Source organism: Gracilinanus agilis, chromosome 1 (assembly GCF_016433145.1).
Source record: "Gracilinanus agilis isolate LMUSP501 chromosome 1, AgileGrace, whole genome shotgun sequence".
Lineage (NCBI taxonomy): Eukaryota > Metazoa > Chordata > Mammalia > Didelphimorphia > Didelphidae > Gracilinanus > Gracilinanus agilis.
The window spans coordinates 309,769,781-309,836,324 of NC_058130.1; the positions used below are offsets into that span (position 1 = coordinate 309,769,781).

Genomic DNA, 66,544 nt, shown 5'->3' on the forward strand with positions numbered 1-66,544 from the left:
TAAAAAAAAACAGAACTCAACAACTAAAAGAATTTAAAGTTACTTAATTTAGGCTTCTTTCTCATGTTAACACTTTGGTGTAATATGTAGAATTGTTATTGTTGTTCAGTCATATTCAGCAAAGATACTGGAATGGTTTGCAATTTCCTTCTCCAGCTCATTTTACAGATGAGGAAACAGAGGCAAACAGGGTATGGTAATTTGCCCAGTGTCATATAAGTAGAAAGTGTCAGAGGCCAGATTTGAGTTCAGGAAGATGAATCTTCCTTATTCCAGGCTTGATGCTCTAATCTAGAGATTCCCAAAGTGGGAACCACCATCCCCTGGTCGGTGCTTTAGCGATCTAGGGGTGGTGGTGATGGCTACAGGTGCATTTATCTTTCCTATTAATTGCTATTAAAAATTTTTTTAAAATTAATTTCCAGGGAGCTAAGTAATATTTTTTCTGGCAAGGGGGCAGTAGGTCAAAAAAGTTTGGGAACCACTGCTCTAACCACTGTGCCACCTAGTTGCCCAATAACTAGAGTTAAGATCTAGGAATTTCTGGCTTATAAGATACTGATTTAAAATGTAAAGCTTTAGATACAATTATTTAACCAATTTACAATACTATCTTTAAAAGTATTACATATAAATTCTTTTAAATTATTATATTTAATATATAAATTACATGTATTTCATTTTTAATTCATTATTCACTATAAACAATAAAACATATTGTGGTAATGCATTGTTAGGACTGGAAGAAGACTTCATAAAAGAATTTGATAAGTAAGTAATGCAAATTAATTTGTTGTTGTGTAGAAATTTTTTAGTCATGTCTTACTCTTTGTAACCCCATTTAGAATTTTCTTGGCAAAGATACTACGGTAGTTTGCCATTTCCACCTCTAACTCATTTGACAGATGAGGAAACTGAGGCAAACAAAGTTAAGTGATTTGCCTAGGGTCACAATACTTGTAAGGGCCTGAGGCCATATTTGAATTCAGATATTTCTAACTCCAGGACTGGGGCTTTCTCCTCAGTACCACCTAGCTGTCCATTCAAAATAATAGAGACACATTATTTGTCCCATTTAAAATCACAAAGGAAGACTGGTATGTCAATGTCCTGGAGACATCCACAGATATGAGGGAGGAAAAGAAAGGAGTAAAAGAGATCCATATGGAATCTGGAAAAGGCCAGATATAGACAGATTATCCAGACACAGTCATCTGTGGAAGAATATACCCAGAAAGAGGAAGACAGAGTACACAAGGGTTATGGGAATTTGCTCTCAGAAACAGCCACAATCATCTTAATGGTTTTGTCATCTCTGATGTCACAGGCAGAGAGGGACCAATTACCACAATATTACAGGATTTGATGACCAATAATAGTAACTTATTTACTTTGATGCCACCTTCTAATTGGTTTTCCATATGAATAAATATCACATCACTTTCTATATAATCATATAATCAATGCTGCTATACTAATAGATTTTTCTTTTTAATTTTGTTTTCATATTTATTTATATTTTTCACCTTGTTCATATATGTATACAAAAATAAAAAATGTTCCATTCCCTTATATACAATTTGTTTAAATGAACAACTACTTCCCCAATTAAATGAGAAAATATTCCATGATCCCGTATGATAGATCTACAATAAGTTTGTGGGGCAAATCAATATTAATGCAGTTATGGAAATAGTATGATTTGTTCAACTGTTCCCTAAAAATTGAATGGAAGCTATTTCTGGGTTTTAGGTATTAAAACCAAAGCATCTATGAATATTTTCGTACAAAGAGTACTTTCTTTTCTTTCTTTTAAATTACACAGGTTTATAAATGATATGAAATTGGCCAAAACGTATAATCCATCTCATAACTGTTATAGTTATACATTTATATCTATATTGATTCTATATAAAATATAGGCCAAACTCCATCAATTAGACAATAAAGTACCTGTTTTCCTAACTATTAATTTGGTCTCTTTAAAAAATAATTTATTTTTTTTCTCCATCACCTACACTTACTTTAATAATCTCAGCTTTAAAAGAGGAAGAAAAGGGGAAGGAAATAAGCATTTATACAGGCACTGTATGCCAGGAACTGTGCTAAGCCCTTTTTATTTAAAACCCTTACCTTCTGTTTTAGTATCAATATTAAGACAGAAGAGCAGCCAAGAGCTAGGCAATCAGGATTAAGCGATTTGCCCAGTATCACACAACTAAGAAATGTATGTAATATAAAAGAGGATAGGTGGAGAGGCATTAGTCAAAAGCAAAATAGACTCTTAAAGAGAGGACTGGTGGTAAAAGAGAAAAATAAGAAAAAAGGATGGGAGGAAATACATATTGAGCAATGATAATGTGAATATGAATGGATTGGAATTACCCATAAAATGAAAGTATAACATACTGGATTAGAAAACAGAATCCAATAATATGTTGTTTACAAGAAACTCATATGAAACAGAAAGATACACATAGAGTTCATATGAAGAGCTAGAACTGAATCTGTTATATTTCAGCTCAGGTAAAGCAAAACAAAAGACAAAGATAGGAATCATAGTCTCAGACAAAGCAAAAGCAAAAAATAATTAATTAAAAGATAATCTGAGAAATTACATTTTGCTAAAAGCTACCACAGTCAATGAATTAACATCAAAACTAAATATGCAACAGGAGGTCCTAGGTTCAAACCCAGCCTCAGCCACTTCCCAGCTGTGTGACCCTGGGCAAGTCGACCCCCATTGCCCACCCTTACCACTCTTCCACCTATGAGACAATATACCAAAGTACAAGGGTTTTAAAAAAAAAAAACAAACTAAATATGCATGTACCAAACAGCATCTAAATTCTTAAAGGAAAAATTAAATGAATCAAAAGAAGAAATAGATGGTAAAAAATTAATATTGGGAGGCTTTGATTTTCCCCTATAAAACTTGGCTAAATCAAACAAAAAAAATAATAAAAAATAAAGAAGTTAAGAATCTGAATAGAAATTAGATATTATAGACATCTGGAAAATAATTAATGGAAAGAGAAAAGAGTATATATACCTTTTTCCTCAGAAGTCTATGATCCATTCATAAAAACTGACCTTGTAGCAGTATAAAAAAAAAACCTCAAAGCAAATCCAGAACAGCAGAAATATTCAATGCATCATTTCCAACCATAATCCAATAAAATTTACATATATTTTTAAAAAGCTTTGAAGGCAATGATTAAAAATTAATCGGAAACTCTATAACCTTAAAGAATGGGTAGGTCAAAGAACAAGTTAAAGAAACAATTTCATTAACGATAATATCGATAATGAGATGACATACAAAAATTTGTGTGAATGCAGTAATTAAGAGAAAATTTATATCTCTAAATTCTTTCATCAACAAAAGAGAAAAATAAGCAAATCAATAAATAGGCATGCATAAAAAACCTAGAAACCCAACAAATAAAAAATTGCCAATTAAATAAAAGAGAGAGGTCCTGAAATCAAAGAAGAGATCATTAAAATTAAAAATTAAAAAAATAAAATTTTAAGTTATAAGCTGTTTTTAAAGATAAAAATAATAAATTAGATAAGTCATTACCTAATTTGATTTTTTAAATTACCATTATCAAAAATTTTAAAGGCAAATTCATAACCATTGAAGAGGAAATAAAAGCAATGATTAGGTAATAATTTATCCACTTATATGCCAATAAAATGTTTCAATCTAATTAAGTGAATGGCCACTTACAAACAATATAAATTGTCAAGATTAATGGAAAAAGAAATACTAGAATAACTCTATATTAGAAAAATAAATTGAACAAATAAAAAATGTTACTCCTAAGAAAAGATAGGTTGACAAGTAAATTCTATCAAATATTTAAAGAACAATTAATTCTAACACTACATAAACTGTTTGAAATATAAGTAAAGAAGGAATTCTACCAAATATTTATAATACAATTTGTCCCTGATACCTAAACCACAGAGAATCAAAACAGAGAAAGAAAACTATAGACTCATTTCCCTAATGAATATTGATGCAAAACTTTAAACAAAATATTAGCATGGAAACTACAACACATACACTATGACCAGGCTAGATTCATGCCAGGAATGTAAGGCTGGTTCAAAATAAGGAAAACTATAAAGATAATTGACTTTATTAATAACAAAATCAACCAAAATCACATGATTATTTTAATAAAGAAAAATGTTTACACAAAATGCAATATCTTTTTATATTAATAATACTGAAAATCATAGGAATAAATGAAGCTTTCTTTAAAATGATAAGTGTATATGTAAAACCATATATTCTAGAAATCTTTCTAGTAAGTTACAGGTAGAGCAAGAATGTCCATTATTACCATTGCTTTTCAATATTGTGCTAGAAATCCTAGATATAACAATAAGACTAGAAAAAGAAATTGAGGAAATAAGCATAGGCAATGAGGAATCACTTTTTGCTGATGATGTGATTTACTAACAGATAACTAATAGAGGCAGCCAATACACAACTCAAAACAATTAGCAACTTTAGCAAAATTGCTGTATATAAAAGAAACCTACAAAAATCATTAGCTTTTCCATATATATCAATAACAAGATCCAGCAGGAGGAGATGGTAACTATTTAAACACATTATCGACTGTTTCAAAATCAATCTGCAAAAGACACATTCAAAGGAAATATATGAACACAATTACACAACATTTTCTAAAAATAAAGATCTTACTAATTGGAGAAATAATATTAATTGCTTAAGAATAGATCAAGTCAATATAATAAAAGTGGCAATGTTATCTAAATTAACTTACTTATTCAGTGCCGCACCAATCAACCTAGCAAGGTATTATTTTACGGAGTTCAAAAAATAAAACAAAATTTGTCTGGAAAAAACAAAAAACAAAAGACAAAGAATTTCAAGGGAATCATTGATAAAAGATGAAAAGGAAGGGGGATAGTAGCTAATATCAAACTATACAACTAAACTGTAGTCATCAAAACAATTTGTTACTGGGTAAGAAATAGCTTAGTCAATGGAAAAGATTAAGCACACAATAAAAAAGAAGCAAATAAACACAATAACTTATTTGATAAAGCCCCACAAGTTAACTTATTATCATCCCCAAAATATGTTGTATCTCTTTGTATGTTTTTATGTAACATGGGGAATTTTTATCTCTTCCAAGGAATAGCAAATCTGGTAGTTCTGATCCCCTAGCAAATGGGTCCCATAAAACAATTAGCATTCCTTAATTGTTAGAAAGGGATGTGATTAGCTTCCCCTGAATGCCAGCCCACCTTTCTTAGTGTAATCAATCATAATGTTCCTGACAAAACCTCCATAATCTATATTACCTTTTCTCCGTATCCCTTTTTTCTCTTAAGGTTGCTGGCTTTGCTGAGATTACCAGTCTGACTTGCTTTTTAAGCAGGTATACTTGCCACTTGTTAATAAACTGATCTCGCTCAGAATTTTAATCTTTATTAAATATACTGGAGACATACACTTATACAAAGTTTACATGTTTGTAACATATGCATGTGAAGTTCATATGTGTGCACAGATACACGAATCAAAATATACATATAACACATTTGGGTAATTATACATAAGGAACTCAGAAGAACAGGAATAAAAAATGACACTGAGGAAATGTCTGGAAGGCTAGTCAGCAACTGGTACCCTCCAAGGTTGAGTAAAAAAAGGGAAGGCCTTAGAGATATTGGTATACTCTTGAATTGATTGTTCAAGAGAACAAAATAAGAGCCTCACAGGATTGTTTGTGATTGGCATTGTTGGAGGAAATTGGGGATATCACAGTTCCATTTGAATATATGAGTTCCTTTGATGAATAAAAATAAGGTTTTTATAACATTCCATGGGAAAAAGTATGGACATTTTAGTTAATTTCTTCAAATAATTCTAAATTTCTTTCCAAAATGATTAGGTCAATTTATAGCTTCACCAACAATGTATCACTGTGATCATACTTTCATAACTAATATCAATTCTCATCTTTTGCCACTAGACAAGAAAGAAGCAGAAATAATTCAATAACCCAAGTGTCCTATAAATTGCCAATATATAAATTACCTAGGGGGAAAAATCCCTATTGACAGGAACATATAAGAAAACTAAAGAGAAGTCTTGCAGAATTTAGGTAAGATCAACATCTTACATCTTGTACCTTCATATATTCAAAATGGATATACACCTGAATAATAAAGATTATATCATAAAAATTTTGTATTAGTTCAATGTCCCTACCCACAGGAGATGAAATTGCAAATAAATGAAGTAGCCAAAGTTAGGAAGCATGTGAGAAAGAGGAGACCAAAACAGGGTTCAAATAATGATAGCAATTACATAGCATTCTGATCTCTGCAAAGTGCTTCATACACATTATTTCATTTGGTCCTCATAATAACCCTAAGAGGAAGGTATTCAGAAAAAAAAAAGTGACTTGTTCATTGTCACACAGCTAATACTTGAAGCAGGATTTGAACTCATCTTCCTGACTCCAAATGCAGCACTCTTTAATACAGCTCCAATACCTCACTAAATAAGTAACTGACAAAATGCATAATCACCTCCTGGTTAACTAAGTTGTTGGTCTAAAATATATCATCCCTAAAACCAAAATCTGTCATGATTTCCAAAAATAGGCATCTGTTTTTTGTGCTGCAATTTTCAAGATGCCATTTTTAGCTAAGACTCAAAAATAAGGACTTTATTTCATATTGATAAATCTTTAATTTTTGGAAACAATGTCAATAACCAACCTCAAAGATTGTCAACTAATGCCAACAAGTAATTTTGTCCATAGATGTTTATCTAAATAAGTTCGTATTAACACTGCGTGCTTTTTACATGTGTAATTTTTTTACATGGTAATTGATTTTTAAAAGTGATTGTGAAATATATGCAGTGTTCACTGAATGTAAATAGCACTGAAGCAGTAACAAAATTCAATAACATAATCTAAAATCAGGGAGACCTATTACAGCTTTTCATTTGAAAAAGGACACCTGCAGCAATAATATAGTAACCATTTTCATGTATCTAGAGAACAGTGACTTTCAAATAGTAGAATTAAAGAGCCTTGTATATGTATTTTGTATAATTTGAAAGTCATACTTTCAACAAACATTTTTGAGTATTTATAAATCTACCTTCCAAAAGGAATGTGAAGTATTTTTAAGGCTGGCAAGATTACTGCCATTCATTAGGCTTTACTAGGACCATTTTCACTGTACTAATCATACTACACATACATTTTTAAGACTCACATTTCTTTATAAAATGCTAGCTATTACAGATTCTTCATTATCATAAGGCTTCAATTTATAGACTTCTTATCACAACTATACTTCAATTTTATTTTGTTATGTCAAGTGACATTTTTAAATTACTCTTTAGACAATTAAAGCCTAACACTTCTGAACATCTCATTTTTAATATTCTTTATTTATTCTGACCATTTCCCCCTTAAATGTTAACACTGGTTTTTATATGAAGTCCACTTTCATGAGGACTCTTTGTGAGCAAAAAAGTTTTCATATTAAAGAGTGTTATATTAAGCCAGGTGAAAAGAGGCATATTAAGAATGTTTATGCTAGAAAAGGTGTTATAAGAGAAGATCTGTTAAATGGCCTGGAGAATATTTTTTAAAATAACATTCCTAAGGGGTTAGATGGAACCAAGATGGCAAAGTAGAGCAAAGAAGCTCAAGGTCACCACAAGAATCCTCTCTAACCAATATTTTAAAAACTGCACAAAACAAATACAGTAGTGAAAGAACCAACAAGGAGACAGAGAAAAAACTTTCAAGAAGAGAAAGACTTAAAATGTAGGCAGAGAACATCTGGGGCACTGGGGTGAGAGAGGAGCACAGTCAGCAAGACTATATAGCAAGGAATGAAGAGCAAGCCATACACCTCCTCCCCACATCTGCTGTGCCAGGTTCTGAACCTGAGTCCAAGTCAACATTCAAATACTAAGACCAATAGAGGTCCAAGCCAACACACACTCCTTGAGGTTTCAAACCTGTAAGTCCAGAATCCCAGCCCAGGGCAGTGTGTGCTGAAGCAAGTTGATCTGTGTGGACCCAGAGCAAAGCCAAGAGCCCCATTCTAGGCATGTGGTGAGGACATAGATCCCAGTTTGGGGCAGCTGATTGACCCAAAAGGGGGGTCTGAATCTTTTTGCCAGGGGCTCAGGGCAGAGCTCCAGGACAGGGCAATCAACTGTGTGCTTAATTGGATCAAATACACAGTGAGACTAAAAACTCTGCCTAAGGCTAGGATTCAAATTTGAGCAGCCCCTGTCTTGATCAAGTTCAGGATGAGATCAAAAGTTTATGCTCAAGCCTGGGGCGAATCTTTAAGCTATCACCTTCTCAAGGATTAATTGAATTAGCAGTGAAAGGAGGCTCTCAGAGCTCACAGCCTTCAGGCCATAATACCATCTCCAAAGAACTAATACTGGCAGAAACTCAGAAAATAAGCATCAAGGAAAGACTGTAGTTTAAGAGGGTACACTAACCTCCCAGAAAACATAGCTACCTATAAAAAGGTAGGAAAAATGAACAATAAAAAAAACTCTGAAGAATTTTTATAGAGACAAAGAGCAAGGTATAGACACAGAAAGGGACAGTGAAGGAAAATTAAACATATTCAAAGACCAAAAGAAAAAAATATGGATTGGACACAGATTCTGGAAGAGCTCAAAAAAGACTTCAAAAAACAATTAAGAGAGGCAAAGGAAAAGTGGGGGGGAAGGGGGAATGGAAAAAAGAAAAAAGAGAACCAAAAGCTAAAGGAGGAAAATTGGGCCTTCTCAATTAAAACTGAGTAGTTAGAAGTGAATGATTTCATGAGAAATCAATAAAAAAAATCAGAAAACATGAAGTTGCTTATTGAAAAAACAATTGACTTGGAATAGATCCAAGAGAGACAATTTAAGAATTACAGGACCACCTAAAAACCATGATAAAAAAAAAAGTTGGACATCATAATACAAGAAATTATCAAAGAAAACTGCCCAGATATCTTTGATCAAGAAAATAAAATTGAAATTAAAAGAATTCACAGATCACCTCCAGAAAGATGCTCAAATGACAACTTCCAGAAATATAATAGCTAAGTTCAATAGCCCAAGCCAAGGAGAAAGTACTACGAGCAGCTAGAAAGAAATAATTCAAATACCATGGAGCTACAATCAGGATCACACAAGACCTAATGGCTTCTAAATTAAAGGACTGGAAGGCATGGAATATGATATTCAGAAAGGTAAAAGATCTAGACTTACAACCCAGAGTCCCCTATCCAGCAAACCTGAATATATTCTTTTAGGGGGAAAAAATGAACATTCAATAAAATGGAAGATTTTCAAGCATTCTTGAGGAATAAGCTAGATCTAAACAAACATTTGAAGTCCAAACATAAAGCCCAAGAGAAGCCTAAAGCAATAAATGAGAAAGAGAAAAGTTAAGAGCCTCATTATGGTTAAATTGCATGTATCTCTACATGGAAAGAGGATATCTGTAGTCCTCAAAAATTACTCTGAGTAGCAGAGCAGATAGAAAGAAAATACTTAGAAAGAGGGTGGGGAAATAAGCTGATTATGATGATAACTGTATAATGATATGACATGTATGTAAATGCAATGATATGAGATGATATATATGACATGATATGTATATGATCTGATATGTAAAAATATCAAGGGGTGAAAAAGAGGATTGCAATGAGAGAAAAGGGAAGGAAGAGACAGAATGGGGTAAATTATATAACATAAAGAGGCCTGAAAAACCATTATGGAGAGGGGAGGATAAGGGTGGTAATAGTTTAAATTTAGGAAAAATATACTCAGTGGGGTAATATAGAATTATTTCTTACCATACAGAATAGAAGAAGGGGAATAAGACAACAAAAAGGGGAAGTAATTGGAGAGAAGGCGAAGTGGTGGGGGGAGAGTGATAAAAAGTAAAACATTGGTGAGGAGGAGTGGAGTGAAAGGGAATAGAACAAGATCAAAAAGGGAAAATAAGACGGAGGGCAATAAACAGTAATCATAACTCTGAATGTGAATGGGATAAACTCATCCATAAAACAGAAGAGGTGAGTAGAGTGGATTAAAATATAGAATCCTACTATATGTAGTTTAAAAGAAACACATTTCTGGCAGGGTGACACACAGAGTAAAGGTAAAGGGCTAGAGAAAAATTTATTGTGCATCATCTAAAATAAAAAAAGCAGGAGTAGTAATCATTATCTCAGATAAAGCTAAAGTAAAAATTGATTGGATTAAAAGAGGAAATTAAAAGAAGGAAATTACATCTTCCTAAAAGGTACTACAAACAATGAAGTAATATCAATACTAAACATTTATGCACCAAATAGTATAACATCTAGATCTCTAAAGGAGCTTAAGGAGTAAATAGATAGTAAACACATACTAGTGGGGGACCTCAACCTTCCACTATCATAACTAGATAAATCAAACCAAAAAAATAAATAAGAAAGAAGCAAGGGAAGGACGTGAAATGTTAGAAAAATTAAGAGAATAGATATCTGGAGAAAACTGAACAGAAATAAAAAGGAATATACTTTCTTTTCAGCAGCACATAGTACATATACAAAGACTAATCATGTACTAGGGCATAAAAACATTGCAAAAAATGCAAAAAACCAGAAATAACAAATGCAACTTTTTCAGATCATAAGGTGATAAAAATTATAATTAGTAAGGGATTGTGGAGAGGCAAGTTTAAAATTAATTGGAAACTGAATAATCTAGTTCTTCAAAACTGGTGGGTCAAAAAACAAATCATAGAAATAATTACTTATTTCATTGAAGAGAATGACAATGAGGAGATAACATATCAAAATTTATGGGATACAGCTAAAACAGTACTCAGAGGAAAAATTATATCCCTCAATGTCTATATCAACAAAATAGAGAGGGAGGAGATCAATGAATTGGCTTGCAACTTAAAAAATTGGAAAAAGAACAAATTAAAAATTCACAGATAAAATCTAAATTGGAAAGCCTAAAAATTAAAAGGAGAAATTAATAAAATTGAAAGTAAAAGAACCATTGAACTAATAAATAAAACTACGAGCTGGTACTTTGGGAAAAAACAACAAATAAAATAAAGTACTGGTAAATATAATTGAAAAAAGAATCAAATTAACTGTATCAAAAATTAAAAGGGTGATCTCACCTCTAATGAGGAAGAAATTAAGACAATTATTAAAAACTACCTTGCCCAATTATATGGCAAAAAATATGACAATCTAGGTGATATGAGTGAATATTTGCAAAAGTATAAAATGTCTAGATTAACAGATAAGGAAATACAATACTTAAATAACTGCATCTCAGAAAAAGAAATTCAACAAATCATCAAGGAACTCCCTAAGAAAAAATCCCCAGGGTTAGATGGATTCATAAGTGAATTCTATCAAACATTTAAAGAACAACTAATCCCAATACTACAGAAACTATTTGACAAAGTAAGCAAAGAAGGAATTTTTGCAAATTCTTTTTATGATACAAATATAGTACTGATTTCCAAACCAGGAAGACCAAAACCAAAGAAAGAAAACAACAGACCAATCTCTTAATGAACATAGATGCAAAAATCTTAAATAAAATATTAGCAAAGAGACTACAGCAGGTAACCACAAGGATTATTCACCATGACTAGGTGGGATTTATACAATGAATGTGAGGATGGTTTAAGATTAGGGAAACCATCCTCAAAATTAACCATATCAATAACCAAACAACAGAAATCACATGATTATCTCAATAGATACAGAAAAAGCCTTTTACAAAATACAACACCCATTCCTATTAAAAACACTAGAAAGTGTAGGAATAGGAGGGCCTTTCTTCAAAATAATAAGCAATGTTTACTTAAAGCCATCAGCAAGACCAACTTCTGGGTTAAGATGGCGGCAGAGTAAAAGCAGCTACTTAACCTCTCCTAATACACATATATAGGACTCCTCAAGAGGACATAAAAACAAACCCAGAGGAACAAAAAGACCCCACAACAGGGAGTAGCATTGAAGCTACGGGGGGTTGGGGCATTTCCATGCTATGAGGGGGTAAAAATAGCTCTCATTAAAACTCAAGCTGAGCAAACCTTTTCCCACACACACCACCTACAGTGCCAAAGCCAGCACACAAGACATAGAGCAAGTTTGGGGCATTCATTAAGTTCTTGGCAGCTACCTGGGATCACCAGGGCCTGCTCCCGAGAGCAGCAAGACCTAAGGCCTCAAGAGGCTAAAGAACTGGACTTTAAACATAGACCTTGAGCGCAGGCATGGATGTTGAACACAAGCACAGACGCAGACCTTGAGCGCAGGCATGGACTTTGGGTGGGGATCCAGTACAGAGGGATGTATGACTGTGGAATCAGGTCCTTGACACTGTTAAAGGAGCTTTGGGCAGAGAAGCAAGCAAGGGGACTACCAGGTGGCTTGACCCTGAGAACAACTAGACTTGAGCCCTCAGGAGTCTAAAGAGTGCAGAGTGACCCTGGGCATGAGGATAAAGATGCCCCCAAATCAAAAGAATTGATAAGCAAATTAGAGACCAAAAACAAACAGCTGGAAAACAGGATAGACCAAATCGAAAAGGAAAATCAAAACATTATAGCAGAAAACCAGTCTCTAAAGACAAGAATTGGGCAAGTAGAAGCGAACAATCTCTCAAGACAGCAAGAACAAATAAAACAAAGTCAAAAGACTGATAAAATAGAAGGAAACATGAAATATCTCAATGAGAAATTGAAAGATCAAGAAAACAGGTCTAGAAGAGACAATTTGAGAATCACTGGTCTTCCTGAAAAAGCAGAAATTAATAGAAATTTGGACTCCATACTAAAAGAAATTATTCAGCAAAACTTCCCTGAAGTTCTACAACAAGAGGGCAATATAGACATTGAAAAGATCCATAGATCACCATCTACACTAGACCCTGTAAAGACAACCCCCAGGAATATAATAGCCAAATTCAAGAGCTTCCAAGTAAAAGAAAAAATCTTACAAGAAACCAGAAAGAGATAATTCAGATATCAAGGAGCTCCAATCAGGATCACACAGGATCTGGCAGCGTCCACACTAAAAGACCAAAAGGTTTGGAATATGATATTCAGAAAGGCAAGAGAACTGGGTCTACAACCAAGAATCACCTACCCATCAAAACTGACTATATACTTCCAGGGGAAAGTATGGGCATTCAACAAGATAGAAGATTTCCAAGTATTTGCACAGAAAAGACTAGGACTAAATGGAAAGTTCAATATTCAACCACAAAAACCAAGAGAAACATGAAAAGGTAAATAAGAAACAGAGAGAAAAGAAAGAAAACTCTTATTTTTAAATTTGCCTCTTTAAGGGCTTCAATAAGATCAAATTATTTGTATTCCTATATGGAGAAATGTTATTGGGGCAGCTGGGGAGCTCAGTGGATTGAGAGCCAGGCCTAGAGACGGGAGGTCCTAGGTTCAAATCCGGCCTCAGACACTTCCCAACTGTGTGACCCTGGACAAGTCACTTGACTCCCATTGCCTACCCTTAACACTCTTCCACCTATAAGTCAATACACAGAAGTTAAGGGTTTAAAAAAAAAAAGAAATGTTATGTGTAATTTTCAAAAACTGTATTCACTATTACAGTAATTAGAAGGATTTTTCATAGGGAGAGGTTGGAGCACTAAATGTTCTAAGATGATACGGGGGAGGAAGGGAGAAGAGGGGGTGAACAGTAGATGGCACCAAGAGAAACTTGAATATATAAGAAAAATACGATATTCTATACCAACAAAGACAGCATGGGAAGGGGACAGGATAAATACTATTATAAGAAGGAGAGGAAGAGAGCATTAAGAGGTAATATTTAAACCTTATTCTCAGCAGAATTAACCCTAAAAGGGAAGGGTAGCTATATCAGTGATTCCCAAAGTGGGCGCCATTGCCCCCTGGTGGGTGCTGCAGAGATCCAGGGAGGTGGTGATGGCCACAGGTGCATTTATCTTTCCTATAATTGCTATTATAATTTTTTTAAATGTCAGCAAATGCACAACTGATAATTATAACTCTGAATGTGAAAGGGATGAACTCGCCCATAAAACGGAAGTAAATAGCAGAGTGGATTAGAAACCAAAATCCTACCATATGTTGTCTACAAGAAACACATATGAGGTGGGTGGACATACACAGATTTAAGGTAAAGGACTTTACCAAAATCTTTTTGGCTTCAAATGAGAAAAAAAAAGGCAGGAGTGGTGATCATGATTTCTGACAAAGCCAAAGTAAAAATAGATCTGATTAAAAGAGACAGGGAAGGCCATTACATCCTGATAAAAGGCAGTATAGACAATGAGGAAATAACAGTACTCAACATGTTTGCACCAAATGGCATAGCATCCAAATTCATAAAGGAGAAACTGGCAGAGCTCAAGAAGGAAATAGATAGTAAAACCATAATAGTGGGAGATCTAAATATTCCTCTTTCAGATCTAGATAAATCAAACCAAAAAATAAATAAGAAAGAGATAAGAGAGGTGAATGAAATCCTAGAAAAATTGGGTTTAATAGATATGTGGAGAAAAATAAATAGGGACAAAAAGGAATACACCTTCTTTTCAGCTGCACATGGTACATTCACAAAGATTGACCATGTAATAGGGCATAGAAACATTGCAAACAAATGCAAAAGAGCAGAAATAATAAATGTAACCTTCTCAGATCATAATACAATAAAAATAATAATTAGTAAGGGCACCTGGACAGGTAAATCAAAAACTAATTGGAAATTAAATAATATGATTCTCCAAAACCAGTTAGTTAAAGAAGAAATCACACAAACAATCAATAATTTCATTGAAGAGAATGACAATGATGAGACATCCTACCAAAGTCTGTGGGATGCAGCCAAGGCAGTACTCAGGGGGAAATTTATATGCTTGAGTGCAGGTATTAACAAATTAGAGAGGGCAAAGATAAATGAACTGGGCATGCAAATTAAAACCATCAGCAAGTATCATCTGCAATGGGGATAAGTTAGATACCATCCCACTAAAACCAAGAGTGAAGGATGCCCATTATCACATTATTATTTAATATTGTATAAGAAATGCTAGTGGTAGCAATTAGGGGAGAAAAAGAAACTGAAGGGATTAAAGTAGGCAATGATCAAACTAAACTGTCACTCTTTGCAGATGATATGATGGTATTCCTAAAGAATTCTAGAAAATCAACTAAAAAGCTAGTAGAAATAATTAATAATTTTAGCAAAGTAGCAGGATATAAAATAAACCCACATAAATTATCAGCATTTCTGTATATTTCCAACACAACTCAGCAGCAAGAGTTAGAAAGAGAAACTCCATTTAAAATCACTCTAGACCAGTGATGGGCAAACTACAGCCCCTTAAATGTTCTATCCAGCCTTGTGACATTATTCCTAATTTGACGAATACAATGAATAGGACACATTATAATGAAACTTTGAAAAGTTGCCTTAGAAACGGACTGACAGATGAGCATTTCCTTTCCTTTGGCCCCCTCTTTAAAAAGTTTGCCCATCACTGCTCTAGACAAAATAAAATATTTGGGAATCTATCTGCCAAGACATACCCAGGAATTATATGAACAAAACTATAATACACTTTTCACACAGATAAAACTAGATCTAAACAATTGGAAAAAACATTAATTGCTCATGGGTAGGATGAGCTAATATTATAAATGTGACAATCCTACCTAAATTAATTTATTTATTCAGTGACATACTTATCAAACTACAAAAAACTTTTTTATAGAATTAGAAAAAATTATAAGAAAGTTCATCTGGAAGAAAAAAAGATCAAGAATATCAAGGGAAATAATGAAAAAATGTGAAGGATGGGGGCCTAAGAGTACCAGATCTTAAACTGTACTAGAAAGCAGTGATCATCAAAACAATATGGTACTGGCTAAGAGATAGAAGGGTGGATCAGTGGAATACACTAGGAGTAAAAGACCTCAGTAAGCTAGTGTTTCATAAACCCAAAGATCCCAACTTTTGGAACAAGAACTCACTTTTTGACGATAACTTCTGAGAAAATTGGAAAACATTATGGTAAAAAATAGGTTTAGATCAACATCTTACATCCTATCCCAAGATAAATACAAAATAGGCAAATGACTTAAATATAAAGAGTGAAATCACAAATAAATTAAGAGAACATAAAAGAGTATACTTGTCATATCTATGGGAAAGGAAAGAATTTATAACCAATCAAGAGATACAGAACATTATGAAATGTAAAATGAATAATTTTGATTATATAAAATTAAAATTTACAACAAACAAACCAATGCAACCAAAATTAGAAAGGAAGCAACAAACTGGAAAAAAAAATTTATAACAAAATTCTCTGACAAAGGTCTAATTTCCCAAATATATAAGAAACTAAGTCAAATGTACAATAAATCAAGCCATTCCCCAAATGACAAGTGATCAAGGGATATGAATAGGCAGTTTTCAGATGAAGAAATCAAAACTATCAATAATCACATGAAAAAGTATTCTAAATCCCTCCTAACTAGAGAAATGCAAATCAAAACAACTCTGAGGTATCATCTCACACCTAGCAGATTGGCCAATATGAAGGTAAAGGAAAATAATAAATGTTGGAGGGGATGTGGCAAAATTGGAACACTAATACGCTGCTGGTGGAGTTGTGAATTAATCCAACCATTCTGGAAGGCAATTTGGAATTATGTCCAAAGGGTTTTAAAAGAATGCACAGCCTTTTATCCAGCAATACCACTACTAGGTTTGTACCCCAAAGAGATAATAATGAAAAATGTTTGTACAAAAGTATTCATAGTCAGGGCTTTTTGTGGTGGCAAAAAATTGGAAAATGAGGGGGTATTCTCTCAATTGGAGAGCAGCTGAACAAATTGTGATATATGATGATAATGGAATACTACTCTGCAATAAGACACAATAAACTGCTTGATTTCCATTGGAGCAGGAAAGAACTACACAAAGTGATGCAGAGTGAAATAGCAGAAACAGGAGAAAATTATACACAGAGACTGAAACATTGTGGGACAGTCATATGCAATCAACTTTGCTACTGATAGCAATGCAATGATCCAGGACAACCCCAAGGACTTATGAAAAAGAATCCACTTCGAGAGAAAGAACTGTGGAAGTAGAAATGCAGAAGGAAAACATTTAATTTTTCACTTGTTTATATGGGTAATGCATGTGGGGTTTTGGTTTTTAAAAGATTATTACAAAAATGAATAATATGGAAATAGATATTAAATGATAATACATGTATAACCCAGTGGAATTGCTTGTCAGCTCTAGGAGGGGGAAGGAGAAAATGGGAGGGAAAGAACATGAATCATGTAACCATGGAAAAATACTTAAATAAAAAAATTTAAAAATAAAAATAAATAACTCAAGGTAATTTAGCTATTTTAAATACATTTGTTGAAAAGCAAAATTAAATTAAATTTAAATTAAATTAACATTCCTTGTCCAATGTCAAAATTTATAATTATAACATCTTTCTTTCTTTCTTTGATATTTTCTTCCCAATTATAAGTAAACACCTTTTTTTTAGGATTGTTTTTAAATTTTGAGTTTCAAATTCTCTCCCCTCTCTCTCTCTATCTCTATCTCCCCGTCCTTCCCTCCCACCCTTCCTGAAACAGTAAATAATTTGAAATAGGATACACATGTGCAATCCTGCCAAACACTTCCACATTAATCATTACATAGGATTTACTATGCAGAAGCATTTAAGCTATAGGTAGTGTGAAAGAAAATTATCCCCCTTTGTTTATTTTAGCTTAATCAATCAAGAACTTGGAGTGCCCCTCCTTTCATACTTAGTAAAACATTTTTTCTAGAAAAGGAAGTTCACACCCTCAAAAGACTGGAAGTGGATCCCACAAGCACTGCCCACCACCAACACTCCCAGGCAGTACCAGGCAAATTAAGAATATATGAATGGTTCCTGAGACGTGAAAGACCAGCCCACAGTGAGAGGAAATAGAAACCAAAGAGATAGGAAGTGATGTGGGAAAAGGGCCTATAAAAGGTGAGACCAAAGAGCTGAATCTTCATTTTAGCATGGTGATTCTGGGTTGATGATTTTCACGGACTTCCACCTGGAGATTGGAAGATTGGAACTTTGTTGAGGGATGGAGCTAGATTTCTTTGGAGCAGACAAAGTGGTAGGCTAGAAAATTCCCTATCACCTTTCTACATTTCCCCCTTTAATATCTCTACCTTGCTATAATAAAGCTACCAAACCTAGTAACAGTCTCCTGACTTAAGAGTTAATTTTTATAAATGGCGACCACAACAACTTTTTATAACTCTTAATTTGACCAAAACCAATTTTAACTATTACAGTAGTTATGTATATATAACATATTAATGTCTTCTAGGTAATTCAAAAGTCTCTCATTTACTCTGATCACTGAGGGGTAGAAAAATCATTATTAGATAACTGTTGTTTTTTTTAAATACCCAAAGAGGGAATAAATCAGAAACTATATTCTGAAATGTTACAGGCTAAAATGAGTACAATAGATTTAATGAAGCATTAAAGCTCAATGGAATGCCTTTACATACAGGATGGCAGAATATCAGTAATTATAGAAACCAAAACTCAAATCTGCTCTACAAGTTTAGCCAAAGTGACTTCCTCTTTCCTTAAAAAAGATAATGTAGACCTAAATAATTAAACAAAAGGTGCCCTGAGATTTGAGAATGCTAAGAATTTTAGAACCTTAGTCAATGTTTCCCAATAAGTTTCAAAGCTGTAGAAATAGAAGTCAGTAAGGCTTTGAAATATCTGGGGTTTTGTTCCATGTGTTTGTTAAGTCAAAGAAAAGATCTAGACTTAGCCAAAATCATTTTCTCAAAGATTATGAATGAGCTATTTCCTGTTTTACTGCTAAAATCCAAATTTTTCCTTAGTTTTAATTTTCCTCAACACCTCTGAAGCTTTTGATCCTGCTGATCACTCCCTACCTTCTAAGTCAGTGATGAGCAAACTTTTTAAAGAGGAGGCCAAAGGAAAGGAAATGCTCATCTGTCAGTCTGTTTCTAAGGCAACTCTTTCGAAGTTTCATTGTATTGTATCCTACTCACTGTATTCATTAGATGAGGAATAATGTGTGGAGTGGCTGGATAGAACATTTCAGGAGGCCGTATCTGGCCCACAGGTCGTAGTTTGCCCATTATTGTCCTAAATAGTCTCTCTTCCTACCAATCAAATGCCCTTTCTCAGCCTCTTACTGGCATCCATCTCGGGCCCATTTATGTGTGAATGTCCCCAATAAAGATTTATCCTGAGCCGCCTTCTCTTCTATTTTCTCTTCCTCAGTGATCTTATCCACTCCCATCTGTTCAAGTGATTCCCAAATACATATACTAGCCCTAATCTCTCTCCTGGACTCTCATGCCACATCTGTAAAAGCCTTTCGAACAAATCCACCTAAATGTCCTGCTGTTACTTCAAATTCAACAAGTCCAAAATTAAACCAGTTCTTGACTCTTCTAAAAATTATTTCATTATTTGAAAAAAAAACAACCATAGCAATTAATGCTAAATTAATACGGTTCTTTTTTTTTTTTACCCTTACCTTCTGTCTTAGAATTGAAACTACGTGTTGGTTCCTAGGCAGAAGAGTTATAAAGGCTCAGTAATAGGGATTAAGTGACTTGCCCAGAGTCATATAGCTAGGAAGTGTCTGAGGCCACATCTGAATGTAGGACCTCCTATCTCTAGGCCTAGCTCTCAACCCCCTGAGCCATTTAGCTGCCCCTTGATAAGGTTCTTCCCAATAAGGAAGTTCAAATAGAAAATTGCATTATTTTAGAAAAGACCTGATGTCATCTAGTCCAACTAGTACTTTTCTGACCCTCTATAGCACTGCTTTAAAGTAGTCATCCAGTTCTACCTAAAGAATTCAAATATTCCAAATATTTAGGCAGCCCATTCCACCTGTAAATCATCCTAATTGTTAAGAAGTTTCTCTTTACATTAAGCAGAAACGTGCCTCTCGGTAACTTCTACTCTCTTTTTTGAATACTTGCCTTCTGGGGCCAAGCTGTCCACGTGAGAGTCCTTAAAAAACCTGAAGAGGGCAAACATCCCTCTCATTTCTCCCTAACACCAGACATACCCAGTCTCATTCAATGACAATTTTACAAACATTGCATCACCCTAGTCGTCCTCTACTTTGTCCATTTTCTGCCTATTAAGTTCAAAGACCTGACCAAAATATCCCATATATGAACAGGGTAGATGACAACAGAACATATCCCTGTCTTTGTTAACATTGAGCCTCTAAAACCATTCCTGTTCTTACTCCCATGTTGAACTGTCCACTCATTCTGAACCTCCACCCTAATTCAAGCCTTTATCACTTCTCTTATCTTCTACTTAACTAGTAATCCGTTTAGCTTCTCCCCTCTTCCACATCTTCCACATGACTGGCAGATTGATAGTGACAGAACACCAATATTAACTATGAAACTCCCATACTAAACATTTCTATGTATTCCTGTTGTCTTTAGGATGAGCTACAAGATCTAAAGCCTACTCTACAACTCTACAACAGAGCTCTGGTATATATATTTTTAGTGGTTTGTAATTATTCTCTTTCATGCAATCTCCTGTCTAGTCAAGATTGATCTACTTGAGGAGCTGCTGGGTGGCTCAATGGATTGAGAGCCAGGCCTAGAGACAGGAAGTCCTAGGTTCAAATCCGGCCTCAGACACTTTCTCACTTTGTGACCCTGGGCAAGTCACTTAATCCCTATTGCCTAGCCCTTATCGCTCTTCTGCCTTGGATCCAATACATGGGTTTTAAAAAAATGGTCTACTAGAAAGATACTTTTCTTCATTTTAGTGAATATATATTAAGCACATTTTATGTGCAAAATTCTGTACTAGAACATGGGGAAACAAAGACAAAAATTAAACAACCCCTGTATCCAAGGAACTTACATTATATTGAGGGGAAACAATATGTACAAAAATAGATAAAAACAAAGTAACAAAGTAATTTCAAAAAACCTAATAAATGGCAGAGAATTAGGAAAGACCTCCTACAGGAGGTGGCTCTTGAATTATGCTTTAAAGGAAGTTGGTAATTCTATAACATAGAGATGACAGGAGGGTTCCTTTAATATATGAGATTTGACCCTCTGTGCAAAGGCAGGAAGATGAGGGATGGGATGTCATGATGAATATCAAGTGGGTCAGTCTGACTGGGAGAAAGGAAAGGGAAGGAGGAGTAAGTGTTTATATAGTATATGACAGAAAACAAATACAATCCTCACAACTCTCAGAAGTAGGAAATATTATTATCTCTATATTACAGTTGAGGAAATGAGGGAACAAAAATCAAGTGACTTGCACAGAGTCAAACAACTAGTAATTCAAATTTTCCTGATTCCAGGCCCAGTACTCTATCTGCTATGCTATGCCACCACCTGCCTCTAGACTAGACAAAAGACTTTCATGAAGGGGAGTAATACAAAATTGACTGGGAAAGTATATCAGAGTTATATTGAAATTGTGAAGTTGAGTTTGGAAGGAGAGGATTTGGAAGAAAATACGAACTCCATTTTAAACATATTGAGTTTAGATATTTGAAAATAAGTTTATAAATTAATCTGAATTATTTGCAAAAAAGCACAATGAGGGCAGCTAGGTAGCTCAGTGGAGTGAGAGTCAGGCCTAGAGACAGGAGGTCCTAGGTTCAAACCCGGCCTCAGCCACTTTCCAGCTGTGTGACCCTGGGCAAGTCACTTGACCCCCATTGCCCACCCTTACCACTCTTCCACCTATGAGACAATACACCGAAGTACAAGGGTTTAAAAAAATAAAAAGCACAATGAACATTTTAATAACATTGTATTTTCTTCCAATTACATATAAAAACAATTTTTAACAAGTATTTTTTTTTTATTTTGAGTTCTCTCCCTACCTTCCAAATTTCCTACTCTACGGCCTCACTGAGATGGTAAACCATCTGATACAATAAAATGTAAACATTAAATTGAAAAGCTGACAGGATAAGGATCTGGGGCAGTGCTGTTTTGCAAATAAAGTGCTGAGATATCTCCAATAAAAGTTTTATGTCAAAGACAGCGTGCATCATTTGCAAACTACTGAACTCTGAGAATTGTAGGAAATATACTACACTAAAACATATTTTCTAAAATGACTCAACTAGATGAATATTTTCAGATTAAAAAGAATTTCCATTTACCTATACTTTAAATAATTCTGTCCGTGAAGAAAAAATGAAAGTGACATATAGAGGGTCAAATTTGTTTTGCCTGCCAAACCAGAGAGCTTTAGAATTTCAAGCCCTCATCCAGACAACTGTCTGGCACAAAGGGAAACAACTCAGCCCTAGACACAGGATGTTAAAAGAAAAGAGTTACTGTTAGCCTTAGAAATATTCTGCCTGGCTTTTGTTAGCTGGGTGTGATAGCTATGACCAGTATTACTAAAGTTTTCAGCCTGCACATATTAGGAAGGAGTTTTCTAGTAACTGCAACCTAGCAGACAGGGGTTGAGATGGATGGCAAGTGGCCCTAATGAGAGGAAGACCAGAAGCTTATAGCAAACAGCTATAGCCACCAATAGTAAGAACAGACCCCAACAAAATCATAACCATAGTCTAGCTAGAATCAGTCACATAGTCCCATGATCTCACCCAAGGTTACTAATCCCTCCCTGCTGCACTTTGTAGAAATTGCATGTCCTTCCAAGAAACTACTGATGCAGGTATTCTATGAGAATTTGAGTTAGATGGTTATACATTGATTTATCAGCTTATAGAAAACTCTGTCTAGATTCAATGAAGTGAACCAAATCCATTCACTGTGTGTGAAAAGCTTACCTAATCTCTTAGCTTATATAACTATCTCTATATAACACTAGCTGTGATCAATAAATTTCACCATGATGCACCATCTGTGCTTTGTGCTGCCCTCCTGATCTCAAACCCCTTCATCTCTCTCATCCCATCTCAGACCCACAGTAACACTATAAGGTTGGCCTTTACAGAGTGGTGTCCAACATGATATCACAGATGGCACAGCCAGAGGTTAGAGGAAACCTTCCCCCTTCTGTTTGGCAGAAGGCATATTTTTGGAGTGGGGAAGGGCATCATTGATAGTTGGGTGAGATCATGGGACTATGTGACTGATTCTAGCTAGGTTATGGCTATGATTTTATTGGGGTCTGTTCTTACTATTGGGGGCTACAAACAGCTACCTGTGGGACCAGAGGAGTAATATGACCAGGAGAGAGAGAACAAAGAATTCAGGGAGAGAGGCAAAGATTATCAGAGGTATAACTTGACAATCAGATCAAAGTCCAAGAGAGAACACTGGGCAGCAGAGAGATAGTCCAGAGAACAACACAATTACAAGAAAACATCATCCACCCTATAGCCTGGAAGCATTACTTTCCCCTCTAAGCATAATTCCTCTATATGTCTACTCCTTCTACCAATGAGGCATGTATTGCAGAAAAGTGTTTCCTAGGTTTATGACATGAATGTTTTAGTGTTATCTTATTTATTATTCAATTTCATTAAATGCTTTTTTTAGAACTATTTGCATCTTCTATCCTTTAACAAGTAAAAACAATATTGGGGGCGGGTTGGGTAGAATAAACTTTATGAGACATGGTTTTAAGTGGCTTGAACTTTCAGTAGTTTTTGAGGGAGCCCCATGTGTGAGGGAAGTTTTCCAAGTTTCACAGTCTGTCAAGAAAAGTTCATTACCAGATTGATCAAAAAATGAAATATTTTTGCACAACTTTTAACTCCCTACTTTGCCACAAAAGAGTTAACAGGGTACTAAGAGCAAAATGTATATTAGATAAATTTTTGTGGGTTTTGAGTTTTTTCCAGAAAAGCAATGAAACTATTGAGATTTAAATGATTCAGGGAACTAAGGCTAGAATCACTGACATAACCTAAGTATAAAAGTCCCAATTGAGCCAAGGGACCTAAAGTTTGATACATAGTTCTGGCCAGGCACATTATTCAGATGTGGGATAGACTTGACTCAGGTCAGTTTCCTGGAAGTTTAGGTTAAAAAATGAAATTAAAAGATATTAATGTAACAGTTAACAAAAGGACATGTAATTAGTCATTTTGGGGAAGAGTTGGGGGGCATACCATGGGAAATCCAACAAGGATATTCAGCAAGGAAATCACCTTAATTCAGCTGAATGTAGCTCTCTTGCCTTCATATTGCCCATTTGGGACATCAGTCAAGTATTAGGGCCCCACCAAGATCCTTGTGATTTTCTGTACTCTGTTACTTTCTGTCACACCTTTTAATAAAAATCAGGCTAATCTATATAGGCAGGCCTATGGCTATTGGTCACACCACACCTACTTTTTGAGACAAGATTATTAATTAAGGATAGAGCCTTCCACCACTAAAATGGCTTTAGGGCAATTATTAGACAATCCTGACCTTGGGATATTTAGAAGTCTGGCAAAAGTAACATTAAAAGAGAAAAAACTAATCAAAAAAGATAGTCAAAGCAAAACAATGAAATGGCTCCCTGAGTAAGTACATATTGGAAAACAAAACTAAGAATCTTAGGCTTCTTTTATTTGTTTCAAAAAGATTATGCTCCAGATCGAAACCAAATCTTTACAGTTCACAGTGGACTGTCTGATATTAAAAGTGGCCATAACTAGAAATAGCAGCAGAAACATCATGGAAAACTATTATACCTTCTGTACTGTCATCCATGTTCACTCATGCTCATCATATTATCAGGGTCATCTTTAGTAAGATAATTGCACATTATCCTCTTGCATGGAGCCTGGATCAATACCAATTATTAACCCATACCATAATATACACAAAGATCACCTTCCCCACCATCCAGAACCTCTCTCCCTGCATAGGGTGATGATGGTATCAAATTTTTCCCCCTTTAAAGGTATCTGATGAGAGACTGTCTGACCTTTTCCATAGGAACTAGAGAAACAATGTCCCCTCTCCTCATTGCCAAAAAGTGAACCATCTCTCAGCAATGTCACTCCTTTCTCCTCTAAGCCTTCTTTGGTGGAATAAAGGCTGATTATAGAGGAAAGATTTGAGGTAGGCAGATCCACCATTGGGCTAGTGGAGTAATCCAAGTATGAGGTGATGAGACCCTACACCAGAGTGGAAGTAGTGTCAGAGGAGAAAAGGAATTGTATATGAGAGATGTACAAGAGAGATATCAACCAAACTTAGGAACATATTGGTTATGGGAATTAAAGAAAATAAGGGCAGGATAACTCCTAGGAAGAAAGAGAGTAAATTTCATTTTGGACATGTTGAGTTTTAAGATGTTTACTGAATATCTAGTTCAAATTGTTTAAAAGCAGTTGAAAAAACAAGATTGGAGATCAGAAGAGACATTGGGGCAGTATAGTTAGATTTTGGGAATCTCAAAATGCAGATGATAATTAAATCCACAGGTACTGATGAGATTACCAAGTGAATTAGCACAGAAGGAGAAGAGAAGAAGGCCCAGGACAAAATCTTGAGGGACATCTAAAGTTAGAGAACATGATATGAAAGATGATGCAACAAAAGAGACAGAGAAGGAATAGTCAGATAGGTAGTAGAACCAAGACAGAGTGGTGTCTTGAAACTCGAGATAATACAGTTAATAAATATCTGCGGTTAAATTCACATCCAAGACTTCCTGATCTGGGGCTTAGGGCTCCATTCATTGTGACACCTAACTACCTCTAGGTAAAATAAGAAAAAGGAGAACACCAACAACTGAAGGCTTCAAAAAAAAGGAAAAGCTTCACAGAAGAGGTGGCACCTAAACTGAGTCTTAACATGTCACAGATTCTAAAAATCAAAGATTGCAAGGGCAGACTTTTTAAGCATAAGAGATTCCCTGTATAAATGCATGAAAGTAGGATGTAGAATGTAGAATTCAGGAAACAGGAAGCAATTGAATTTGGCTGAAATGTCAAGTGTGAGAGGGTATAAATTAGTATAAAATAAGGCTAAAAATGTAGTTAGAAAAAAGATTATGGGGAACTATAAATGCAACATCTCTCCAATACACCCCCTTTTCTCCTCTGACACTACTACCAGTCTAGCACAAGCCTTCATCAACTCATACTTGGATTACTCCAATAGCCTTCTTGTAGCCTGCCTCAAGTCTCTCCTCACTATAATTAGCCTTTATTCAGCCACCAAAGTGATTTTCCTAAAGCACAAGCCCAATCATGTTACATGGAACCCCTAACACACACACACACACACACACACACACACACACACACACACACACACATTGGATTTCAATTGCCTTTAGGATCAAATACTTTTAAAATCCTCTTTGCAATCAAAGCCCTTATTAACCTTTCCAATCCTTGAATCCCACTTTATCAAAAAACTAAAACAAAGCTATTGAAGGTTTTTGAGAAGGTGAAACACATCTTCACATCTGTGCTTTAAGATTATCTTGGCTTCTGTGTAAAAATTAGTAGAAAAGGAAGAGCCTGGAAGAAGGAAATATATTATAGAAGAGGAGAAGAGGGACTCATCTAGAGTAGTGACCACATGAGTAATGACAAGAGGACAGTTTGCAAAAATGTTGTGGAGGTACAATCAACAAGACTTGGCAACTTAATGAACAGAAAATGAGGGACGAAGGTGATGAAATAGTCAAAGAAAACTAAAACTTGGGTGATTGGGAAAATGGCAGGGCCCTTGAGAAAAATACGAAGTTTGAAAGAAGAGAAGATTGAATATAGGAAAGAATAATGAGTTTTATTTTGAGTCTGAAATACACACAGGACACAAAGGTGTAACTATTTAACAGACAATTAATGTTATGGGACTGGAGTTCAGGATATGTTCAAGAGAAGATTTTCTAGCAAAGAAAATTGTGGAAAAGTAGTTAAATAGGAGAAAAATCAGGAGTGAGAACCAGAAGGGCATTCTGATGTCCTGATATCTTTCAACCTTCCTTACTAAATGCATCCTTTTACATCATGCCCCATATTAATTATCCTCACTTATTCCAAACTCCAAGGAAAAGGAGTTAAATTTGCCAAGGAAAATTCCTCTACTTTTGTCCTTGATCACAATCCATTCCATTTCCTCCATTCCTTTTTAACAGTCTGCTTGACATCTGTAAGTGAGGAAAAAGAGAGACCATCAAAGATGAGGAAAAAGTAAATTGAGGCAGATGGCACAGATAAGCAGGGAGGATGAGAGAAAAGGACAGGGAATTTAGGAGTTAAACGATCATTTGTGACCTTAAAGAAAACATTTTCAGCCCTCTTATTAGTAAAAGATCTAAGAAGTAAGTAAGTAGTTCCTTTAGCCATGGGGCAATTGTTGGTCTCTCTCATAGATACTCTAATTTATGAGGTACTAAAAAAAAAAAAAAAAAAAAAAAGTCAGAGTTAATGTTAAATCTGTTCATGCATCTACTGCACACTTTAGAGGCTAGAGATTGGTAGTGGTTTCCATAAGGGAAGTTAAGAGTTAAATCAAAAATTCAGATTATGAACAAGTTTTGGCATATTTGTTCTTTGCAGAAGCTCATGACTTTCTATGCAAGGTAGTTTCTCACAGACCCATTCAGAAACACGAGCTTCTACTTTAGCCATGGGGTAAGTCAGATGCTCTCTCAACTTATTTTTCTCACTTCCTTGCTAACCCAGCTAGTTATAATGCTCAAAAAGCATAGATCTGGATTTAGAGGCAATAAATCACACCTTGCTTTCCTTTCCAATTAATCTTCAGAACCAAAAAAAGGAGGAAAGTATCCCTCAGATATAATAGATATGGGGCTTTTCTGAGATAAAAGCAGAATCCTGGAAAGCCATCCTAGGAGTTACCTCATCTCCAAACCAATGTTGACAACATCCCTCCCGCCACCATCTCTCCAGGACACAAGTAAGAGTTCGTTTTAAATTTAACTCTTGTTCTCAAGAGTATTATAAAAGATGAAGGGGAGGATGGTGGAACTCCTGGAAGATTTTAAAAAATAATTTTGATGACAGATTTCTTTGAACCATTTTACAGATGGTGATACTTGGGCTGCAATAGGTGCCACGATTTACCCAGGAATGCACAAGATGGTAAATGTGGCTACCAGGATTCGAATCAAGACTCCTAAATCCATCCCCTTTCCAGTATACAATGGAACCTCTAAATCACAACGACCAGCATTTTATCCTTGCAGATATCAAGAACCTAAGCTTTTTCTCCTGGTCAAGTTTATTTTATTTTGTTATTCACCTATTTACCTTTAGTTTCTCTAAATCCAAAACCATCAACCTAGTATCTGCCTCTTCCTCAATCTCGTTAGGAGACCACGGGGCCAGACGGCAACAATTGAAGCCAATCAGGGACAAACTGCTACTCCTACCACCAATCTCCCGGGCCCGCCCCGGCAGGACGCTTCACCTAGGTAGCCAATCCTGGCAGATAAAAATGCGAAACCGCTCGGAGAGAACACCTTTCCAGTACCAAAGATTAAATTCCACCTCTCTTTTTCACCGTTACAAATATCAAACGCTCTTCCCACTCTGCTCCTCCAAAAAAGGAAATTGCTTAATTTTTTTTATTCGAAAGGAAACACCTGAGGTTTTATATACCGAGAAGGACCTGGCAGGTAAAGGACGCATGCGCCAGAGACGCTTTCCACCCTCCCGCTCCACCCCCGGCCTTATCGCGCACGCGCGCTGGGAATATTCCGGCATTGGTTTTCTTTTGGAGCAGCCATGGGGAAGGTTAACGTGGCCAAGCTGCGCTATCTGACGCGGGACGACTTCAGAGTTCTGACCGCGGTAAGACCCGGGATGCACCGTCTCCCGACCCCAGCCTTCTCCGTTCTTCTCCTTTCGCGGGCGCAATCTGGGCACGGGCTGGGCTTCTGGGTCGGCAGAGGGAAGGAATCGAATCTACTGGGACAGACAGTCCCGGAAAACCAGGCGGTCGCTTGTGGTTTCCCCGGCCCCGGAAAGCCGCAAGTCTAGCCTTCTACGGGCTCCGAAGAGTTTCGTTCTGCCGAAAAGCCTCCTGCCTGAGGCGGGCGTGGGAAGTCTGGCCACGCGTGGAATGGGGGAGGGGCATGTCCCCTGCAGAGGTTGTGATGGAATCTTGCCCCGCCCCTGGAGCACCGGGAGCCACTTTGTGTATCTGTACTGAGCATTTGTCTAAAACTATAAGGTTTACAAAGCCTCTTCTGTGTATTTTTTCCATTGGTCCTTAGTTTACGCTACAATATAGAAGTAGTATTGGTTTCCTCCTCATTTTACTGATGAAACAGGTTAAATCGGTCTGTCAGCCAACATTTCACTTAGCACCTACTGTTTTGTGAGACATCCTGTGAGAAAGAGAAGAGGGGGGAAAAAACAGTTCCTGCCTTACGGAGTTTATTGTCTAAGTGGCTTGCCTAGGGTCTGTGGCAGGATTGGTACTAACAATTCTAGTACAGCATTGAATAATAATGGAAATCCTTAGTTCACTTCTGTTCATATTGAGAAGACTTTTAGCTTGCTTTCTTTACAAGTAATACTTGCTGGTAATCTTAGTTAGACATTTGTTATCATTTTAAGGAAAAATCCATTTATGTCTGATTTACTGTGTTTTAATAGAAATAAGTGTTATATTTTGTCAAAAGTTTTTTGGCACCTACTGTTATAATCATAATTTGAGTTGATATAATCAATTATGTAATAGTTTTTCCTGGTTTAAATTCTACTTGGTCACAATATTATCCTTGTGATATGTTGCTATAGTCTCCTAGCTAGTATTTAATATTTTTGCATAAATGTTCATTAGTGAAATTGGTTTATAATTTTCTTTCTCTGTTTTTGTGCTTCCTAGTTTATGTATTAGCATCATATTTGTCTCATGAAAGGAGTTTGGTTGAACTCCTTTATTATTCCATATAATTTATTTGCTATTGGAATTAATCGATTCTTAAATATTTGGTAGAATTGACTTTGTAAATACATTTGAGCCTGATGCTTTTTTTTCCGTAGGAAGCTCATAGCCTGTTAAATTTCTTTTTCTAAAAAGAACAAAAAAAACTGCTCTACCTCAACTTTTTATAATTTCTGCCACTCTAAAATTCAATTTGAAACATTATTTTAAGTTATTTGAAGGGAATTTGGGCAAATCAGGTAATTTCCTGCCTATCTTCCCATACTTCCTCTCCAAAGGAATTCTTTAAACCAATAAACATTCATTAAAAAGCTACTGCCAGGCACTAAGCTAAGCTTTCTAATGTCTTTTTTTGTTTGATATTGTTTGGGGTGAAATTTTTGATGGGGAAACAGGAATGAGCCATTTTATTTCTATCAGCCTTCCTGCACTAGATTATCTTGTAAGGCTAAAAGTGGTTTAGCTAACATGAAGTCAAGTTAACCTGTCTTTCACAATGAGTCATTCTGTCACTTTTTAAAGCTTGTATTTTAAAATTCTAAGCTGCAAATTTCTATCACTTAACTTGCCCCATTTTAATACTTGTCAGCTTCCAGTGCTATAAAGCAAAATATTTTAATATAACTGAGATGATGATACATTTTTGTGTGTTGTGAGAGTTAAAGGAGTCATTTTAGAAGCTGTATGCATGTTGTCATTTTTTGTGTTTGTTTTTAACTTTAGGTTGAAATGGGCATGAAGAACCATGAAATAGTTCCTTGCAGTTTGATCGCATCTATAGCCAGCCTTAAACATGGCGGTTGTAATAAGATTTTAAGAGAACTAGCAAAACATAAACTCTTAGCTTATGAACGAACTAATAGTAAGTATTATGCAGTTAATGAATGCTTATGTAATATTGAGATACTTTTTTTTAATTCTCTAAAATAAGAATCTGATTTTTCTCAACATGGGTAGTAACCCATTGGTGTGAGTCAGCCTTCATTTCTGACTTTGTAAGTCCAAGGGTTTGCATAGGAAAATAACACAAAACCTGGATTCTTAATCTTTTTTCAATCAGTTGACCCTTTTGGCAATGTAATAAAGTCTATAAATGCTTAAACATAGTGTCTTTAAATGCATAGGTTACATAGCAACCAAAAAGAATGGGAACTATCAGAATCCTTTTTTAAAAACTAAGACCCCGAGTTTAAAAAACCCTGGCATAGAATTTAATCACCTTGCTCAGAATCACATAGCTAATTACTGTCAAAGGCAAAATTTCTTTTTTTCTGACTTTAAATCCAGAACTTTATTATTTATATCTTCTTGTTATTTATATAGCATCTAGAAAAAAAAATTTTTAAGCTTCATGGATTTGTTTTTCATTTTATTTCCAAAGGTCTTTCTAAAGTCTCAGGGATTTTAGTACTATTTTTAGGAGAGATTTTTTAAATGGAAAATTATTATAAGCACCTGTTACACTAGAATTTGGGGGGAAAAGGACAAACTGAGGCAGATCTATAAGCAAGATAACCCTTATCAGTAATGGTATGCTTCCTGTCAATAAATGGGTCAGTAGCTCCATTCATGCCAAGGACCCCAAGCAGACAAACAACTCCTTTTTTTATAGGATTTTGGGGAGTATAGAACAAAGAACAGAATAGAGTAGATGACATCATAGGATTGAGTACATAGATGTGCTAGAAGAGATCTCAATAGAATAATAAATTAGAGCCATTATCAGAACAAACTATTTCAATGGAGATAGAACCTCATTCTCCATTTCAAAAACTACAAAGAACTGCTAAAAAAACACATGTCAACATTATGGAATATTATAGGACCAGTAGTGTGATATAAGTAGAAAACACATATGTATCTGAAAATCTGGTTTCAACATTGTGACCCTTGACTAGTCACTTCAATTCTCTGTCCTTCTGTGTTCTCATTTGTAAAATATTGATAGTTGTGAGAAAAATTATGTCTTGAAGAAACCTATATGTAATAAGGGTTATTACTAAAAATATGGCAATACCTTGTAGCTGCTAAACAATAACATCAGACTGCAATAATTAAAAATGGATTTGACAAATATAAGCATTTTTTAAAAATTATTTTGGTCACCATTTATAAAATTAACTTTCAAGTCATGAGGCTGTTAGTACCTTTATTACAGCAGGGTAGAGATAGTAAAGAGGGAAATGTAGGAAGGCGATAGGGAAGTTGTCTAGCTTACTACTCCAAGTCTGCTCCAAAGAAATCTAGCTAGCTCACTCCCCGAAAAAGTTCCTATCTTTGGCCAGAGGAGCACAGCAGAAGCAGAAGTAACCCAGAATGCTCTCTGCTGGCTTTTATAAGCAGTTTTCTCTATGTCTCTTTCTGTCTCTCTGGTTCTTCCTTCCTTTCACTATGGGCTGGTCTATCACATCTCAGGAACCAAAGTCTCAATTTGCCTAGCAGTACCCAGGGGTCAGTGTCTATGGGATCCACCTCTCATTCTCTGAGGGTGTGAACTCTTATCAAGGATTCCAGACTGATTAAGTTAAAAGGCTAGAGCACTCCAAGTACTTGATTAAGTTAAGATAAAAAAAAGTTAACTTGATTAAATTAAGATTAAAAAATTCTCTTTCATAAGATGGATATAAAGTGTCAGCCATGAAAAATCTAATCCTCAAATGTAGAGGACTCCTAGTTGAGTTTAAAGATTATTAAAGGGGAAGGTATAGACATACATGCTGGAGGATATCCAAAATGGAGACCAAACAGCCAAGAAGGAGTTGAGACATTTTATCTTGCAAATCACAAGGAGTGGTTTTGGAGAGGAGTTGGGAGTAGAGAATGGGTAGGCTCTTCCAGGGATAAATGGAACACAGAAGCAAGGATGTTTGTTAGTGGCTGATGGCAAGGCTGGTTTAAGTCAGCTTACACTGCTTCAGTTAGAGTTTGTGAAGGATAGCTCTGCAAGGTCAGCCAGCCATCTAAGAGTGAGTAAGACTTTAGCAAAAGATGTCTGGGTAATGAACAAGACTTCTGGCTCACTGTAAGGTCCTGATTAGCTCTTAACTGCAAGCAAGCTTATTCTCTATCCAGTGCATTTATATCAGTAATTCCCAAAGTGGGTGCCACCGCCCCCTGGTGGGTGCTGCAGTGATGGGGGGAGGGGAGTGGTGATGGCCACAGGTGCATTTATCTTTCTTATTAATTGCTATTAAATTTTTTAAAAAATTAATTTCCATGGGGCTAAGTAATATTTTTTCTGGAAAAGGGGCAGTAGGCCAAAAAAGTTTGGGAACCACTGATTTATATAGAAAGGTAACTCATGAAAAACAGTCATATTAGTTTCAGAAGTATTTTGACAAGAGAGTAGGAATATGCCTGTAGACAGTACAAGTAAAACTTTTTAATATAAACAAGAAATATATATAATATAACATCTGTGTTTAGCAAACAAAAGAGAATAACATTAAAACTTTATCAAGCAACCCTCAAGGGAAAAGTATATGTTACATAGTGAAAATAATTTAAGAATTGGTACCTAATGACAACAGACTTGGTTGTAAGACAAATGTGTAGCTAAAAAGATTTTTCTTTTTTTTTTTTCCCCCCCAGCTGTCCAGGGTTATCGGTTGACAAATGGGGGTTATGATTACCTTGCTTTGAAAGCACTTTCTTCAAGACAGGTGGTTGACTCTGTTGGAAACCAGATGGGTGTTGGCAAAGAATCAGGTAATTTTGTGGAATGTTGAATTCCTTTTTTTATTTTTAATTAGCTTCCCTTTTTTCTTTCTTCTGCTAAATGTCAGTGGATATATAGCATAGTGCCTATTTAAAAAATGAAGAGGAGAAGGCTTTTAGTTTTCTAAGTTACCATATCCATAATTAGGTCTATAGACTTTAGAGCTATAAGGCTTAGAGATCATCTAGCCTTGCCCTTTCATTTTATAGATGATGAAGAAAACATGGCCCAGAAGGTTGAAATCAGTTGTCCAGAGTCACACAGATAGTAAGTAGCAGAGCTGAGATGAAAGACCCTAATTTGTAGGCTTATTTTTTCTTTTTTCTGATCAAATTCTTTCCCTCTCCTTCCTCTTCCCCCAACCAGCAAAAAGGTAAAAAAAGATAAAAAGATTCCCTCTCCCCCCCCCCCCCCCCAAAATTAAGAAAATATACTTAAGTTTACACCTTTGTCTCTATCAACTATCTGTCTAGGGCTGCCTAATAGCATGATTCTTCATGTTCCTTTACAATTGTGCTGGTTCATTGTAGGACTGTTAGTAAGTCTTTCAGTTGATTGTCTTCACATTGTTGCTATTCTGCTGGTTGTTCTGGTTCTGTTCATTTCACTCTTCATCAGTTTATACAAGTCTTCCCAAGTTAAAGTTATTCTAATGTATTACTTCTGTATAATCTTCAAATATATACTCAGTTTGTTTTTCCTTATTTAAAAAATATTTACTTTTAGATTTTGTCATGATAGAGGTAAAATGATGACACATCTAGTCACACAATCAGTATGGGTAAAATGTTTTGCCCATTCTTCTAGTTTTAAGAGCATAAATCCAATGCATTCCCTTAGCATTAATTTTAGAAGTTTTTATGTATAATGTATGTCACTGTAAAAAAATGTTTCTTTATAAAACATAAACTGTTCAGATGAAAATATTTGTTACAATCAGGTGAAGATATTCAAAAGAAAATGAATATCTAAGGACTACAAATATTTTCATGCTAATAAATGCTAATAAAGCAGGATACAAGATACACCCAGAGTAAATCCCATAGTTAGTTAATGTAAATCTTTATTTTAAATAATCTTGATAATTTCACATTCATTTTGGCCATTGTGAGATCTTAATTGATTTGTCACTTGTTTTAAATCTCATAATATAATTGGTGGCTCATGAAGTATTAGCTCTGCCATTTTCTTTACCACCTATACTTAGATACATTTCTTTACAAAAAAATTTTTTATACTTTGTCCGTTTTCATATATTTTATAGTTTGAAAGTTAGTTTAGATAACTAGATAATAACCATAAATCCATTCAACTAGGAAACTGTCATACATCACAATTCACTCAAAGTGAACCAGCAAGTGAGTGCCATTCTTAGATCCTCTGTGCTGTGTAACACCCACTCTTCCCCGAGGAAACCTTATCTGTCATACAAGATGTGTGACTATGGCATGGTCTGACATGAAGTCTGAGGATGCTGCCATTAATACGCATATTAGTAATGCTTAGTTTAAACTAACAAATAGAAATAAAAGTTCTTTATGTATATCCCACTTTAAAGATCACTACGATGCTCTTGGCATTGTATATATGAATGAAACCTGAGACCTATTATCTTCCTCTCCCATTCCATGATTGACCCACCTTCTTTGCCAATTATAAACATCTTAACTGATGACATCCTTTATACTATTTCTCTCATAGTACTAGTGGATAATGATGTGTTTTCAGTGACTGGTATTCCATGATTATTGATATCCAATATATTAGCCTTTATTTTAGAGAGAAAAAGGCACTGTGCAGTTTTCCAAAAGTTATCCATCCCCCCTCTGTTCTGCCTGTTTGATTCTGGGCCAAACTTTTTGCCCCTGCTCTGTCTCTTCTAAATGTATGTACTGAAGGACCAGTTCTACAGGCTGTCTGTACAGCTATGCATTGACATAATGTGGACAGCAGGCTTTCTAATTAATCTATATTAGAAAATATCATTTTTACATTTTAAAAAATGAACTATTGAGGGTAAGTTAAAATTGATTTAACTCAAGGGGGAAAATTACCCTGCATACATGTAGTAATATTGTTGGTTTTTTTTCACTCTTTGAACTACAGATATTTACATTGTTGCAAATGAAGAAGAGAAACAGTTTGCACTAAAGCTTCATAGACTGGGAAGGACTTCATTCCGTAATTTGAAAAACAAACGTGATTACCACAAGCATAGACATAATATGTCATGGCTTTATTTATCCCGTTTGTCTGCCATGAAGGAATTTGCCTATATGAAGGTACTTTTAATTATAACATATTTATATCCACTTTTGCTAGTTTTTTCCTTAGCTTTACACAGCAACCTAAAATAATTATTATTGCAGATTTTCTGTTCTCTCTCTCTGTCTCAATCAATCTCTCTCTCTCTCTCTCCTCTCTCCTCTCTCCCTCTCTTCCCTCTCCCCTCCCCCTTCTCTCATTCTCACTCATATAACTAGCCAGGTATTGTTAATCTAGTGTTTTGAGGGTTTGTAACTGCTAAAAGTTAGTCAGTGCAAACATAGTAATCAGGATTCCCAGTTGATTATCTCCTACAATTGCTAAAAATAATTCTCTTGATCATCAGAAAGATTCCTCAGAGCTGAGATGAACAGCTTCCACCCTCAGAGTGAGAAAGTGAGAACTATAATAAGGCTGACCTGCTTCTTAAGACCCACCTCCAACGTAGTGTGAAAATGGGATTAACTCTCCCCTGCCCATTTTTAGATTTAATCACCAGAAGTATATACACTCCACTTATCCTTAAGTCTGGGGAGAGGTCTGTGATCCACATGTGCAATGATGGGTGACAAATCAGAATTGACTGACTGCCCTAGGGCAGTCCTAAGAAAAGCTTTAGCTGTAATTGGTCCACATAATAGTAGAAGGAAGATACAGAAAGTGATGAAAGGAATGGTCTTTAAAAGTGACAAGAACTTCCTGTGAAGGGGATCTTTCACCTTCAACTTGACCCTGGAGGAGCTTGGATTAGTTTTCTGTTTTCCCTTAGAACTACCACATGGGTGAGTGAAAAAGGCTGATTCCTTTCCCTGGCTTGTTCTGGAGGTACTAGCCTCCGGAGAGGACCCTCATCTTAGAGGAGGCCTCGTGGCTAAAACCCTTATTTAATTTACTTCTGGGCCCCCTTTGCTGGGGTCTCTTAAGCCCTGCCTGGTTCAGACCAGGCCAGAGTAAATATTCTCTCTGATTTTCTTACTTTCACTCTTTCTTCTTTTATAAATAAACTACCATAAAAAATCATGTGGAATTGAGTCATAATTCCTGGCAGCCACACTCTTCTTATAAATTTAGGCCAGCCCTTTTATTTTTACCCCTTTACATTCTGTCTGGCCTTTACAATAGGCGGGCATTTCATGGCAATGAGGTATGAGATAGAAGCAGCAAGAATTCTCCTTTATGGGATATTGCTTTGAATTTGTACTGAGCCATAGAAAGAGAATAGGCAGCCATGCTAAGGTCCTGGTACTCAGGAAGTAATTTTATGACCTGACATCTACAGAAATGTTAGGAAGAAATAAAAAGAACAACACTTGATTTAGCTTCTCTTTAGGCTTTGGAACAGTCTAATGAACAAAATTTTAAACAAGTTACCTTGAAGGACTCTGCCCCTGTCTCAGGAATTATAGCTGAATTTAAATTATCCATTTCAGTCAACAATTAGCAAGTATTTATTAAGTACCTACTATGTATCAGGACTTTTGCTGAGCTCTTGGCAGCATACAAGTACAAAGAATAAAAGATACCTACTCACAGTGAACTTACGTTCTGACAAGGGATACCACAAGTAATTATAAAAATATAGCCAGTATAAATATGAAGCTAATGAATACAAATATATGCAAAGCAGTTAAATACAAAGTAGTTTGGACATATCAGGAAAGACTATGCAGAAGCTGGTAAGCACTGTGTATTAGCTATTAGAGTTGGTTTCATGTATATACATAATATTAAAATATATGTAGGTCCTGAGACCACTGAATGTAAATGCCACCTTTTTATAGGTCCCCAAGTAAGTAGGGCCACTGGGACAACCATAAGGTGAATTATTTAGTATTTATTAGGTACTTAATGGGCAGCTGGGTGGTGCAGTGAATAAAGCACTGGGCCTAGATTCATCTTCTTGAGTTGAAAAATGTGGCCTCAGACACTTACTAGCTATGTGACCTTGGGCAAGTCATTTCACCCTGTTTGCCTAGGTTTCCTTATCTGTAAAATGAGCTGGAGAAGGAATTGGCAAATCACTCTAGTGTCTTCGCCAAATGGGTCACAGAGAGTTAGGACTGAAAAGCGACTGAACAACAACAGTTCCTTAATAACTGAGTGGAGAAACATTTATTTAGCACTAGATTACAGCACAAAGAACTAAGTTAGATATTTGAGAAAGATATAGAAAAGCCAGATAGTCACTGCTTTCAAAAAGCTCATATTCTAAAAGGGGGAGACAGTTTAATAAGTTAGAGGCTTCAGCAGCACAAGTGCATAGGGCTAAAATGCTTTTTGATTAATAGCTGGTATTTATTTTAATACTTTGTGGCTTGCGGAGAAGTTTACGTCTGTCCTCTCATTTGATCTTTATAACAATCTTGTGAGCTAAGTACTATTTTTATCCCCATTTTGCAGATGAGGAAATTAAGATTAAGAAAGGTTATATGACTTGGATCATAGAGTAATTAATAAGTGTCTGAGGTGGGATTTGAACTCATGTCTTCGTTAAGTCCAATTCGGATACTCTACTATATTACTTAGCTGAATCCTGTAATAGATTATTCACGCACAAAAATCATAAATTCAAGATTAAGGCATCACAAGTAGTATAAGATTGACAGCCCCGAATAGTGTGATTTCTCTGCCTTAAATTCAGCTGGAACAGAAATAAACTCATTGAAAATTGGCATTCAATATTAGTCCTCTCCCATTTTCTTTCATTTCAAGAAATGCCCAGTACTCATGCTTAGCTGCAGAAATAGAGAGTAAGAGGAAAGTATTTAATAGCAATCCATGTGGTTTGAAAAAATCAGGAACTTTTAGTTGACTACAACCTCAATATGTACCAGTAGTATGAAATGTTCCCCCAGAAGCCAGTGCTGTCTTAGGTTGCATTCATAGAAGCATATAGTATACTGAATGCAGAACTTAAGGTATTTTTCACCATACTTTAAGCTAGCTAGATCAGATTTAGAATACTATTTTCTGTGTGCTGACATTTTTAGGCTGTAGCATGTTCACAGGGTAACAGTCATCATGGGAAACCATGTCAGATCAGAAATAGTTGTAGCTTGGGGGAGTAGACTCTGAAGATCCCCCAAAATATTTGGAAGACGTTCAATGTGGAACAACACCCATTAGTTTATCTCCAGAGGATAAAACAAAGATCACTGGGTAGAGATTAAAAATGTTAATTGTTGATCATACTTGTCAGCTGAGCTGATATCTCATTTTAAATATTGATTTTTTCCTTAGCTTTATATGTTTTGCATTCTTTCAGGCTCTCTATGAGAGGAAATTTCCAGTCCCAAAACCAATTGATTATAATCGACATGCAGTAGTCATGGAACTCATAAATGGTTACCCTTTGTAAGTATTATTTTTAAAGCATAAATTCTTAGTTAACAGAGTTGAAATAAAAAAAATTTAAGAACTGTAATGCTAGAGATTTATTTTAAAAGAGTGGACATAAAAAGAATATGGAAAACTCAGTTTTTATTTGAAATAGGGGTTTTATTCTATATTCTAAAAGAGGCATCAACTCAAGTAGAAAACAATCCTGCAGGCTACATATCAACTTAGAAAACCACAGACTAATATTATCTTCATTACAATGTATTTTTATATACTTCATTAGGTATTTCCCAATTTTAGTTTAATCTGGTTCCTTCCCCAACGGCATCTCCATTCTAGAATACTAATTGAGAAAAGTGCTCTAAATTCTGAAATGTATTTTCAAAGGCCTGTGTTCACTGAATTTCAGGCAAACTCCCATCATCACCAAAATCAAATGGTAAAGTAGCATTTTAGTAACCTACATATATTAAATAGCATTTGTATATGACTTTTTAGAAGTGATGAATTAAAAGTATCTGTATTAATGCCTTTTTTGCACTTTAAATGGTTAGGTGCCAGGTACATCACATTGAAGATCCTGCTGCAGTATATAATGAAGCCATGGAACTAATTGTTAAACTTGCCAATCATGGACTAATTCATGGTGATTTCAATGAATTCAATCTAATTTTGGATAAAGATGACCACATAACCATGATTGACTTCCCACAAATGGTCTCAACATCTCATCCAAACGCTGAATGGTATGTACTAGAATGACTGGATTTAAAAATTAAGATTGATTATTGACCAATCTTTTTAAGATTACTTCCTATTCTTTCCTGGTTTTCCGTCTAGGGTAGACAGTCATAGGATCAGAAATCTAGCTATGAAAGGACCTTAGACTATCTTAGTAAACTTCTTCATGATGAAGAAACAAGGACAGAGAAATCTCTGTCCTTTAAGGACCTTTAACTCCAGAGGCATGCACTTCTCCTAGGCTATACTCCCTTGGTCTTCTCTGTGTTCAGATTTTAAAGGTTCAAAGCTGCCTTATACATAATTGAATTACGAAGGAAGAACATGTCCTTTTCAAAAGATTTCAAATTGGCAACATTTAAAATTATTAAGATTTTTTTTCCCCTTCCTAGAAAGGAGGGGAAATCATTTTTTTTAAACCCTTACCTTCCACAATTAAACCAATTGTATTGGTTCCAAGGCAGAAGAGTGATAAGGGCTAGACAGTGGAGGTTAAATGACTTGCCCAGGGTCATACAGCTAGGAAAGGTCTGAGACCTGGCTCTCAATCCACTGAGCTACCCAGCTGCCCCCAAAGAGGATCATTTTTGTTATTAATCATTTAGACTAATCCTATGTATAAATTTGATTTAATGAAGTAGGAACTGGGAAAGAGGATTTATTCTTTAGGAGACATATGGTATAAATGAATGTATGCTTTTACAAGTAAGAAGATGCTAATCAAAATTTCAGTTTTAGTTTGAACCTAATTTGCCAGGTCTCTGAAAAGAATCACATAATTTTTGCCTCCATAGAATTTTTTTCACTTTAATAACTTATTTCTATAAATGGACAGAATCAATTTATGTGCCATATTAGTAACATTTTTACATTAGTTAATGGGTAAGAATAATAGCTGTTAGGTTTCTCACATCACATTAATATATGAAGAACACATATATGAGAATATATTTTCTAATAGTCTCATGAATTTGTGGTCTTTTACCTTTAGCAATGATATGTCATGTCACATGTTCATAGCTAATTTCTTTTTGAAAATAAGAATATAAATTGGATTCAAGTATAATTAATATATTGATCACATTGAGAAAATGTTCACTTGTAAGTATGCAGAACATTATATATTAAAATGGGAATTATCTCAAATCAGCTAGGTACTTTGCATTAGAGACTTGGTTTTAGCCAACTGCGAAAGATAAATCATGTGTAGAATAGACAGTGAAGATAAATACATATAAGGAAGATAACCAGGGCTGAGAGAAATCATACGTTCACACAAAGGTAGAGAACTGGAACCAGAGCAGAGTGCAGCTTATAGAGAAATGGAGTAGAAGTATAAATAAAGCTTTTCAAGGGGAAAAAAGGGTGGGGAGTCCAAAAAAAAAGAAAATCTGACTTCTAACCTCAACATTTAAACTGGTCTCTCCAAAGTTCCCACTGATCTCTTAGTTGCCAAATCTGATGGCCTTTACTTTGTCCTCAGCCTTCTGCTGCTCTATAGAATCTGACACTGTAAACTATTTCTCCAATCATTTTTATCTTGGAATCAATACTAAGTATTGGTTCCAAGTTAGAATAGCACTAAAGGCTAGGTAATGGGGGTTAAATGACTTGCCCAAGGTCACCCAGCTAGCTAGGATGTATCTGAGGTTTTGTCAGTCCACTGAGTCACTTAGCTGCTTCTTTGGGACACATTTTAAGGCAGTCAAATGAACTTTAGATTGGAGGGAACGATATGCTGGAGAATACTGAAGAAAATGTGGTCACAGTCAGAAACTAGAGTAGAGAAGGAAAAATTTGGGAACAATGTCAGTGATTTTTGAGATGAAGAGAAAGAAGGGAGTTTATGAAACATGACCTCAAATTTCCTAGTAAAGTATGAAGAAGTAGCATTTGTTTCTCATGAGTAACACGATGTTTTACATTATTACCATATTGGCCATTAACATGTCCTCGTTTTTTTAAATGTCTTTAAATAACAGCTTGCCATAGTAGACTGATAGCCATGGAGAACCAAGTTCACATCATGCTACCTGTCCTCTCTTAAGACTCTTTAAGTTACATAGATCTGCATCGGTGATGAGAGTTTCCTCATCCAGAATTCCCTTTAACCAGTGAAATTACGGGTCCAGTCTCTATCTCTACTAGCTTTGAATAACATATTTTCTTCTCATACTAGAATAAGTATACAACAATGTATGCAGAGAAATAAAAAATAGGGGGAATTAGGAGCAATTTAAATAACAAAATGATTCTTCTTCGCAGGTACTTTGACAGAGATGTTAAGTGCATTAGAGATTTCTTCATAAAACGTTTCAATTATGAAAGTGAACTTTATCCAACCTTTGGAGATATCAGGTCAGTTCTGTGGAATATTTAAATTATTTTAAATTGATACAACCCTGCTTTTGTAACTGATTTATTAGTCTCAATCCTTAATATTTTTAGTTAATTGAGGAAAATATTGAACAGTGATATGGTTAGGAGCAAGTTAGGATAGTTTTTCCTCAAAAGATACTGAGACCGTTGTGGCTCCAGGGACTAAAACTTGAAGCTGTTAACGTCAGGTCTGGCCATGAGGGGGAGCTCCAAGTATGCTTTGATGTTTAGCTAATGGACTGAGAGGGACAACCCAGGCAAGGGAGCTGCTTTTAACTGAATTATTTCAGGGTATCCACAGTGCCTCTCCTCATTTAAAATCTGCCTTCTGTTGCCAAATAACTCTGCCAAGTGACCTATGGGCACATCACATTGATTTCTATATCAAACCTAAAATATTAGGAAACTTGCCTGAGTTAGACTGAACCCAGAATAGTCTTGGAGAGGCTTCCGGAAGAAGAGCTTTAGCCATTTTAAGGGAGTCATATTTGTGTAAATTGTTTGGTTTTAATGATTTTTTTGGAAATGATAGCTGGGCCAGCAGTCCTCAATATCTAAGATAGTTGATGAATGTAGCCAACCATCAGACTCTGGCCATGAAGTCACTTCCCTCTACCCTCACCCCAGAAAGTGAGAGAATCCAAATTAAGGCAAGTTTCTGCTCTTACTCCCTAAACTGTGAACTGTAATTCTCCCTGGAGCCTTCACAGACCCTAAAGAGCACACAGCTCAGCTACCAGGAACATTTCCCAAACCCCAGCAGAAGTGATTACTGCTTATACAAGGGAGACAGAGAGCCCATGCACTGGCCAAGAGGAGTCTCTGATTTTGCTTTTTGTATTGCTTTGTGTTTTTTCCTCAGCAGAGGAAGATAGAAGCAGAACTCATTGTGCTCCTGCCAAGCAAAGGAAAGAGGACTGGCAGCAATAGCTGCAGTAGTAGTATAGACCCACAGCAGTTTTCTGCAGAGTAGGCCAGATTCAGGCCTGCCATAACAGGGCTGAGTCAGGCCCCTTAGTGTTCCAGCCTATGGCAATACTGTTCCATAATTGGACGGAAGAGCTCAAGCCCCAGTAGTAGCAATTTCTCTGGTATAGGGGTAACAGTTGACCCTGGCATAGCAGATTGCAGGCCTCCATCACCAGTGGCCAGGGCCAAAAGGCATAGATAATGGTACCAGCCAAAGGCAGCAAAAATTATATTTACTTACAAGCCCCAGAAGCAGTGGGCAAAGATGCAGGCCCTAGTGGCAGACAAGGAGCAGCTTCCAGAGCCAAAAGGCAAGCCTGTTATATCTGTAGTGTAAATTTGATTGGCTCTTTCACATTACTGTCACACCCAGTGACCTTTTCTTTTTTCTTTTTTTAATGACTCTTTTATCTTAGAATTGATACTAAATATCATTTCTAAGGCTAAAGAGAGACAATTGCAAAATAAGTGACTCGCCCAGGATCACACAGGACCAGATTTGAACCCAGATCCTTCCATCTCCAAACCTGGCACACTCTTCATGTGCTACCTTAGCTGACCCCTAATGATTATCATTTTGCATTTTGGTGAGGGGGCTTGCTTTTTGACAATTTTGAAGGAAATGAAAATATCTAACCAGTTTCCACAAAAGAAGAATACCTATCTTGGGACAAAGATTTTATTTTCTTCTTTTCCCCTCCCTCCCCAGGGAAAGACAGATGGATTGCCTGGCTGGTGGGCCAAGAGAACCCTTAAGTGATGAGGATCAATGACTATGCAGGAAGTGTCATCATCTTTATTGAATCTTCATTTTCTTAGTGATGCGCCTGCTTATGATCACCCTTTAAAAAAACAAAACAAAACAAAAAAAAAACTGAGTGATTCACTTTGAACTACATAGATTTGGCGTCATGAATCACATGGGCCTAATCATTTGAACTTGGGACTTAAATGCTTCTGAGGATAAGATTTTCCCAGATTGAGTCAGTCCTTAAGGAAACTATTACATTGTTTTGTTATGCTAAACAAGTTGGCCATTTTGACTCTATGTTCCCTGGATGAGAGGAAATAACATTATTCAGCCTCAAATATAGAAGGGCTGTCTATGCTCCTCTCAGATTGGGAGAAAGGAAAGAATTGGAAGATGATGGTTAAGTGATTTAAAATGTGAAATTGAGAACAAGGTAACAGTTAAAATGGATGGTTTCATTTCTTTCTATAAGATAAGGCCCTCTGCTAATGAGAATGTTTAAACATCTTTTTTTAGGCAGTGAAATAAGAGTCAATTAAGGAAGAGTAAAGGGGTTGGAGTACAGTAGTAAGGGGGTCCCTTTGAGATTGGATAACATCAGTTGGCAGTAAACCCAGTCATCACAGTTATGTGAATTCCTCTAGTTCACTGTATTCTAGTACAAGAGGAGAAAAGACATGTCAAGAGTAATCCAAGTTTGGGATTTGAAAAGAGATAACTGGCTAAGTAGAGCAATGGGACAAGTGATTTGAGGGTAGATTTTATAAAGTCAAATTGTGCAGGTTTTGATCAGAGTAAAGTTAGACCAGATCAAGAGTGGTGGCCTGGGGAAACAGGGAGGAGGTGGAAGGACTGAAGGGTACAGCAAAGTTGAGAACAGACTTGAGCAGTGAGACACAGGGCAAAACAGGAAGATAGAATGTTATGGTCAGAGGAATCAGAGGATTGTATATTATGGAAGTGAGTGACATAAGTCAGTTGGGAATTTTTATTTAGATCCAAGTTATATGTTTTTTTAACAGAACTCTTATTAATAGAATCAAATCAGATGGTAACTGAATGTTGTACCATATCCTTTTTTCAGGAATATAGCTTTATTCATTTTGAGTAATTCTTAGGTATTTTGAGAGCCTATTTTTATGTTGATTAGTCAGTGGTGGCCTAAGATTTTGAGTTGGGGATGAAAGTGTATAGGAATAGAAAATACTCAGAAGGTTTGCTGGTAAATGTTTAGCAACCTGGTCACCAGAGGAGAAAAAATGTTCACAGGACACTTTTTAGGTTTAATCTGTTTTATTCACATTTTCTCCACTAGTTCCTTAAATGAAGATAGTCCACAATATAAATCAAACCCTGATTTGTAAAACTTGCCAATTTTTGTCAAATTGCATATTTAACCCATCAGCTTATTGCCAGGCCATATGAACTGGCTCTAGCACGCACACTATTGTAAATAGCCCACTACAAAACTAGTATAAAAAAGAATTAAATAGGCAAACATCTTTCCTATAGTTTTTAAATTATTATATTTATTGCATTCCACATTTAATTTATATTATATAATCATAGCATACATTTTGTAAATCTAAAAACTTAAAATATGTATACAATATGTGCTTAAGTAATTAGAAAAGGTTGTATTTGGCTTCCAAAACTCATTTTTTGAGTATATTAACTATTAGAAATTAATGTTAATTCAGAAAGACCATATGAAATTAAACATTTAAGATTTTGGGGGGGGGAGTTTTAATGCTTGAAACTGCTTTTTTCCTAGGAGGGAGGACTCTCTTGATGTAGAAATTTCTGCCAGTGGATATACAAAAGAAATGCAGGAAGATGATGAACTACTTCATCCACTAGGTCCTGATGATGAGAATCTTGAAACAGATGGAGAATCTGAATGTCCTTCATCACTTGAAGAACTGACAGAGGAGGTAAAGTCTTCTAAGTTGGAAAATGGGAAAAACTTCCCAGATAAATCAGATGATGATTGTAACAAGAACTCTTCTGAAGACATGGTACAGAGGAATACAAATGTGCTATCTGAGGGTAGTGATAGTACACAGTGTTTTGAAATGACTGAATTCAGTCATTCATTAGGAGAAATTCAAGGAGAGATTGTTGAAGAAAAAAAGAGAAGTTGCTTAAAGCATTCTGCAATTGATTTTCCTAAAGAGGAAGAAAATACTGAAAATATCAAGGAAGAAGATCAAATGCATCAAGGAGAAATTCCTGCTGATTCTCAAGAATGTGAAGATGAATGCCCTGATCTGATTAACTTGTCAGCATTAAATAAAGAATTTAGGCCTTTCAGGTATGGATCTCTATTGATTGAATGTTGCCTTTTTAATCTTTGATTCAATACTTTTTTTTGATTCTAGTAGTAAATGATTACCTTTCAAAAAACCTGATGTATGGGTGTCCTTATAAAAAATGGAGACATACAATGTTACTCTTGACCTGTTGATCCAAGGCAGTCTATTGATTGATTTTAAGTAAATGATTTGTTGATTTTCTGTTAACACTGCAAAATGGTAACTTCTAAAGAATTGACAGGGTACTCTTGATAGATTGAATTAAAAAAGTCATTAGCTGCACACTATTGAAGGAAAGTTTGGGTTTTTTTTTTAATACATATATACATTGTGCTTCATTTGGATATACTGATGCTTGTGGTAGAGTTGGGACTTGAGTTATCTTTGCCTCCAAAGTAGTGTAATGATGAAGTGGGGAAAAGGCTGGGGTGAGGTAGGGGTGGTATTTATATGCATAACTACATTTCTATAGACATATATGTCTTTATATTTTTTAAAACTCATTTTAGGGATATAACTTCTATTTGAAACAATATGATATAGTGACTAAACAAATTCCTTTTGTCCAGATGTGAAAATAATTAATTTTAGAAATTGATAGTACTTATTATTTTTTGTAAATATCACAACCTTAATCAGTAGAAATAGATACTTTGATATAGGAATGCCTTAAATTGCAGCCTTTTAAACACTATGGACTCTAATCTCAGCTTCTAATTGGTGAGTTGGAAAGAAAGAATAGTAGATTTTTGTAGATCATTGAAAATATGTGTTGTTCAACATACAAAGAAGTTAAATAAAAGAATTGAGATGGGTATGAATGGTTTGGGGGAGGTAAATACATTTGAGACCATAGAGTTCATTTCATAAGTGCTTCAGAGGACATAGCATCTTTCAACCATTTATAGAGATTTTGGTGAGTGGCTTAATAAGCCTTTCATGAAAATATGATTTGTGTCCAAGTGCCAAATAAGATTTTTAATTTACAAAATTACAAAGTAGCATTTTTAATTTTAGAACTTCACCTTTTCTAACATTGTAATATTCTTTCTGAAGATTTTAGCTTGATAGATTCTCAAGTAACAAAGCCAGAAGAGAGACACTTTGTGTCCCTCAACTATGGAGCATTTGGATTGTTGACTAGAATTTAGAGTATTGTTAGAAACAATTTGTGATTTAGGTTTTCATATGCTTAATCATAATTATACACTAAAATTAAATTATTGCTTAATCTAGTAATGTTTGCTTTCTATTTTAGGGATGAAAACATGGAACAAATTAATCAACATAGAAGAAGAACTGAGAGTGTTACTTCTGTAAGCAGTATTGTTAGCTGTTCCACAATTCCTCCGGTAACTAATTTTAAATATTTGCTGACTGCAGCTAGTGCTTCTGCAAAGACACATAAAACATGGACCCTATGTTCATTTTGTAACCTAGCAGGGGGATTCAAAAGATACCAAAACATAAATAACCTTATTGTTAACAATAATAATAACACCTTAGACCTTATATAATGATTTAATCAACTTGCATAGTTCCTGAATTAGGTAAAGAAATTTAGGTTTCAGAGAGGTTATTTGGTACTTCCATACCTACCCACCTCCCTTTTTTATCCTTCCCCAGAATCAAAAACCTAAATGCTTTGATTTCTTTAGTGTAGCAATCTATTCTTTAAGAGAGTCTCCTCAAAGACAGAAAGACTAAGTTAACTTATTCACAGATACACACAGCAAAGTGTGTTAAAAGTGGAACTTGAATCCAGTTTTTCTTGGCTCCAGTTCCAGCTCTTAGGTAACAATTGAACCTATGGAGCAAAAATTTTTTTTAAATTTTCACTTAGACAATATGTGGTTTATGAAAAGGAAACAAGAAGGCGTTTAAGGTTTTCCAGTACTTTTCCCTGGTTCTCCTGTAATCAAAAGCATAATTTTCTGAATAAAAAAGATATACTCAGATTCAGTGGAGCTGTGTTTTCTCCTATGCCCCCCCCCCCCATTTTTTTCTGAAGATATCTTCATCAGGTTTTTGTTTACTTTTCCATTCTCTCCTAATATCCTACCCTGTATCTTAACTATGATATGAAAGTAATCTTGGACTCCTGAAAATTAAGCTGGAAGTACATGGCCTAGAAGGTCCTACATAACTAGAAAAACTTTTAAGTATGGATTGTATGCTGATAAATTTAGAGAAGGGTCATCACTAACAGTACTGGGTGATGATACAAAGGTTGCAGTGTACTTTAATGAAATGAGGCCCATACCAAAAAGATGAGTATTAATATGGGTTTTCATGATTTGCAACAAATTAATAGTCATATAGTATTAACTCTACAGGAGACTGTATGATGTAGTACAGAAATATTAGACTTGAAGTCAGGAAAGACCTGAGTTTGAATCCACCTCTTACACAAGTCCCTTTTTAAGCCTCAGTTTCTTCATCAGTTCGCCTTTCTATTTGCAGCATTTTAAAACACCCAGATAGATGTATTGATAAACAAATTTAAAATACCTAACAAATGTCACAAGGAAGATTGCCTTTCCACAAGAATCAGACTAGAACAAAAACAGCAGACCTGGTAATGTGACGCAAGTGAGGGATAGCCAGTGCATAGCCTTTGTATTAACACTAGTAGTCTCTCTGTGTCAAGAGAAATTAAAAATTTGTCCCAACACATTCACTGGTCTTCCTTTGGCAGACCATTGGAAGGGCATAGACTAGAATCACCCTGGATACACAAGCATGGATAAGTTACAGTCTTCATTATAGAAAGAGACTTTATGTCGGTAAGATCATAGTCACATATGTACAAATAACATCTATTATTTATATAATGAATTGGGGACAATTTTTTTATATACTCTATAATTCATTGCACTAAGTTTTTACTTTAGGATATGAAGAGGAAATTTTAAAGTATTTTGTGAAAAGGTTTTAAAAGTTATACTGCCCAATAAGTAACTTTGATTCTAGTCTGGTATTTGTTGAAAGGCAATGGTTTTTTCCTGTGCCATTTGTTAGGTGTTTTGCATTTGTTTATCCATCAGTATATACATCTATTTAGAGACTTCTAAATACTGCAAATGGACAGAGTAAGCTTGGTCTAGAAATAACCGGGAGGGGAGGAAGGGCATGACGGGTCTGTTGAATTGACTTTGGGAAATCGCACAGTGCATTTTATGGCCTCAGATTTTCCTGAAGCAAAGGCCATATTTTTTTTGTAATGCTAGCATTCTTAATAGTGATAAATAATTTCAAGTCATGGAATACCACAGAGGTATACCACATGGAATACCTCAGGATCTGAGCTGACAGGCTGTATACTTCATAAATGAAGAGTTACACAGGAAAAGTGGTATAAAGAATGTCAGAGAAATATGAGTGGAAAGACACTGGATAAATTATTGTATGAGCCCAAGGGACAAGTGATGAATAAATACTTTATTGATATCCACAATATATGAAAAGAACTCCAGTCCAACTATTTCCTTGGTTGGATCCCCTTTATCAGATTTCTGAGATGAGTTCCACAGAACATGTAGACATGACAGACTTTCAGTCTATGTCATTGGAAGGGAAGGCCCACATCAATGAGGTCACATTCTTTGAAGTATAATTTTTAAAATTAATTTAATTTAGTTTTTTTAATTTAAAATTTGCAAATACTTTACATATATTACATCATTGGGTCCTTCCAATATCCCTGTAAGTTTTAGATGCTACAATATTATTGTTTCCATAATGAAATAGATTAAAAATCTATTTGTAAATAAGCTAGTAAGTTGGAAATAGGAGTCAGACCCTAGGTCTGTCTTCACTTATGAGTCCAGTGCTTTTTCCACTGTGCTTCCCTGTCCCTCTCAACCTTCAACCAGATCCTCAGATGTTGGTTAAAGGATTGATTGTCTTCTACTATAAAGCAAATAGACAGTAGCAAAATCTGCTGACTTATTATTAGATTCTTTAGATTTATTCTGGCCTGTTTTACAATGATCTAAAATCTCACCATTATTTTCTGATAATCTATGTCTAAATCTATGTATATATTAATTCAGTTTAGCAGATATTTATTAGCCAACTATTATGTACAGGGCACGGCCAACCATTATGGAAGATACAAGGATGAAATAAGTTCCTGCCATATATTCAGAATTCAATTAAATTCAACAGATATTAAGTGCTTTCTTCTTGCCTGACACCAGTGTCAAAAGAGAAAATATAGATTATCCTGTCCTTCTGAAGTAGATTATAAATTCTGTAGGACTTCAGAAAAAAGAGTAAAAACTAAATTGGAATGTTTCTATTGAATTTATTTTATGTAATTGAAATAAGGAAACTGAATCAAATTTCAAGCATATTGAGCTAAATTTGTTTTCTCTTACCACAAGAGAGCATTCTATATCTTCTCCAAATTATCTATGACTTTTTTATATATTCCTGCTACCATCAGAACAGCAAATTTCCAAATTAATGAAGGGATTGTTTTATGTAGTTTGACCTAATGACAACTGGCTTTTAAAAACATTAATTGCCATCTCTGTGCTAGAAATATCCATTTTCCCCCTGTAGTGAACACTAGGTGGCAGTGTTTCATTTAATCTGGAAAGTTGTAACTTTTTTTTTCCCCCTATTTTTAGAGACATTAAGAATTCATTGTCCATAATGTAGACTTTGTTGTATCTTTTTCATTGTTGACATCGAGCTGTTGGCAAGGATTATAAGATAAGAATGTAAAATAGAGCAGGAGGTTTTCAGTATTTTTTTCTGAGACTAACTTCTTGCTAAATTTAGCTGTCATTAATGCTAATAATATGTTACCTCTTATTTTCAGGAACTGGTGAAACAGAAGGTGAAACGTCAATTAACCAAACAACAAAAAGCTATAGTTAAACGGCGGTTACAGAAAGGAGAAGCAAATATATATACCAAGCAACGAAGAGAAAATGCATACAATATCAAGTCAAGCTTAGAAGCAGCTAGTTTTTGGGGATAATAATTGGAACTTTTTCTAAAAGTATAGTTGATGATGTATTTGGTAGGAAGTGTGACTCTGAAGATCCTATTTTTCTGTAATTTTGGTTATGTAAATATGTGCATGCGTATGTGTGTGTGTGTGTGTATATATATATATATAGCCAGCCTCTCAATATTTTCTAATAGGAAAATCTATTTTAAAATTATTTTATTTTTTTTTTCCAAGATACTTATTTAAAAAAATTTTGCTAGTTTAATGAATGGCAACTTTGTGAAAGGCATTTGGGACGGTATTACAAACACTAAATTGTCATTTTTGATCCTCTGGTGACTTAGAACATTTCGGTAGTGTGGCAATTTAATGAAGAAAACCTACAATCTATTTCTCTTTTCATCTCATGCTCTTTGTATGATCCAAATTTTTTTTAATTGCACAATTTTTCATCTCTTAAGTCATCATGGCTCTTTATATACGCTCACTATACAGACAGTACTTGTCAAGATGGAGAGTGAGAGTCTCACTACTCTGGCAAGACAGAAAAAGAAACTGACCAAAAAACTCAAAGAGAAACTACAGTGAGAACATCTTGCTAGCATAGGTCCCCATAGATAGCCAGATGCCTGTGGGTGGTAGGGATGAGATCTGTCCAGAAAATCTTATGCTGGAGCATGGTACATAAGCCTCCAGCATAAGGACTAGGGTCAAGGGTGCTAAATCCTGTAACTTGTATTGTTCTGATCTCTAACTAGGGTCAAAATCCTATAGGATTAGGACTGAGAAGGCAACTATCTGAGCTGTTCAACCTTGCATTTCCCCAAATAAACTAAGAGGGCTGGTCCTTGAAGAATCTGGTAGATTGCCTAGATCAACATTGGTGAAGATTTTCAAGTTCACATGCCCAAACTGCCTGTGAAGGCCCCTACCTTCGCATTATCCTAGAGAGCAGAAGGAGGAAGTGCTCACTTTGCACCACTGGACAGAGGGACAGGCCATACAAAAAATGTCCTCAAGTGCTGGGAATAGGGGGAACAGCAGCTCCCTGTCCCCTGTGCCAGCTGGACATGTGTGCTAATACTTTACCAACAAAGGCCTAGATAATATAGATCAGTACCATAGAAGGCCTCACCATGCTTTTCAGAAGTACAAGGCTTATCTGTGCCTCAAAGTCTCAATGTAGGAAGTAAAGCCAAAAAAACGAGTAAAGATAAGAAAGCATCAACAATAATATTGTGGAGCCAGTGTGCTCAAGACACAAACCCAGAAAAAAAGGAACTCATGTACAAATAAAGTCTCAAAGTTTGCCAAATGCTCTAATGGAATTCCTGGAAGAAAGGAAATAAGTTTTAAATGATAATATAAATTAAATTCTAGAGAAAGAATTGGAAGGGGATAAATGGCTTAGTATAGGAGGTAAAAAACATAAATGACAAACTTAGATTAGAACCAACAGACAGAAAATACTAACATATTTTTTTTAATCCAAAAATATAAGGTATATCCTAACAAAAACAATTGACCTGGAATGTAGATCAAGGAGAGTCATGTTAAAAATCATCTTACTACCTAAAAACTTCTTTTTCTGTTGTGTCTGCCTCTTAATGACCCTATTTGGACTTTTCTTGGCAAAGATATGAGTGGTTTGGAGTTCCCTTCTCCAGCTCATTATACCAAAGAGGAACTGAGGCAAACCAGAGTTAAATGGTTTGCACAGGGTCATACACATTTTGTTAAGTGTCTGAGGCCAGATTTGAACTCGAAGATGAGTAAATCTTCCTGACACCAGAGCTGACAATATCTACTGTACTACCTTATTACATTTCAAGAAAATATGAATTAAAACTGCCTTGTAACTATCAGAACCAGTGGGCAAAATGAAAATGGAATCTACCAATCACCTCTTGAAACCCCAAAATGTAAGCTCCCAGGAATGTCATAATCAAAATCCAGAACTTTCAAATCAAAGAAGAAAAACATTAAAAGTATTCAGAAGAATTTAAATACAAAGAAGCCGTAATCAAGATTTTTTTTTGATGTCTTGATTCTTATTCTGAAATCAAAGGAATTTTCTTGGTAGCTAACCTCAGTAAAATCTCTACAAACACACCATGACTGAGGTTTTTATAAGTTTTTGACTTTTCATTTGTTGCTCTGCTGCTACCACTTAATTAGTAATAATACTTTGAGTAATGAGGATGACTAAAAATGTAGTGTTTCATTCTGGAAATGGCTGGTAAATATATCAATAAACTTCTTGAATTTAATTTTTAGTCTTTTTAAAAAAGTAATGTTTCAACAGCTTATTCTTCACTGATTTTTATTGAATTGCCATGACTGGAGATGAGTCCTATTGTTCATATCTCAACTATTCTGCCTATACTAACCTACTCTGAGTTGATAAAATGTTCAAATTAGGCACAACAAAAAATTTTTTATTGCCTATTTAAAAGGTTTTAATTTCTACTTGAATTTACATACCTATCAAATATTTGAATGCCAGTGATTTACTTAGCATTAAATTAGACACTGGTGGAGCAGCAGGGGAATAAATAGGAACTGTATCTTCAAGGAGTTTTCAGTTTAATGGAGAGACAAAGCTAACCAGAAAATTGTTAAAACACCAGATTGTTATGTGTGTATGATAAGCATCTATCCATATGAGAAAGAAACCCCGCAGATCCACTAATGAGTCTATCAAACACAAAAGATTAAGAAACCTTAGAGTAGGGAAACAACCCAAAGCAAATTATAATTCTGGGTTGCAGGCTTTGGTGTTCTTGGTCTTCTTAAGGACTAATCTGTATCAGAAGCAACCTTTCCCCACTGACTGCTCCACACAAAAAGTTTCTTAAATTCTAAAGCCCTCTATCTTAGCAAAAGTAGTTCCACTAAGTCTATTCTAAATTAAATTGTGAAGTATTTTCCCCTCGAGCTGTGTTGTCATTTTCAGTTGCATCTGACTATGACCCCATTTGAGGGTCTTCTTGGTAAAGATACTTGAGGGGGTTACCATTTCTTTCTCTAGTTCATTTTAACAATGAGGAAATAGAAACCAAGAGGGCTAAATGACTTGCCCAGGGTCACACAATTAGGAAGGCCAGATTTTAATTCAGGAAGATGTCTTCCTGATTCTATGCCCAGTGCTAATCCATTGTGCCCTTCTCTAATCAGTTGTTTCAATCAGCAAAGCTGTCTTTCCTAACCATAAAACTTCTTTCAATAAGCTTAGCTTTCAGCAGCAATCTTCTAGTCAGTTCCAGGTTGGGTAGGCAGGGAGGGGATGCAACCGGGAAGACAAATGAAGGCTCTAAGCTAGAGGTTCTTAACTTTTGTGTTCCTGGCTCCTTTGGAAGTCTTGTGAAGTCTGTGGACCCCTTCTAAAAAGAGTATTTTGTTCTTTAATTCCTAATTGAAAGAAATGCTCATCTATAGACCAGCCCTTTCACAGACCCTAAATTAGCCCATGCTCTAAACTTTTTAGTTTAGGTTTCTGTTTCAGGTTCTCAGTTTGACTGATTTTCTGTAAAACATTCACGTATTTGGGCTTAGCTCTCCTGTATTCTCCTTTTAGTTTTTCTCTCTCTCAACTTCTCTGTTTACCTTTGTTTCCTCTCCTGCCTGAAGATAGGGTTTCCATGTGGGAAGTGACATCTGAGAGTGAGAAACCAAAATTCACATTTGATAAACTCACAATAAATTTTCAGTAGTTTTTCAGTTACATATGACTTCATGACCCATTTTGGGGTTTTCTTGGAAAAGGCACTAAAGTGGTTTGCCATTTTTTACAGATGAGGAAACTGAGATGTGCAGGCCCCAAGGTCACATAGCTAGTGTCTGAGGCCAGATTTGCACTCTGGAAGATGAGTCTTCCTGACTTCAGGCTGGGCACTCTATCCATAAAAATATTATGCAGGAAGCTGCTAGGTAGCACAGTGGATAGAGTACCAGATCTGTAGATGGAAGGTCCTGGATTCAAATTTGGCCTCAAGACACTTCCTAGTCATGTGACCCTAGACAAGTAACTACCCTTGCTTCTTAGAATTAATCTTAGAATTGATACTAAGACAGAAGGTAAGATTTTTTTTTTTTTTTTTTAAGAAAGAAACTTCAAACAAGAACTTCATCAGGGCAACTAAGTGGCTTAGTGGATAGTGTCAGACCTGTAGATGGGTGGTTCTAGGTTCAAATCTGGAGTCAGAAACTTCCTAGCTTTGTGACCCTGGATAAGTCACTTAACCTCAATTGCCTAGTCCTTACTGCTCTTCTGCCTTGGAATTGATCCATAGTATCTAAACTATGAAAGAAGGTAAGGATTTTTTAAAAATGTGTCATGCATACACTTTTTTTCCAGGAGAGCTGGTTGTTAATATTTGTCAGTATACCACTGGGGATCCATATTAATACTTTTATCCCCAGCAGAAAGCACAGTGTCTGGCATATAGTAGGTGCTTAATAAATGCTTGTCGATGAAGCAATTCTGGCACTACCCTACTCCAAGTTTCAAGAAGAAAATATAAGTGACAGTGCTGTTGGCTCCTTTCCTGCCTTCCCCACTTTCACCAGAACCTTTCTCTTTAAGGACCTGGTGTAGCTGGAATTTGAGAGGAACACAGAATAGCAAGCTAGCACTTCCAGTGGAAAGGGGACATTATCCTTCCATCTTGGGCACCAATTTACAGAAAGCTATGGAGAGAAAGAGTGAAATTTCCACTCAGTTTAAGCAATGGGACACTTCCAACATTTGCAACATATGTAAAGAGCATTCTTGTGCTCATCTTGCTGATTGGTACACTGCTCCATGAGTGCCAGAGCAGTGAATAAACGCTGAGCTCTATAGTCACAGTGAAGTTAAGAATGCATCCAGGGTTATAAGGCTAAGTGCCAGAGACAGGCACTTAGATCTTTCAGATCCCAAACTCGGTGCCCAATCTCTATACTTGTGAGTTCAGTGGAGCTTACTTTATAGGTACAGAAGAAAGTGAGGGCATGATGACCTGGATCCTGGTAAAATATGATCACCTGTCAGATTCCAGAGTCCAAGGGCCTAGAGACTAGATTCCAGTGGAAAAAAGAGAGCCAGAGTGGAGACTTGGGAGAGGACAGCTGGGGAAATTGTGTGGTGACCTGGTTTAGAACAAGATAATGTGAAAGCCCAAGGTCCCAGGGAGGAAAGTCTTTCCAAGTTACCTTTCTTTACAATGTTGTAGTCAATATATAAATTGGTCCCCTAGTTTTGTTCATTTCACTCTCTATAGTTCATAAAAAACTTTCTAGGTTTTTATGATTCTATTCTTCATGTCATTACTCAAGGTTCAATAATGTTCCATTATATTTATATTCTATAATTTGTTCAGATGTCCCACATTGAATGGTACTCATAAGTTTCTAGCCCTATGTTACAACAAAAAGTGCAGCAATGGATATTTTTCTAAATAGAGGTCTTTTTCTTCTTTCTTTGATCTCTTTGGGCATATGTGCCCAGTAGTGGTATCACTGGGCCAAAGATAATAGATAGTTTAGTGAGTTTTTGAATATACTTCTAAATTGTCATCTGGAATTGTTGGACTAATTCACAGCTTCCACTAGCTGAATTCCTATGTCTATTCTCCTATATCCCCTCCAAAAATTGCAATTTTCCCTTTTGGGATACCTTTGCCAATCAGGAGATGGAATCTGGACTGTTTGACTTGCATCTCTCTTATCGTTAGAAATCTGGACTATTTTTTCCCATATGCTATTGAGAGCTTGCTTTTCTTCTTTTGGAGACAAATCATATATACTTACCAATATGTCCTTCCAACAGTAAGAAAATGATGCATTTAGCAGTCAGTTAAAAATGAGTGCTATAATTCTATTATGACAACTTTATCTTAGTGAGGTTTGTTTGTTTATTTTCCCACTAAGGATAAGAGAGACTTAAGTGCATTTGTAGGCAGAAGGGAAGAAGCCAGATAAAGGAAAAAACTGAAGATTGCGGAGAGAGGCGAGGCCTGATGGAACAGTCTTCTGAAGGATACAGGGAAGGATTTGATCAAGATTACATGTGACCTTGGGAAGGGCCTGGCTTTGAAGAGGAAAAATGCCACCTCTTCTTTGAAGACTACTTTAAAACAAGAAAAAATGGGAGATGATATCAAGGGATTGTGAGATGTAGAGAGGGAAGACAAGAATCTCAGAGTCATTAGTCTATTTTCTCAGTAAAGTGTGAGGTAAGGTTCTCATCTGTGAGGGCAGAAGGAGACAGTGGGGCAAAGACTGGGGAGAAGAGAAAGTATACAACACCTTCTGTGGTGAGATCATCAATTAGAGAGAATTAAAGAATAACTTGCTCCAGTGAGAGCCCAGTGAAAGATTAGACAACATAATTGGTTGCAGATTCACTCAGCAGTTGTGTAACTTTCTTTAGCTCTATTTAGCAGCAAATAAGTAGAAGCAAAAGAGACAGATGGAGCTGTGAGAAATGCAAATAAAAATAAGAGATAATTCTGCCCTCATGAAGCTAATTTGGAATAAAACCTAAAAGGTACAAAGTAATCCAAGAAAAGGGCTAAATGAATGACAGTCAATAATGCTAAAATGCACTTAGCATTCAAACATTAAAAAGTTCTCACCACCAGGCAAGAAGGATGGGGCAAAAGAGATATTCATCAATAAAGTCACCTTCAATTGATAGTACTTTCAATGCTTTACCACACTGACTGCAAGCTCAGCCTGTTTCTCTCATGCTAGGAGGCCTTTGAGTATTAACTTGGCAATGAAATGCAGGTAGGTAGGTAGCTCACTGGGTCTGGAGTCAGGAAGACCTGAGTTCAAATTCAGCTTCAGACACTACCTATGTGACTCCTGAGTATGTCATTCTTGTTTGCCTTAATACACTGAAGAAAGAAATGCCAACCCCTCTAGTATTTTTGCCAAGAAAACTCCATGGACAATATGGTCTATCAGGTCAAGAGAGTTGGACACAACTGAACACCAATGAAATATAATCTAAGTTACTGCCTAGTTAAGCCATAGACTAGAAGGATTTTTTTCAAGTGGGGAAATAATTTTTTTTTTCATGCATGCAAATAAGTGTCAAGTGCTGCAAACCTTTTCCATCAATTTTCTCTCAAACACTGAAAACCATGATGCTCTCTTCTATGAACAGCCAAAGCTAATCTCATTTTAGCAAAAATGTATAGAATTTGGGGGCAGCTGGGTAGCTCAGTGGATTGAGAGCCAGGCCTAGAGACAGGAGGTCCTAGGTTCAAATATGGCCTCAGATGCTTCCCAGCTGTGTGACCCTGGGCAAGTCACTTGACCCCCATTGCCCACCCTTACCACTCTTCCACCAAGGAGCCAATACACAGAAGTTAAGGGTTTAAAAAAAAACAATATATCTATCTATCTATCTATCTATATATATACATATATATAATTTGCTCTTTACCATTCAATAGCATCACAACCCAGCAGATTATGAATGTCTGGGGCCTCAGAAATTCTTAAAGTATTAAGTTTAGTTTTTTATCAACTAGACTGTCTAGAAATTATTTTGTGAGCTATGCAGTTGAAGGAGCTATGGATGTATAGCCTAAAGAAGAATCAGGAGGCTATGTTAGCATCTTCAAATATTTAAAGGCAATCTGTATAGTCAAAGCTATTGGTTTTTCCTGTAGCAATGTTTGGCTGTGAGAGCTAAACTATAGGAAAAGATGAGCACTGCAGAATCAAAACTTATGAATTATGGGGCTGGAGAAGACTTTTGAGAGTCCCTTAGATAGCAAGGACATCTAATCAGTCAATACTTAAATTAATTCAGACCGTTCACTAGAATAGTCAAATACTGGAATACCAAAACCAGAGTTTTAATACTTTGGCCACATAATGAGAACACAGGTCTCATTGGAAAGACCTTGGTATCTTTGAGAAAAATTGAAGCCACAAAGAGAAGAGGAAGGCAGAGGATGAGATGGATAGATAGTGTCATGGAAGTAACAAACATGAGCCTGGACAGATTTCAAGACATAGGAAAGGAAAGGGGTGTCATGCTATGGTTATGGGGTCATGAAAAATCGAAGAAAAGTGGTAGGGAAGCAGATTCAGGCTCAGCCTCTCTCACAATCATTATATTGTGATTTATATGTCTTTATGTGTAGAATTGACTATGTCAGGGAGTAGAGTTCTCTGTCACTAAAATATGGTTCAGATTTTAAAGCTAGATAACTGCTGACCTATAAGATTGTTGTAGGACAGCTAGGTGGTACAATGGAGAGAATACCAGGTCTAGAGTTAGGAAGACTCATCTTCCTAAGTTCAAATCTGATCTGAGATACTTTTAGTTCTGTGACCCTGGGCAAGTCATTGCATCCTGTTTGTTTCAGTTTCTCATCTCTAAAATGAACTGGAGAAGGAAATGACAAATCACTCCAGTATATGTGCAAAGGAAAGTCCTAAATGGGGTCATGACAAGTTAGGCATGACTGAAATGACTAAACAAGAAGATACTTTTCTTTAGGTGGCTATTTTTGCCAAGATTCTCTCAAAACTATTTGTGACCCTTTCCACAAATAAAAGATAATGCCTTACATACCTACCATATGCAGAGCTTTAGGAATGAGGGGAAGTGCAAGGATTAAATAAAACATGAGAGCATTGTACTAGTTACTAGGAAAGATAAACATTAAAGGAAGGTCCCTAATCCTCAAGGAATCTAACCATCCAGATCTTAGAAGACACAAAAATCCAAGTAGAGTTTTAGTTTTATGGAGTAGAAAACACTGAAGATCTGAATCAGAGTAAACTGATAAAAGGCTAGATTTACACATGTTAAGTGTAGCTCATCCCCTCCCCTTCACAAACATGTAGCCTCTCAAAGTTACCCCAAGTTCAAGGCATGCTTTGATTCAACATCTGTTCTAAAGCATGGTCCCAATCAATGTTTCTCTTTTATCCAACTAAGCAGAAAAAGTTTGAAACAAAAGGCAGTTAAGTAGACATCTCAATAAATAACAGAAAATCTACTGAACACATAATGGTACATTTCTCCACTGATTCAAATATCATCACTGGAAGAGGAATATTCTTGGGCAATATTCACAGGCAGAACAAATTCCTAGGGATTCCTCTCATTCTGTACTACCTCTTGCTGTTTTCTTTTCTTTTCTTTTTTGCATGGTATATGTAGCTTGCCGATATAATTATTTAAAAATACAAATGGTATATGCACTTTAAATTCTATACACATTTTTTCAACATATGACTCCCCCATTCACTCCCAAAAAAAGTCAATAGCAGTCCTGTCCCATTAAGGTAATATATTAAAATAATTTTTTTTAAACCCTTACCTTCCATCTTGTAGTCAATACAGTGTATTGGCTCCAAGGCAGAAGAGTGGTAAGGGCTAGGCAATGGGGGTCAAGTGACTTGCCCAGGGTCACACAGCTGGAAAGTGTTTGAGGCCAGATTTGAACCTAGGACCTCCAGTCTCTAGGCCTGGCTCTCAATCCACTCAGCAACCCAGCTGCCCCCTAAAATAATTTTTTTAGTAGCAAGATGATGCAGACTGTTTTCACTATTCCTCTTTGGCAGTTTGGTTCTTAACTCATTTTAATTAAGAGCAATGTATCACACACACATACACTTTAAATAAATGTGATGCAACACAGCAGAAATATCCTTTTTTTATGTTTTCCCTTTTTTTAATAAAAACATTAATCTGTGCCTCCCAATACTGTCCCCCTCATATGCAAATTTAATTAATTGAGTGATTAAATTTTCAATAAATAGCTACATAGTATAGTAAAAAAATCCCAACACAAACTATGTTCAAAAATTTGATTTCTCTGCATTTTAACTTCACCATGTTTTAGTCAACAGATGAGTAGCATTTTTCATCTTCATGTTTGGACTCCTATCAAATAAATAATAAAATAATAAACATGTTTAAATAATACTATGTGCCAAGCACTGTGCTAAGAACTGAGGATACAAAAAAAGAGACAAAATACAATCCCTTCCCTCAAGATGCTTATAATCTAATGGGGGAGACAGTGAGTGAACAAATATATAAAAAATAAGCTCTTTGCAAGATAAATGGGAAATAATTAAAAGAGAAGGCACTGAGGGGCAGCTGGGTAGCTCAGTGGAGTGAGAGTCAGGCCTAGAGACAGGAAGTCCTAGGTTCAAACCCGGCCTCAGACACTTCACAGCTGTGTGACCCTGGGCAAGTCACTTGACCCCCATTGCCCACCCTTACCACTCTTCCATCTATGAGACAATACACCGAAGTACAAGGCTTTAAAAAAAAAAAAAGAAAAAAAAGAGAGAAGGCACTGGAATTGAGCTGGTAAGGAAGGCTTCCTGTAGAAGGTGGGATTTTAGCTGGGACTTAAAGGCAGTCAGAGAGATCAGTAGTCAAAGAGGAGGAGGAAAATTGTTCCAAGCATGGAGACCAACCAGAGAAAATGCCTGGAGCTGAAAGATGAAGAGTCTTATTTGTGGAATGACCAGGGCAGTGTCACTGGATTGAAGAGTACATGATGAGGAATAAGGTTTAAGGAGTCTGGAATGGTAAGAGAGGGCTAGGTTATGAAGATCTCTGAATGCCTAACAGAGTGCTTTGTATTTCTCTTGGAAACAACAGGAAGCCACTAACATCTAACCGGTGCTTTAAGAAAATCATTTTGGTGGGTGAATGAAAGATGGGCTGGAGTGGAGAGAAACTTAAGGCAGGCCAACACACAGGTGTGCAATAGTCTGAGAGAGAGGTGATGAGGGCGTGCACTACAGTGGTGGCAGTGTCAGAAGAGAGAAGAGAACATATGAGAGAGATATCTTAAAGGTGAAATGGATAGGCCTTGACAGCAGTTTATAGGGGGAGAAAAATAGTGAAGAATCCATGATTATTCCTAAATTGTAAGCCTAAAAAACTTGTGGCATATCATTGAATGGATCCAAGTTCCAAAATTTTCCAAAGGTTTTTTCTCTATAATATTACTGTAGTTCTACTGGCTTCATTCTGCAGATTTCCTAGTTTCCTCTGAAACTGTCCATTTCATCATTTCTCATGACACAATAATATCTATTATATTCATATACCAAAATCTGTTTAACCACTCCCCAATAGGATGGTCACTTTATTTCTAAATTTTGACTATCACAAAAAGAGCTTCTATGAATATTTTTATAGATATAGATTTTACCACATTCCTAAATTTCTTTAAGTAGTAGTAATATTTTAGGTGGACCAAGGGGTATACATATTTTAGTAACTCTGGGGCCACAATTCTAAATTGCTTTTGAGAGTGCCTTGGCTAATTCACAGTTCTACCAATGCTGCACTAATGTACCTGTTTGCCACAGCCCTCTAACTTTTGTCATTTTCTTTTGTCATCATTAGTAATCTTATGAGTGTAAGGTGGATGCTCGAAGTCCATGGAATCATAAAGAACCGGTCATGACTGAACAACTGAACAAGTCTAGACAGGGGCTAAAATGTGCAGGGCTTTGGTAGCAACTGCATTGGTGGTACAATCAAAAATATCCTTTTCTGTTCCAAATGGAAACGTACACTGTGTTTAGTTTAATGCAAGCATATTTATAAGTGCAGCCTAAAGCAATATAATTCAGAATATGTTGATAATGTAGTCATGACAGGAAACATTAACTAACTATATGGAGCTATATAATTACCAGCTTGCCTGATCCTAACTTTGTTGCAGACTATTTTTAGTATCTATTGTAAGGGATTTATTCATAATCAATAGAAGCTTTTTAAATCTTATTTTAGACCATTTTTATTTGTTTTCAAAATACACTTGATACCCATTATAATTCATCATAATTATACTTATTTAGATATGCCACAAATCAAATCCTGTCACCAGAAACAAAACTCTATACAGATAAAACTTAATATAGCTCCATTAGGATGTTAAGCTTGTCCCCCAATATCACAACTATGAAAGCATTATGGTATATGAGGTATGATCATGAAACAATGGAACTAAATATACAAGCTTACTGAATGTACAGTTGAATGTAAATCCATCTACTTATTTTATATTCATATTTTATATAAAGGAAGAGAGGCAAAGGCAGAGAGAAATAAGCAGAGATAAAAATTGAGACAGAGAAACAGAAAGAAAATGAATAATCTTTCACCATTAAGGTAAATATTTGTGTAAAGGTTATGACCTTTAAATTGACCCATTAAAGAAGTCACTATCATTTTCAGAAATACCTTTTATGGTATAGTAGGCCAGCTAAATTCCTGGAAAAAATTTCCATTCATTATAGCACAGCTATCTAGTGAAAACATGTACCAATGATTTGATGTTATCTTTAAGAATATTTTAAATTATATCTACGTTTCCTGGTCCAAATAGAGCCAGATCCCCTACCTTTAAATAAAGACAAATCAATTAAATAAAATTAAATTAATTTCAGTCAAATTTTCTAAAATGTTCTCATAAACAACTTTTCACAAAACCAAATTATCAGCTAGTACTGAAGTAAAAAGATATATTACTACCAATTGTATCAGGTTTATCCAGGATTTCCAATTAGGAACAACAAATGTGGCAGTGAACCTTATGATAGTAAGTGCTCCCTAATCCCATCTCCTCATAATTACATGAAGCATCAAAATACTTAGGGAGGAACTGAGGTGGCACTAATTCTATCTTCTTAGGATTTGTGTGCTTCAATCAAAATGTTTTTGTTTAGTAGTTTTCAGTCCTATCTGACTCTTTGTGCCCTTATTTGGGCTTTTCTTGGCAGACACTGGAAAGTAGGGGCATAAAGTATGTAAACAGGTTAAAAACAAATATTAATAAATGTCTAATAAAAAAATAAAAAAAATATTTCACATTTTCTTCTACTTTTTTTCTTCTGATTTTGTTCCTTCGTGTCTGAAGGAGTCATTAACTTCTACTTGCCCAAGTCTAATTTTTTTAAACCCTCCTCTTCCACCCTAGAATCAATTCATGTATTGGTTCCAAGGCAGAAGAGCAGTAAGGGCTAGGTGATTAGGAGATTAAGTGACTTGCCCAGGGTCACATAGCCAGGAAATGTCTGAGATTTAAACCTAGGACCTCCTGTCTCTAGAGTTGGCTCTCAATCCATTGAACTACCAAGCTGCCCCCCCTCACCCAAGTCTAATTTTTTTTATTAGACATTTATTAATATTCGTTTTTAATCTGTTTACATACTTTATGCCCCTACTTTCCCCTTCACCCCCCACTCTCCCCCCACCCATGGCCAATGCACATTTCCACTGGTTGTAACAAGTGTCCTTGTTCAGGGTCTATTTCCCATTCATGTCCGCCTCAGTCCATGCATTCAAGCAATTGTTTATCTTATATGTTTCCTCTCCTGCAGTCCTTCCTCTAAATGTGGGTAGCATCTTTACCATAAATCCCTCAGAGCTGTCTTGTGTCATTGCATTGCTGCTGGTACAGAAGTTCATTACATTCGATTTTACCATAGTATATCAGTCTCTGTGTACAATGTTCTTCTGGCTCTGCTCCTTTCGCTCTGCATCACTTCCTGGAGGTCTCTCCAATTTGCATGGAATTCCGCCAGTTTATTATTCCTTTTAGCACAATAGTATTCCATCACCCGCATATACCACAATTTGTTCAGCCAATCCCCAATTGAAGGACATCCCCTCATTTTCCAGTTTTTTGCCACCACAAAAAGTGCAGCTATAAATATTTTCGTACAAGTCTGTTTATCTATGATCTCTTTGGGGTACAAACCCAGCAATGGTAGGGCTGGATCAAAGGGCAGGCAGTCTTTTATAGCCCTTTGGGCATAGTTCCAAATTGCCAGCCAGAATGGCTGGATCATTTCACAACTCTACCAGCAATGCATCAATGTCCCGATTTTGCCACATCCCCTCCAACATTCATTACTCCCCCCTTCTTTCATCTTAGCCACTCTGCTAGGTGTGAGGTGATACCTCAGAGTTGTTTTGATTTGCATTTCTCTAATTATTAGAGATTTGGAACACTTTCTCATGTGCTTATTGATACTTTTGATTTCTTTACCTGAAAATTGCCTATTCATCTCTCTTGCCCATTTATCAATTGGGGAATGGCTTGATTTTTTTATACAATTGCTTTAACTCCTTGTATATTTGAGTGATTAGACCCCTGTCAGAGTTTTTCGTTATAAAGATTTTTTCCCAATTTGTTGTTCCCTTCTGATTTTGACTACATTGTTTTTGTTTGTACAAAACCTTTTTAGCTTAATATAATCAAAACCATTAAATTTACATTTTGTAATTTTCTCTAACTCTTGCTTGGTTTTAAAATCTTTCCTTTCCCAGAGATCTGACAAGTATACTATTCTGTGTTAAAAAAAAAAAAAAAAAAAAAAACTCTTTATATTCAAGTCATTCACCCATTCTGAATTTATCTTGGTGTAGGGTGTGAGATGTTGATCTAAACCTAATCTCTCCCATATTGTTTTCCAAATTTCCCAGCAGTTTTTGTCAAATAGTGGATTCATGTCCCAAAAGTTGGGCTCTTTGGGTTTATCATACACTGTCTTGCTGATGTCATTTCCCCAAGTCTATTCCACTGATCCTCCCTTCTATCTCTTAGCCAGTACCATATTGATTTAATGACTGCTGCTTTATAGTATAGTTTAATATCTGGTACTGCTAGGCCCCCTTCCTTCACATTTTTTTTCATTATTTCCTTTGATATTCTTGATCTTTTGTTATTCCAAATGAAATTTGTTATAGTTTTTCCTAATTCAGTAAAGAAGTTTTTTGGTAATTTGATAGGTATGGTACTAAATAGGTAAATTAATTTGGGTAGGATGTTCATTTTTATTATGTTAGCTTGTCCTATCCATGAACAGTTAATGGCTTTCCAATTGTTGAGGTCCAGTTTTATTTGTTTGGAAAGTGTTTTGTAGTTGTTTTCGTAAAATAGCTGTGTTTGTTTTGTTAGATTGATTCCCAAATATTTTATATTGTCTAGGGTGATTTTAAATGGTGTTTCTCTTTCTACCTCTTGCTGTACTAATGTGTTGGAAATGTATAGAAATGCTGATGATTTATGTGCATTTATTTTGTATCCTGCCGCTTTGCTAAA

At 35.7% G+C, this 66,544-nt stretch overlaps 1 protein-coding gene across 1 annotated transcript; it reads left to right on the forward strand.

Moving 5' to 3' along the window:
- The first annotated feature begins 28,838 nt into the window (after positions 1 to 28,838).
- Positions 28,839 to 53,098, forward strand: RIOK2 (RIO kinase 2). The gene is made up of 10 exons (XM_044657641.1): positions 28,839 to 28,904; positions 30,730 to 30,868; positions 33,598 to 33,714; positions 35,831 to 36,006; positions 39,255 to 39,343; positions 39,883 to 40,074; positions 42,335 to 42,427; positions 45,943 to 46,482; positions 47,742 to 47,835; positions 51,315 to 53,098. Exons 1-10 carry the CDS (start codon positions 28,839 to 28,841, stop codon positions 51,474 to 51,476), a joined length of 1,668 nt encoding a protein of 555 aa, XP_044513576.1. The 3' UTR covers positions 51,477 to 53,098.
- Positions 53,099 to 66,544: the final 13,446 nt, after the last annotated feature.

Bases quoted from the DNA above. Each gene is read 5' to 3' on its own strand.
- RIOK2 (XM_044657641.1), top strand. From the start codon at position 28,839: ATGGGGAAGGTTAACGTGGCCAAGCTGCGCTATCTGACGCGGGACGAC. The intron at 36,007-39,254 runs GTACTTTTAATT...GCATTCTTTCAG, and splicing joins AGGAATTTGCCTATATGAAG to GCTCTCTATGAGAGGAAATT. The intron at 47,836-51,314 runs GTAACTAATTTT...TCTTATTTTCAG, and splicing joins GCTGTTCCACAATTCCTCCG to GAACTGGTGAAACAGAAGGT.